General features: G+C 51.0%; 3 protein-coding genes across 3 annotated transcripts in view; 1 reads left to right on the top strand and 2 right to left on the bottom strand.

Annotated features, from left to right (window-relative positions):
• Positions 1-14,934: 14,934 nt before the first annotated feature.
• LOC133354173 (protein kish-A) lies at positions 14,935-29,303 on the bottom strand. Its single transcript, XM_061570807.1, has 4 exons — positions 29,194-29,303; positions 27,368-27,477; positions 17,918-17,952; positions 14,935-16,764 (listed from the first exon to the last, which is right to left on the bottom strand). Exons 1-4 carry the CDS (start codon positions 29,194-29,196, stop codon positions 16,694-16,696), a joined length of 219 nt encoding a protein of 72 aa, XP_061426791.1. The 5' UTR covers positions 29,197-29,303; the 3' UTR covers positions 14,935-16,693.
• Positions 29,304-43,258: 13,955 nt separating this feature from the next.
• RIIAD1 (regulatory subunit of type II PKA R-subunit domain containing 1) lies at positions 43,259-47,999 on the top strand. Its single transcript, XM_061570680.1, has 4 exons — positions 43,259-43,419; positions 45,110-45,186; positions 46,931-46,977; positions 47,175-47,999. The coding sequence occupies exons 1-4, from the start codon at positions 43,315-43,317 to the stop codon at positions 47,240-47,242; spliced, it is 297 nt and encodes a 98-aa protein (XP_061426664.1). The 5' UTR covers positions 43,259-43,314; the 3' UTR covers positions 47,243-47,999.
• A 23,759-nt stretch (positions 48,000-71,758) lies between these two features.
• Positions 71,759-72,089, bottom strand: part of LOC133354135 (hemojuvelin-like) — a 12,386-nt gene continuing 12,055 nt past the window's right edge. Inside the window, exon 3 of the mRNA XM_061570734.1 lies at positions 71,759-72,089. This exon is cut by the window's right edge and continues 1,108 nt beyond it. The gene's annotated coding sequence lies outside the window, so the exon portion shown is untranslated.

Here is a 72,089-nt window from a genome sequence, read left to right as displayed (position 1 = left end):
CGAAGCGGACCTCGGGGACGTCCCCGGCGGCCCAACCTGGCGGGTCGTCGTCGTCGTCCGGGGCGGCGGCCGCGTCCGGGGCGGCGAGCTCCGGGCCGCCGCGGACGCGCCGGTAGTGGCAGGTGATGGAGACGCTGCCGCCCAGGGACGCGTAGGTGATGGGCCCTTCTGACAGCTGCACCTCCAGGTGGGCTTGGGACGGACGGAGAGAAGGGCGCGCAAACACACGGGACGGACAGGGCACGCGAGGGCAGGTTCGAGGGGATGGACATACAGGGGTAGATGCACATGGACACAAGACGAGAATGAGCAAATATGGACAGACATGGATGATCACGACACGCGAAGGGACACACGCAGGGATGGATAGACGCAGGGTTATAGATGGAGAGACAGTGACAAGCACGGACATACAAATACACAACGCAGCATGTGAGATTGAATGAGCGAGAACATCGACCATGACAGCCACAATATAGGTAAGATGGTGATGACAGTGTTGTTGTTGGTGGTGGTGGTGGTGGTGATGGTGGTGGTGATGGTGGTGGTGATGATGGTGGTGGTGATGGTGGTGGTGATGGTGGTGGTGATGGTGGTGGTGGTGGTGATGGTGGTGGTGGTGATGGTGGTGGTGGTGATGATGGTGGTGGTGATGGTGGTGGTGATGGTGGTGGTGGTGATGGTGGTGGTGGTGATGGTGGTGGTGGTGGTAGTGGTGGTGGTGATGGTGATAGTGGTGATGGTGATGGTGGTAATGATGGTGGTGGTGATGGTGGTGATGGTGGTGATGGTGTTGATGATGTGGGGAGCGGTGGAGTAGCAGGTAGAGCGCCGCGCTATGAATCCGGCGACGCGAGTTCGATTCCCGCTCACGGCCAACACCAGTGACGATTATCTAAACTGGTTCTGGGCCTCTCCTACGTCGACTCAGCCTCGAGTCAGTACCTGGTGTGAGGTGTACACATTGCCAACTGGGGAGACAAAGGCGGCCGGGTGTGGTGCTGGCCACCCACCCCCTCGTGTGCCGTGCCGGCCTTCATAGGTGCTCGCCAACAGCACTTGCCCCAAGTCTGTTTCAGGCTACACGGGGGATCTGTGTTGATAACGATGATGGCAGCGGTGACGATTATGACTTTTCTGGTAGCGTCGTGGTGTGGGCATTAACTGGCGGCTTCTGTCAGCGTAATTTAGTGGTGGTGGTGGTGGTTGAGGTGGTGGTGGTGGTTGAGGTGATGGTTGAGGTGGTGGTTGAGGTGATGGTAGTGGTTGAGGTGATGGTGATGGTTGAGGTGATGGTGGTTGGTGGTGGTGGAGGTGATGGTGGTGGTTGAGGTGATGGTGGTGGTTGAGATGATGGTGGTTGGTGGTGGTGGTTGAGGTAACGGCTGTCAGTGGTTGTGGTTGTGGCAGTTGAAGTTGATGGCGGTCAACCACTGTTGTGGTTCAGGCTATCATGTGGACATTTATCGCAGCCAAAGACTCTAAACGCGTGTTTTTTAAATCTAGAAGGAAAAACCGGAGGACCCGGAAAAGAATCCACGCGACCACGCAGAGAACACCCAGATACCAAATATACAGGAGGCATCAGGGTCGGCATCAAACCCTTGCCCTCCTGTCTACCAGGCGAGGCAGGTAACACCTCACCACCGTGGTGAGATGTTACCCACCCGCATCTCCCTATTCGCCTACTCTTTACCCGGTGTGAGTGCCTCGCTCAATCTCAATCATAATTTTGCGTCAAACTCGGACCTACATCTCACCTCTACCCATCTGGCAGCCCGCCAACATTGGTTCAAGCATTGATCCTGACTCTGCCGATGAGACATGCAGACTCCAAATATACAGCACATGTCAGGGTCGGGACCGAACCCACGACCTCATGCATACCAGGCGAGGGAGTTAACATCTCGCCAACGCAGCTACAACTATCGATGACACCCAGCGTCTTTGACTACCGACACCACTCAGCTCAAGGTCGCCTGTTTTTTTATTGAAGCCCGTGCAATGTTTTCGGAGAGAGAACCCTTCACACTTTTCCAGGATGCGCCGCACGGAGACAAATTTTGGGTCAAACGCAGAGGGCAAGGTTCTCTCTCTTTTTATTTTCTCTCCGTCTGCCAAGATCGACCCGCCGCCGCCCTCACGGACACGGGAATCTCAATTGAGCGGCGAGCTTCGAAGATGCCATCGGGGGTCTCAATCAGCGCCGACTGTCCGTGCCTTCCGATGGCCAGACGCCGGTCTCTTTTCTGTTGGGCATCTGCCGGAATTGCTCAACAAAGGCGGGAGGATGCCAAGCGGGAATTTTAAGAAGGCCTCTGAGCTTCCATTCAAACCCCGTGCTGCGTCTCACCCGCGTACAACCCGGCTCTGTCCTCCTCTTAACGAGGCATCGTCCCCAGGTCGCGCCTATTCGAGCTTGCGGCGAGATCCGCGTTCGACGGCCCCTCGGCCTTGCGTGCGCGCGCGTTCACAAGGCCCCCGATTGTGCGCGGCGCGGCACTCGAGGGAGCTGGGTCCACACACACGGAGGCCGCTGTTACGTGGTGATGCGGGCGGGATCGGTCGCAACCTGGCAGAGGCCAGCCGCTGGGCGTGGTGGCACACGCCCGCGACGCGATGCTTGCGAGGCAAGGGCTGTGATGGGTCGCGCAGATTTGCGAAGCTCCCTGTGAGGTGGCCACGAGATGACGAGGACAGCACATTTCTTCTCGAGTCACAAATTTCAGGAGCTTTGATTTCGCATTCCTGAGCGTGCTTTGGGGTTTCTCTGCGGGCGCTCTCTGGTGTCCTCCCACCTGCAGAAAGACTCCGACATGGCATTGGTCAAATGCCAGTGCAGGAACCTCCTGAAAATCAGCCTTAGGACTCGCTGAGGCTTTCTTGGATAAACAAACAAAACTCAAAAAATCCTGTGCAATTTCATGGTGACCTGGCCACAAATGATAGTCAAATTAAGTGGCTTATCGTGTGGACATTTCTAGCAGCCAAATACTCTAAATGCGTGTTTCTAAACGTGGAGGGAAAAACCAGAGGACCAGGAGAAAAACCCACGCGACCACGGGGAGAACATGCAAACTCCAAATAAACAACAGGCGTCAGGTTTAGGATTGAACCCACGACCTCCTGTATACCAGGCGAGGTAGTTAACATCTCCTAGCCACCGCGGCGGCGACAACGGTTGTGGTGGCGGTTTGCTGTGGTTGAGTTTGACGGCGGTGGACAATCGCGGCGTGATGCGGTGACGACGGTGCGGCGGCTGCGGTGCTCTTACCTCGCACGGAGCAGACGCAGCAGGCGACCCAGAGCAGCGGGGCCCACCAGGACCTCCGTGAGGACGAGGAGGACACCCTCGGCATGTCGGCGCTAAACTCTTGACCACGAAGGGAAGCGGCTCCCACGCGGGCTCCCCCCACGCACCCTCGGGGAGGGTCACTGCGGCCCGCGGGGCGCGCTCACCATTCCCGCCTTCGACCCGCACGCAGCACGGACACCCTCAGCCTGCTGCGCGGCTCCGTGAAGCCAGCAGCAGCCTTCAGACGCCGCGGGAGAGATGTTCACAGCAGGGAGCGGGAGGCGCTGTGGCCAGCGTCAGGCACGCCCTCGTCACACTGCTCCGCCAGCTGCTATGTTTTTCTTTTAAGGCTGAGTGGACCTAGGGCATGCCCGCGCGGCCAGGTGGATGTGTCAGCCGCTACCAATGCAGCTGCCTGGCCAGGAATGTGTGAATGTTGCGTTCGCTCCGCTGGGTTGTTGGCATTGAGGGCCCGCGACGGGTCGCCTCGTGCATCACGCCTCGTGCGCCCACCCAGACCCCACCCGCCCAGACCCCGCACGCCCACACCTCGCAGAGACTCAATCGGTGCCATTGAGGGTGGCACAAAGAGGCAGTGGTCGAGCGATATGAGAGCAGCCACACACGCGCACTCCCCACCCTCCCCACCCTCCCCACCTTGCCAGTGACCGCAAGGGCCAGAACGGTCGGGGGGGGCGGGGGAGGTGGGTGACGAGGTGGGGGCCTCGGGGTGAGATTACGATTGTGATTAATCATCGTCAGTCACGAGGCGTGAGGGCAATTAACGACACGAGCACCCTCCCCCCCTTACCCCCATCACTTAAAATCACTGCCAGGTGGGCGAGGAGGGGGGGGGGGAACTCGTGCCGGAGTGGGCGACTCGCGAGTGGCGGCGAGGGGGTCCCTCGCCGCGAGTTCACGTTCAACGGCGTGAGGAGCGACCCCCAAGAAGCGCACCACTTTATTTTTAATCCGCATCATTTCCTTCCATTACTTCTGGATTCGTGCCGTTTCTGGTCGTGTGTTTCAATGCAGATTAATATTAATAATAAGAATTTAAATTGCCGAAGGATCAATCCAAGGCAGAAGTGCAAAAATATGCAAGAGAATTTCACGGTGGTTCACGAACCATCGTGAACCCGCGGGGTCACTGCCAAGCCTCAACACCAATGTCAGTGGACCACCACGTGGTGAAGCAAATCTGCGGCGTTTAGTGAAATAAATGGTATCTGTAAGAGCTCTGCAGACCACTTAAAACTAAACTACTTAAAATATGTATTTTACCAGGTAAAGCCCACTGAGCCGTGTAGTTCTTTTAGAGAAGTGACCTGGCTGTCACAAATGAGAGCTCAACCAAGTGGCTGATCACGTGGAAATTTATCGCAACCAAAGAACTCTGCATGCGTGTTCCTAAATGTCGAGGGGAAAAACCAGAGGACCCGGAGAAAAATCCACGCGACCACGTGGAGAGAGACACGCAAACTCCAAATAAACAGCAGCAGCAGGCACCAGGGTCTGGATGGAACCCACAACCTCCTGCACACCAGGCGAGGTCTTTAACGTCTCCTCGCCACCGTGGAACCCCCGCGGCCCTGCTGACCACCACTGGCCCGAAGAGCGCAGGTTGATTAGCAAGGTTGGCTACGTACGGTGTGAAAGAAGTTCAACATACATGACATTGAAAACCGCTGCAGTGTGAACTGCATCGCAATTCACGACGTTCGACTGAAATCCATTCAAATGCACGCAGATGGCAGACTTGCGGCAACACGGACGCGTACCTCAGAACTGAGCGATTTACTAGAAGAGAGGCCACGCTTAAAACCCAGATTTCGTGTTCCATGCGTACTAAAAGAACGCTGACTCGGCACAGTGATGCCGCGCACACAGTCGTGAATGAAACACGTCTCCAGACGAGCCGTAACGGTGGGTGGCATGTTTTAGTTTTACGAGCGCGTAACTTGGAAATTGCACACGGACGAAAACTCGCTTCCGATCGATCCCATAAGATGTAATTCGCTTCCCCGGTGGAAGTGCGGCAAGTACGCGGCCGCCGACCGGACACAGACGTCTCCGTTGTGGTGTGCGCCTGAGGCGGCCGGCCTGGGACTCGGCGCTGTGAACGCCGTGCGGGAATTGAACTCCGCTCTCAAAAGCGAGTTGCTCAAACAAGAGTTCGTTTTTATTGATATATATTTGTTGTGTGTGTGTGTGTGTGCTCTATACATACATATTGCCGCGTGTGTAACGCTCCAAGCGTAACGCACGGCACCGCAAAAGTAAAAACCATTTACCTGCATTGATGCCAAGGAGTAATGACAAGGATGCCATTTGTTTTTGTTTAAATGTCTCCTCATAAAAGACGTTCGTTTTTTTGGAGACCCAAATGTAAATTGTGGAGCCTTCAGACCCAAAAAATTCTCGCGAGCAACATGACTCACGCTCTGTCAACCTGGCACTCGTTGCATGAAACATTCTGATGGAGATGTTACACCTAGTCAAATATTTTTTTTAAAAACGTCACGAATACACATTTAAAATATAGCTCTGTCGAAGAAAGTGTCCATCAAGCAAAAGCCTGTCCCCTGTTGAAACACCGAATGTTGAGACTGGCCCAGAGTTTGCTTGCATTGATCCGATGCTGCCAAGATGCACTCCCAGAATGCCGTGGGAATCGCACGGTTGGCTCCGTGCGGTGCGAACACAGTTGCACGTAAACACATAAAACATTGTCCCGACATGAGGGGCGATTACTTTTGTGATTGCATTCTCCACAACAACGATTCGTGATTATTTCTTCATTTACGTTTTTTTAAAGAGCAGGGCTCTTTGAAGTCGCTCAGTCGACGAATTTACATCACGGGCAAAAGCGTGACGTCTCAATCGCGAATTTCTTCGTGAAAACATGTATTTCCCCCCTAATGTAAATTATATATTTTAACCCGACACGACTTGTTGAGGATACACGAGTTGACAGTGTTGGTGCCACCAGTGTTGCACTTCTCCCTGCCCGTGTTGATTGTAGTATTCTCTTGCTCGTATTCAAGCCTTAAATGGACTTGCTCCCCCCTACATTCAAGACTTCCATCAGCCACGAATATTCCATCGAGATCATTAAGATCCTCAGATTGGGCGTTGCTCACTCTCCCACTTGTGGTGGTGACGGCACCTTTGCAATTGCGGCAGATAAATTCTGGAACTCGTTGCTTTTCGAGGTCCAGGGATTTCCCCAAACTCACAAATCTTCAAATCTCGACTAAAAACAACGTCTCTGTTTCAAATGGCTTTCTCTCTCTGTGTGGTTATTTTCCGCCGTCTTTCTCCCTCCGAGTGATGCAAGACGGGCATGGTGCCGCCCGAACCGTGGCGTTACCGCAACAACCACGGGCGGTACCAATTATTCGCAGGTCTCCGTTGTGATGAAAGAGACGACATTGTGGTGTTACACTGTTCGGTGTCTCCACGTACACGTTTGGCCCCATCAGCCTCTGTATTGGCTCTCCGAGGCCAGTCTTGTCGAGCAGCAGCAGCATCTGTCCAAGCGAGACCTTCTGGGTCTCATCAGCAGTCACGCTTGTTAAACAAATGCGACTGGTTTATCAGATGTTATGGCAGCAGCGGTATCATTGTATTTTTGTATGTTATAAGCAGAGTTCCTGCCAATAAACTCAACTATTTTTATTTCACCAGGTAAGGCCCACTGAGCTATAGAGATTTTTTTCAGAAGCGACCTGGCCACAAATGAGAGCTCAACAAAGTGGATTATCACTTGGAAATGTGTTGCAGCAAAATACTCGAAGCGCGTGTTTCTGAATGTGGAGAGAAGAATCAGAGGACCTGGAGAGAAATCCACGCGAGCATGGTGAGGACATGCGACCCCAGAATACACGGACATCGGGGTCGGGATCGAACCCACGACCTCCTGCATACCCGGCGTGGCGCCTACGGTGGCGAGATGTTATTCTGAATTGCCAGAATAACCTGTGGTCTTTCAGAAGCTTTGTTTATCAAGCCTGACTCTGCAGATAATATTGGCTGTGATAGGACTAAAACATTTGTTCTATGTGGACATACAGAACAAACGGGAGCACCCATAATGCCTCTGCGGCATAGCACACAGCCAGTTTGTGTGCTGTCTCGTTAGCGAGCAGCACCCATTTGGCTGAATAATGGACAACGTCGCCCGGTCATAACCGACGTGCGCACACTTTGCACGGACGCACGTGCACACGCTGCGCACATACCGTGCCACACCAACCGGGGGGGGGGGCGTGTGTGTGTCTGTGTCATAATAACGTGTGGATTTGTTTTAAAAAAACGCTGGAATTAATAAATGAACCGAAGCGTACACTCACAGAGGGCGCCTCTCTCTCTCGCGCGTGGCTCGGCTCAATGAATGCCATCAGCTGTGCTCCCCCCCGCCGAACCACCCTCATGAGAACACAGCCTTTGCATTGAAGACGGAACGGTGTAACGGGGGGGGGGGGGGGGGGGGTACGAGGTGTGGTGTTGTAACACGGGGACCGCTTAAGAAAATGAGGATTATGTGACAACATTTTTTTTTCCGATTTACATTTTTTTTAAAGCCACCCGCAACCACACCCCACGCCCCCCCCCCCGGGGTGGAACTGCGTCTGGGGGTGAAAGAGCACTTTGTGTTTTGAATGTCGCGACCCAACAAACATCAAGTGGACCGCTCGGTTTCTACCCCAAAATGCGTCCGGCACTCGTCCCCGCGAGGTTCACTCCGCCAAAAACGGCTCCCACGTGTTAGTCAGTGACACTGTTAGTCAGTGACACTGTTAGTCAGTGACACTGTTAGTCAGTGACACTGTTAGTCAGTGACACTGTTAGTCAGTGACACTGTTAGTCAGTGACACTGTTAGTCAGTGCACTGTTAGTCAGTGACACTGTTAGTCAGTGACACTGTTAGTCAGTGACACTGTTAGTCAGTGACACTGTTAGTCAGTGACACTGTTAGTCAGTAGCACTGTTAGTCAGTGACACAGTTAGTGAGTGACACTGTTAGTCAGTGACACTGTTAGTCAGTGACACTGTTAGTCAGTGACACTGTTAGTCAGTGACACTGTTAGTCAGTGACACTGTTAGTCAGTGACACAGTTAGTGAGTGACACTGTTAGTCAGTGACACTGTTAGTCAGTAGCACTGTTAGTCAGTGACACAGTTAGTGAGTGACACTGTTAGTCAGTGGACACTGTAGTCAGTGACACTGTTAGTCAGTGACACTGTTAGTCAGTGACACTGTTAGTCAGTGACACTGTTAGTCAGTGACACTGTTAGTCAGTGACACTGTTAGTCAGTGACACTGTTAGTCAGTGACACTGTTAGTCAGTGACACTGTTAGTCAGTGACACTGTTAGTCAGTGACACTGTATTAGTCAGTGGACACTGTTAGTCAGTGACACTGTTAGTCAGTGTACGGCACTGTTAGTCAGTGACACTGTTAGTCAGTGACACTGTTAGTCAGTGACACTGTTAGTCAGTGACACTGTTAGTCAGTGACACTGTTAGTCAGTGACACTGTTAGTCAGTGACACTGTTAGTCAGTGACACTGTTAGTCAGTGACACTGTTAGTCAGTGACACTGTTAGTCAGTGACACTGTTAGTCAGGACACTGTTAGTCAGTGACACTGTTAGTCAGTGACACTGTTAGTCAGTGACACTGTTAGTCAGTGACACTGTTAGTCAGTGACACTGTTAGTCAGTGACACTGTTAGTCAGTGACACTGTTAGTCAGTGACACTGTTAGTCAGTGACACTGTTAGTCAGTGACACTGTTAGTCAGTGACACTGTTAGTCAGTGACACTGTTAGTCAGTGACACTGTTAGTCAGTGACACTGTTAGTCAGTGACACTGTTAGTCAGTGACACTGTTAGTCAGTGACACTGTTAGTCAGTGACACTGTTAGTCAGTGACACTGTTAGTCAGTGACACTGTTAGTCAGTGACACTGTTAGTCAGTGACACTGTTAGTCAGCGACACTGTTAGTCAGCGACACTGTTAGTCAGTAGCACTGTTAGTCAGTAGCACTGTTAGTCAGTAGCACTGTTAGTCAGTGACACTGTTAGTCAGTGACACTGTTAGTCAGTGACACTGTTAGTCAGTGACACTGTTAGTCAGTGACACTGTTAGTCAGTGACACAGTTAGTCAGTGACACTGTTAGTCAGTGACACAGTTAGTCAGTAGCACTGTTAGTCAGTGACACAGTTAGTGAGTGACACTGTTAGTCAGTGACACTGTTAGTCAGTAGCACTGTTAGTCAGTGACACTGTTAGTCAGTGACACTGTTAGTCAGTGACACTGTTAGTCAGTGACACTGTTAGTCAGCGACACTGTTAGTCAGTAGCACTGTTAGTCAGTAGCACTGTTAGTCAGTAGCACTGTTAGTCAGTGACACTGTTAGTCAGTGACACTGTTAGTCAGTGACACTGTTAGTCAGTGACACTGTTAGTCAGCGACACTGTTAGTCAGTAGCACTGTTAGTCAGTAGCACTGTTAGTCAGTAGCACTGTTAGTCAGGACACTGTTAGTCAGTGACACTGTTAGTCAGTGACACTGTTAGTCAGTGACACTGTTAGTCAGTGACACTGTTAGTCAGTGACACTGTTAGTCAGCGACACTGTTAGTCAGTAGCACTGTTAGTCAGTAGCACTGTTAGTCAGTAGCACTGTTAGTCAGTGACACTGTTAGTCAGTGACACTGTTAGTCAGTGACACTGTTAGTCAGTGACACTGTTAGTCAGTGACACTGTTAGTCAGTGACACTGTTAGTCAGTGACACTGTTAGTCAGTGACACTGTTAGTCAGTGACACTGTTAGTCAGTAGCACTGTTAGTCAGTGACACTGTTAGTCAGTGACACTGTTAGTCAGTGACACTGTTAGTCAGTAGCACTGTTAGTCAGTGACACTGTTAGTCAGTGACACTGTTAGTCAGTGACACTGTTAGTCAGTGACACTGTTAGTCAGTGACACTGTTAGTCAGTGACACTGTTAGTCAGTAGCACTGTTAGTCAGTAGCACTGTTAGTCAGTGACACTGTTAGTCAGTGACACTGTTAGTCAGTGACACTGTTAGTCAGTACACTGTTAGTCAGTAGCACTGTTAGTCAGTGACACTGTTAGTCAGTGACACTGTTAGTCAGTGACACTGTTAGTCAGTGACACTGTTAGTCAGTGACACTGTTAGTCAGTAGCACTGTTAGTCAGTGACACTGTTAGTCAGTGACACTGTTAGTCAGTGACACTGTTAGTCAGTGACACTGTTAGTCAGTAGCACTGTTAGTCAGTGACACTGTTAGTCAGTGACACTGTTAGTCAGTAGCACTGTTAGTCAGTGACACTGTTAGTCAGTGACACTGTTAGTCAGTGACACTGTTAGTCAGTAGCACTGTTAGTCAGTAGCACTGTTAGTCAGTGACAATGTTAGTCAGTGACACTGTTAGTCAGTAGCACTGTTAGTCAGTAGCACTGTTAGTCAGTGACACTGTTAGTCAGTGACACTGTTAGTCAGTGACACTGTTAGTCAGTAGCACTGTTAGTCAGTGACACTGCTAGTCAGTGACACTGTTAGTCAGTGACACTGTTAGTCAGTAGCACTGTTAGTCAGTAGCACTGTTAGTCAGTGACACTGTTAGTCAGTGACAATGTTAGTCAGTGACACTGTTAGTCAGTAGCACTGTTAGTCAGTGACACTGTTAGTCAGTGACACTGTTAGTCAGTGACACTGTTAGTGAGTGACACTGTTAGTCAGTGACACTGTTAGTCAGTGACACTGTTAGTCAGTAGCACTGTTAGTCAGTAGCACTGTTAGTCAGTGACACTGTTAGTCAGTGACACTGTTAGTCAGTAGCGCTGTTAGTCAGTAGCACTGTTAGTCAGTAGCACTGTTAGTCAGTGACACTGTTAGTCAGTAGCACTGTTAGTCAGTAGCACTGTTAGTCAGTGACACAGTTAGTCAGTGACACTGTTAGTCAGTGACACTGTTAGTCAGTAGCACTGTTAGTCAGTGACACTGTTAGTCAGTGACACTGTTAGTCAGTAGCACTGTTAGTCAGTGACACTGTTAGTCAGTAGCACTGTTAGTCAGTAGCACTGTTAGTCAGTGACACAGTTAGTCAGTGACACTGTTAGTCAGTGACACTGTTAGTCAGTAGCACTGTTAGTCAGTGACACAGTTAGTGAGTGACACTGTTAGTCAGTGACACTGTTAGTCAGTAGCACTGTTAGTAGCACTGTTAGTCAGTGACACTGTTAGTCAGTGACACAGTTAGTCAGTAGCACTGTTAGTAGCACTGTTAGTCAGTGACACTGTTAGTCAGTGACACAGTTAGTCAGTAGCACTGTTAGTAGCACTGTTAGTCAGTGACACTGTTAGTCAGTGACACTGTTAGTCAGTAGCACTGTTAGTCAGTGACACTGTTAGTCAGTGACACAGTTAGTGAGTGACACTGTTAGTCAGTGACACTGTTAGTCAGTAGCACTGTTAGTCATTGACACTGTTAGTCAGTGACACTGTTAGTCAGTGACACAGTTAGTGAGTGACACTGTTAGTCAGTGACACTGTTAGTCAGTGACACTGTTAGTCAGTAGCACTGTTAGTCAATGACACTGTTAGTCAGTGACACTGTTAGTCAGTGACACAGTTAGTGAGTGACACTGTTAGTCAGTGACACTGTTAGTCAGTAGCAGTGTTAGTCAGTAGCACTGTTAGTCAGTGACACTGTTAGTCAGTGACACTGTTAGTCAGTAGCACTGTTAGTCAGTAGCACTGTTAGTCAATGACACTGTTAGTCAGTGACACTGTTAGTCAGTGACACAGTTAGTGAGTGACACTGTTAGTCAGTGACACTGTTAGTCAGTAGCACTGTTAGTCAGTAGCACTGTTAGTCAGTGACACTGTTAGTCAGTAGCACTGTTAGTCAGTGACACTGTTAGTCAGTGACACTGTTAGTCAGTGACACTGTTAATCAGTAGCACTGTTAGTCAGTAGCACTGTTAGTCAGTGACACTGTTAGTCAGTAGCACTGTTAGTCAGTGACACTGTTAGTCAGTAGCACTGTTAGTCAGTGACACTGTTAGTCAGTGACACAGTTAGTGAGTGACACTGTTAGTCAGTGACACTGTTAGTCAGTAGCACTGTTAGTCAGTGACACTGTTAGTCAGTAGCACTGTTAGTCAGTGACACTGTTAGTCAGTGACACAGTTAGTGAGTGACACTGTTAGTCAGTGACACTGTTAGTCAGTAGCACTGTTAGTCAGTAGCACTGTTAGTCAATGACACTGTTAGTCAGTGACACTGTTAGTCAGTGACACAGTTAGTGAGTGACGCTGTTAGTCAGTGACACTGTTAGTCAGTGACGCTGTTAGTCAGTGACACTGTCACTGTTAGTCAGTGACACTGTTAGTCAGTGACGCTGTTAGTCAGTGACGCTGTTAGTCAGTGACACTGTTAGTCAGTCGCACTGTTAGTAGCACTGTTAGTCAGTGACACTGTTAGTCAGTAGCACTGTTAGTCAGTGACACTGTTAGCCAGTAACACTGTTAGTCAGTGACACTGTTAGTCAGTAGCACTGTTAGTCAGTAACACTGTTAGTAGCACTGTTAGTCAGTGACACTGTTAGTCAGTAGCACTGTTAGTCAGTGACACTGTTAGCCAGTAACACTGTGAGTCAGTGACACTGTTAGTCAGTAGCACTGTTAGTCAGGGACACTGTTAGTCAGTGACACTGTTAGTGACTCTGTTAGTCAGTGACACTGTTAGTCAGTAGCACTGTTAGTCAGTGACACTGTTAGTCAGTGACAATGTTAGTCAGGAGCACTGTTAGTCAGTAGCACTGTTAGTCAGTGACACTGTTAGTCAGTGACACTGTTAGTTAGTGACACTGTTAGTCAGTGACACTGTTAGTCAGTGACACTGTTAGTCAGGAGCACTGTTAGTCAGTAGCACTGTTAGTCAGTGACACTATTAGTCAGTGACACTGTTAGTCAGTGACACTGTTAGTCAGTGTCACTGTTAGTCAGTGACACTGTTAGTCAGGAGCACTGTTAGTCAGTAACACTGTTAGTCAGTGACACTGTTAGTCAGTGACACTGTTAGTCAGGAGCACTGTTAGTCAGTGACACTGTTAGTCAGTGACACTGTTAGTCAGTGACACAGTTAGTGAGTGACACTGTTAGTCAGTGACACTGTTAGTCAGTGACACTGTTAGTCAGTAGCACTGTTAGTCAGTGACACTGTTAGTCAGTAGCACTGTTAGTCAGTGACACTGTTATTCAGTGACACTGTTAGTCAGTAACACTGTTAGTCAGTAACACTGTTAGTCAGTGACACTGTTAGTCAGTGACACTGTTAGTCAGTAGCACTGTTAGTCAGTGACACTGTTAGTCAGTGACACTGTTAGTCAGTAGCACTGTTAGTCAGGGACACTGTTAGTCAGTGACACTGTTAGTTAGTGACACTGTTAGTCAGTGACACTGTTAGTCAGGAGCACTGTTAGTCGGTAACACTGTTTGTCAGTGACACTGTTAGTCAGTAGCACTGTTAGTCAGTGACACTGTTAGTCTGTACTACCAGTCGATGTAGGCGTTCGTAACTAGGTTAGGGCTCACGGGGGTGATAATTTTTACATTGAGACCCGGGTTTAAACAGGTACGAGGAAATTAACAAATCATCGTCGATTACATTCGACAAGACAAACCCCAGGGAGGGCGCGCCTTCAATTTCGATCAAATCTCAGTAAAGAAAAACGTTTTAATTCGCACCTGACGATATTGTGGTTGAACCGAACGAGCGCTTTGAAACCCGAATGTTCGATCCCAACAGGGTCTGCTGCACCATTGCCCATCGGGTCTTGAGAACCCGCGGTAGCTCTGGGGGGGGGGGGGGGGGGGGCTCACGTTGTGCCATAGAAGCGAGCTGGAGTCGCCGATATCCCCGCGTTCTAACGCGGTGGAGTCTGTACAGGCCTGGAACCCCCCCCCCCCCCCCATTAGTTTCACAGAACACGTGGTAAACAAAGCACAGCCGATGTGCACTCCACATACAACATCTCAGCAGTTCCTGAAGAAGTGCACACCTGATGAAGGAAGCTTGTGTTCATTTATTGTTATTCTTTTTTTACCTACGTGACGTTACCATCAAAATACATTCGACAGCATCAGTGGTATTATTTTATTATTCTGCTGCTGCTGTGATGGGTGTTTCGTCGTCACAGAGTCGCCCATTGTTGGCATGAGCCTTTAGCCAAATGGGTCCCACGGAAGTGGGGGCCCTCCGTGCATGGTGTCCAGATACAGACCTTGCCGCACTGCTGACTCGACTGCGCCGATGAGTCCCAATGACGATGAAACCAGACCGCGGGTGTCCATCACTCGATCACTGTCTGCCATACAACCGAGTGACATTTTGCTCAAATTTATGTTGATGTTGACCTAAGACGACAGGACCACAGTGCACCTCTTTAGAAAATGTCGATAGTGTTATCCCTTTAATCCCTTGAGATGGAACATTCCATTTGCAAGCGTGTCCAGAGTGTCAAGTGATAACAACCGCCATTCGCCACTAAGTGGCGGTGACGTCACACACACACGCATAATAATCAAGCACGTGGTCCAATGTCGCGAGATTAGAATCAGGACGTTTATTTATGCTGGAGGAATCCGATGAGCTATGAAGCTCTTTTGCAGAGACGTCCGGTAGAGGCGCGGAATCAGCGAATGACAACAACAGCAGTCTCAGTCTGGTGACCAACGACTCGCAAGAAGTGACACAAACAGCCATTGTACCCAACTTGGTTTACCACTTCATTTGGTTTTATTTTCAGAGTCGGGAAGTAAACGTTTTGGTTTGATTGTCGTGCGGCAAACACCGTTTGTGAAGGCTTATAGAAACACAGGGGCCGAGTGTGGATAGGTCTTCTACGAGTGGTCGTGACGTGACATGTCATATCATATCGCAGCCATTCTCTGAAAAATCACGGTGAATTATGACTGAAATTTTGTTTTATGCATCGTGATGGTACTGATCGCGTCATACTAACAAAAAGCCCACGTGTAAATACAAAATATGTCAGAACTGGCCTTCGTTGAATCATAATTATTTAACTGGAACGTGCGCCACGCTGTAAAGATGTTAACTACCTCACCTGGTATGCAGGAGGTCATGGGTTCGATCTCAATCCTGACGCCTGCTGCTGTATATTTGGAGTCTGCATGTCTCTCTACCCATGGTCGCGTGGATTTGTCTCCAGGTCCTCTGGTTTTCCCTCCACATTAAAAAAAATGCGTTTAGAGTATTCGGCTGCTATAAGTGTCCACACGTTGATAAGCCACTTCGTTGAGCTATCGTTTGTGATAGCAAGGTGGCTTCTGAAAAAAACAGCTATACAGCTAAGTGGGCCTTACCTGGTGAAATAAAAAATAGTGAGATAGTGAGTGTGTGACTGTATTCTACGAGCCCCAGCAAGTTGGCACACAGTAGGGGGCACAGGTGGTGCATCTGCCAGCCATCTCAGTCAGTCGACCCATAGCAACTGGGTCTGCCCCGTGACCTCCTTCCAGCAGGCGTTCGGCACCTCACGTGGCCTTAACATGCACATAGCCTGGCACAAGCGCCGTGGTGAATGCCGGTTGTTGTTGTACGAGCCCCAGGTCATGTGTTTGTAGCAATCTCAGACGAGGCAGCGTGAACTCGGTCCAGCCGAGGTGGGTTCCATGCCCTGCTCATGGACACGAGGTCCTCGTCAGCAGAGGCTCTCATCTTTCCGGCAGCGGCACATTGCATTCCAGCGAATTCCACGCGAGGCCACGGACGAGACGGTACGGCACCGATAGCCAAACCGCACTCGCGATTCCTAACGATGATGAAGCCAGTGTAATGCAGTTCTCCCATTATCTTACTGCTGCCATCTAAAAATGGACGCAATTTTGACTTTAAAGTCAGTGATCTAACACAAGGCTGTGTGCGTCCTACGCGCGGAACGGCCATGCAGCGCGAGGCACGACGGGAGGGCTTATCCTGCGATCAGAATCGCGCCTTGGCTTTTGCCGCCTAGAAAATTACCTTCTGCGCGCCGTTTTGTTTTAATCTTTATCCTTGAGTGTCGGTGTCTTTTCCACGGATCAGTGGGCGCCGACGCAAAGGTCACGAGAAACCTGAATGGACTTTCCCGATGCCCCCCTGCCGTGCCTGCTCACAGGGGCTACGCGATTCCTGGCGAACCTTTCCTTCGGTGTGGAAGCGAGAGACCGCTTTCCAGGGAACCCATACAAACAATTACAACGGACGAAATCAAACGCGTGGATTCGTACTGAGCCTCGTACACTCGCGCTACGCATGGCGGTGGAGGTGGGTGGAGCGACGGAGACTCAGCGGAGCTCACTCGGCACAGAGGATGCTCAGGGCCATGAGCAGACAGCAGACGGCCACGTGGGGGCTCTTCCTCTCGCCTGCGCACGAAAAACAAAACAAAGCGGAGGCCCCCCGATTAGTCTCTGCCGGGCGGTGGTGGCTACGCACACGTGACTTCGATCCAGCACTGTGGTGGTGGCGAGCGTTGGTGGATCACCACACAAGTGTCGTGAACCTTCACGTGGGCGTTGAGGAGGTGCCCCTATATCCTGGCTGGCCGGGAGAATGTGGTGCAGCAGAAATGTGGACTCCACCTGTTTCCGCCTGTATGGGACGGAGTGTTTCCCCTCGCACGCGTGGGCTTTCTGCGGGTGCGTCGGCTTCCTCCCATATGTGAACACTCATTAATTGTCCATAACACCTTAACATGTAGAGGACCGCAGAGCTTGATCACCGGGTGAATCGGCTTCCCATGGGGAGCGTTAGTGTCGCGATCAGCGTGCCGCGCTACGAACCCGGCAACCCGAGTTCGATTCCTGCTCACAGCCAACACCGGTGACGATTAATTATTATCTGAATGGGTCCTGGGCTTCCCCTAGGTCGAATCAGCCTCAAATGAGACCTTGTGCGGTTTGTAAACATCGCCACTGGGGAGACAAAGGCGGCCGGGCGTGGTGCTTGCCACCCACCCCCTTCGTGTGCCGGCCTTCATGGGTGCTATACCCGCTAACAGCACTTGCCCCGACGGTCTGTTCAGGCTCGACAGCGGACAAAGCTCTCGCCTTCACCAACGCGCGTGCACACACGGACACACACGGACATACACATGGACACACACACAGACACACACACACGGATACACACAGACACACACACACGGGCACACTCGGACACGGACACACAGGCACGCGCCGGCGTTTCCGTGAATCGTGAAAAATATCTCAACTTGCTCCAACAAAAACAAATTACCGTGGCTTTTATTCGAGCACATTGCGTGACCTTCTGTATTCCAAAACAGAATTGTTTCGATTTTATTTCCTCTGCGAACTCTCCAGCGAGGTGGCTCAGCGGCCTGGGCCACTTGTGAAAATAATTCCCGGTTTTTTCCAAATTCCTTTTAACAACCGCCTCTATCGGTGGTCGTTGTGTTTTTGCTGTTGTTAATTTGTGCTGTGGAATTGTCTCGTTTTATGAACATCACACGCGCAAACAACTTCATGACGTGGCGCACGGTGACGAAAATGTTCTCACCAATTCTTGCACACTTCCAGAAGGTTCCCAGAAGCCTGGAGACAAGCAGAGAGGCACGTGGTCAACTTAAGTCGATAGGTAACGATACCAATGCAGTGTGTAACATTCTATATCATAACATCACAAGTGTGCATCTGTCAATCCATCTGACTTGCGCTGTATATATGTTAATATGCAGTATGCATGTATGAGTACCGTATATGTGATTGTGTGCCTTAGTTTATGGCTATGCACGTGTAAGCCGTAGTGGGGAGTGGTAGTGTATTTGTTAGCGCTTGCGCTATGAACCCGGCGACCTGAGTTCGAATCGCGCTCACGGAACAACACCGATGACGATTATCTGAACCGGTCCTGGGCCTCCCCTAAGTCGACTCAGCCTCAAATGAGTACCTGGTGCGATATGTAAACAGTGTTGCCACTAGGGAGACAAAGGTGGCCGGGTTTGGTGTTGGCCACCTCCCACCCCCTCGTGTGCCGTGCCGGCCTCTACAGGTGTGCTACTCGCTAACAGCACTTGCCCCAGCAGTCTGTTACAGGCTGCACGGGGGATCTTTGAGTGTGTAGGGCAGTGGTTCTTCACCTTGTTGGAGGTACTGAACCCCACCAGTTTCATATGCGCATTCACCGAACCTTTCTTAATTGGAAAAATAAAATATGATTTTTTCAAATTCAAAACATAGGTATATGTTTTACTGGTGCACAAAATGAACCGTGCATCAACATCACTGTTCAAAGAACAAAACCAGCAAAACATGATTTTCACACACAAAAAAAACATAATAATTTATACTTACTGCAAATCAGTTGCCTTCTGCTGTTGCCTTTCAGAGACCAGTTCAGAAATGCGCGGCTTCACCTTGGCAAGTGCCATTCTCATGTCATTTTCGCAACAAAGTCTGTTCCTTTTCTTCGTTTTTATGTCCAGCATCCTCGAAAAGATTTGCTCGCAAAGATATGTTGTAACAAACGGTATGAAAATCTCCAGGGCTTTCTTAGCAATAACAGGGTACGTTACCATTTGTTGACACCAAAACGTTGAGAGCGTTGTTGTTCTGAAGAGTTGCTGTTGAACCTGGCTCTGCTGAATTTCAATGATTTCGTCGAGGTATTCATCATTGACATCTGCTGTCTCAACACTAAACGTGAACGGCTGTCTCACCCATGCTGGATATGACTCTCTTGTAGGGAAGTATCCGTCGAGAGACTTTGCAAGCTCATCTAAGTGCGTGGCAATTGCTTGTTTCAGTTCCGCGGGTACAGAAATGTCTCCGATTCCAGATACATCTTCGATCTTACTTACATAGTCGTCCAGCAGGGGAAAGTTTGCGAAGTTATCGTTCTCTGTTCGTCGTTTCCATAACGGTAGCTTTTTTTGAAAAGCCTTCAGATTTTCTTCCGCTTCAATGATGTTGACTCCACCGCCCTGCATCTGCTGATTGAGATGATTGAGAGCTGCGAAGATATCAGCCATGTAAGCTAAAATGAGAATGAACTGAGAATTTTTGAAGCAATCTGCATGATAATGTTGGTGCTCTTGAAAAAACAGGGCTAATTCCACACGCGTGGCAAAAACACGATTCAGCACCTGTCCCTGGGATAACCACCGAACGTTAGAATGGTACAGAAGTACCTCGAATTCAGAGCCCATTTCTTTACACAGCTCACTGAAGATGCGGTGCCTCAGAGCACTATTTCGCACATAGTTCACGCATTCCACTACAATTTTTAATACTTCTGTCAGTTTTGGAGGCAAGGGTTTTGTTGCCAACGCATGCCTGTGCAGAATACAATGCGTAACAATGATGTGTGGTGCATCGGCTTTCACTAGCGCACCAAAACCAGACTTTCTTCCCAGCATGACTGGAGCTCCGTCCGAACAAACTGCAGAAACCATATCCCACGAAAGATTGTTGTCTTTGAAGAAGTCATCCACAAGTTTCTTCACATCGGCTGCCTTAGTTGATGTTACAAGAGGCTTACAAAATAAAACATCTTCCTTCATCACGTCGTCTTTCACATAGCGCACGAATACAGCAAGCTGCCTGAGATTGGAAACGTCTGTGGTCTCGTCGAGTTGCAGGTTGAATTTTGCCGGGCTTGAAATCAGATCTGCAACTACTTGAGCCAAGATGTATTTGCTCATGTCCTCTATTCTGTCGCTGATGGTGTCATTTGAAAGAGGAATTTGGGATAACTTAACTTCAGCCGCTTTTCCCAGCATGATATTCGCCATCTTCGACACAGCTGGTTTTATGAGTGTTTCACCAATGGCGTGTGGTTTGCCCTGCTTTGCGATCAGGTAAGCAACTTCGTACGATGCTGTGAGGATCGGTTTGTTGATGGGTACAAAGCCGAGAACAGGCAGAGTAGCATTTTCATCGAATCTGGCTGTCTTCACCATGCAGCTTAAGGAAGTGTTCCCTTAGTTTTGCCGGTGCTAGACTAGAATTGCTCAACTTGACATTGCAAATCATGCAGTTAGGACGCTGACTCCCATCACGTTCCGTTATACATGTGAATCCATTTTGTACATATTCGTCCGACCACTTTCTTTTTTTGCTCGACATAGTTAGTATGAAGGGATTAAAATATTAAGAAAGAAATCACACGACGTACCATCACGACAGTCACAAGTCGACTACCGAGCGCACGACATTCCCTGCAGCACAGAGAGGCCAAGCGATGTAGCGTGATCACTTGCAGCCAATGATGGCCAAGCCGGACGTGTCATCACGAATCATATGAGTCGGGTGTGCGTCTTAACCTCCGCCGAACCCCTGAGACTGACTCACCGAACCCCTGGGGTTCGGTCGAACCCAGGTGAAGAACCACTGGTGTAGGGGTTAGTGAGCTGCGTTACGAACCCGGCGACCCGAGTTCAATTCCCACTCATCCACACACACCTCGCTGCCATCGTGCTTGTCCCCCCACAGAAGCTGTGTATACAGCGTGTGTGTGACTTTACAGTGTGTGTGTGTGTCACTTCACCCAGTGTGTGTGTCACTTCACACAGTGTGTGTGTCACTTCACACAGTGTGTGTGAGTGTCACTACACAGTGTGTGTGTGTGTCACTACACCCAGTGTGTGTGTGTCACTACACAGTGTGTGTGTGTGTGTCACTACACCCAGTGTGTGTGTGTGTCACTACACCCAGTGTGTGTGTGTGTCACTACACCCTGTGTGTGTGTGTCACTACCCCCAGTGTGTGTGTGTCACTTTACACAGTGTGTGTGAGTGTCACTACACAGTGTGTGTCACTACACCCAGTGTGTGTGTGTCACTTCACCCAGTGTGTGTGTGTGTGTCTACACCCAGTGTGTGTGTGTGACACTTCACACAGTGTGTGTGTGTCACTACACCCAGTGTGTGTGTGTGTGTCTACACCCAGAGTGTGTGTGTGTGTCACTACACCCAGTGTGTGTGTGTCACTTCACCCAGTGTGTGTGTGTGTGCCTACACCCAGTGTGTGTGTGTGACACTTCACACAGTGTGTGTGTGTCACTACACCCAGTGTGTGTGTGTGTGTCTACACCCAGAGTGTGTGTGTGTGTCACTACACCCAGTGTGTGTGTGTGTGTCTACACCCAGTGTGTGTGTGTGACACTTCACACAGTGTGTGTGTCACTACACCCAGTGTGTATGTGTGTGTCACTACACCCAGTGTGTGTGTGTCACTACACCCAGTGTGTGTGTGTGTCACTACACCCAGTGTGTATGTGTGTGTCACTACACCCAGTGTGTGTGTGTCACTACACCCAGTGTGTGTGTGTGTGTCACTACACCCAGTGTGTGTGTGTGTGTCACTTCACCCAGTGTGTGTGTGTGTGTCACTACACCCAGTGTGTGTGTGTGTGTCACTACACCCAGTGTGTGTGTGTGTCACTACACCCAGTGTGTGTGTGTCACTACACCCAGTGTGTGTGTGTGTGTCACTACACCCAGTGTGTGTGTGTCACTTCACCCAGTGTGTGTGTGTGAGTCACTTCACACAGTGTGTGTGTGTGTCACTTCACACAGTGTGTGTGTGTCACTTCACACAGTGTGTGTGTGTGTCACTTCACCCAGTGTGTGTGTGTCACTTCACACAGTGTGTGTGTGTGTCACTTCACCCAGTGTGTGTGTGTCACTACACCCAGTGTGTGTGTGTCACTTCACCCAGTGTGTGTGTGTCTACACCCAGTGTGTGTGTGTGTCACTTCACCCAGTGTGTGTGTGTTACTACACCCAGTGTGTGTGTGTGTCACTTCACCCAGTGTGTGTGTGTCACTACACCCAGTGTGTGTGTGTGTGTCTACACCCAGTGTGTGTGTGTGTCACTACACCCAGTGTGTGTGTGTGTCACTTCACCCAGTGTGTGTGTGTCACTTCACCCAGTGTGTGTGTGTCACTACACCCAGTGTGTGTGTGTCACTTCACCCAGTGTGTGTGTGTGTGTCACTTCACCCAGTGTGTGTGTGTGTGTCACTTCACCCAGTGTGTGTGTGTCACTTCACCCAGTGTGTGTGTGTGTCACTTCACCCAGTGTGTGTGTGTGTCACTACACCCAGTGTGTGTGTGTCACTTCACCCAGTGTGTGTGTGTGTGTCACTTCACCCAGTGTGTGTGTGTCACTTCACCCAGTGTGTGTGTGTCACTTCACCCAGTGTGTGTGTGTCACTTCACCCAGTGTGTGTGTGTCACTTCACCCAGTGTGTGTGTCACTACACCCAGTGTGTGTGTGTGTGTCACTTCACCCAGTGTGTGTGTGTCTACACCCAGTGTGTGTGTGTCACTTCACAGTGTGTGTGTGTGTCACTTCACCAAGTGTGTGTGTGTGTCACTTCACCCAGTGTGTGTGTGTGTGTCACTACACCCAGTGTGTGTGTGTGTCACTTGACCCAGTGTGTGTGTGTCACTACACCCAGTGTGTGTGTGTGTCACTTGACCCAGTGTGTGTGTGTGTCACTACACCCAGTGTGTGTGTGTGTCACTACACACAGTGTGTGTGTGTCACTTCACCCAGTGTGTGTGTGTGTCACTTCACCCAGTGTGTGTGTGTGTCACTTCACCCAGTGTGTGTGTGTCACTTCACCCAGTGTGTGTGTGTGTCACTTCACCCAGTGTGTGTGTGTGTCACTACACCCAGTGTGTGTGTGTCACTTCACCCAGTGTGTGTGTCACTTCACCCAGTGTGTGTGTGTCACTTCACCCAGTGTGTGTGTGTCACTTCACCCAGTGTGTGTGTGTCACTTCACCCAGTGTGTGTGTGTCACTTCACCCAGTGTGTGTGTCACTACACCCAGTGTGTGTGTGTGTCACTTCACCCAGTGTGTGTGTGTCTACACCCAGTGTGTGTGTGTCACTTCACAGTGTGTGTGTGTGTGTGTCACTTCACCCAGTGTGTGTGTGTGTGTCACTACACCCAGTGTGTGTGTGTGTCACTTGACCCAGTGTGTGTGTGTCACTACACCCAGTGTGTGTGTGTGTCACTTGACCCAGTGTGTGTGTGTGTCACTACACCCAGTGTGTGTGTGTGTCACTACACCCAGTGTGCGTGTGTCACTTCACCCAGTGTGTGTGTGTGTCACTTCACACAGTGTGTGCGTGTCACTTCACCCAGTGTGTGTGCGTGTCACTTCACCCAGTGTGTGTGTGTGTCACTTCACACAGTGTGTGCGTGTCACTTCACCCAGTGTGTGTGCGTGTCACTTCACCCAGTGTGTGTGTGTGTCACTTACACTGTGTGTGTCACTTCACACAGTGTGTGCGTGTCACTTCACCCAGTGTGTGTGTGTGTCACTTCACCCAGTGTGTGTGCGTGTCACTTCACCCAGTGTGTGTGTGTGTCACTTCACACAGTGTGTGCGTGTCACTTCACCCAGTGTGTGTGTGTCACTTCACCCAGTGTGTGTGTGTGTCACTTCACCCAGTGTGTGTGTGTCACTTCACACAGTGTGTGTGTGTCACTTCACCCAGTGTGTGTGTGTCACTTCACCCAGTGTGTGTGTGTCACTTCACCCAGTGTGTGTGTGTCACTTCACCCAGTGTGTGTGTCACTACACCCAGTGTGTGTGTGTGTCACTTCACCCAGTGTGTGTGTGTCTACACCCAGTGTGTGTGTGTCACTTCACAGTGTGTGTGTGTGTCACTTCACCAAGTGTGTGTGTGTGTGTTACTTCACCCAGTGTGTGTGTGTGTGTCACTACACCCAGTGTGTGTGTGTGTCACTTGACCCAGTGTGTGTGTGTCACTACACCCAGTGTGTGTGTGTGTGTCACTTGACCCAGTGTGTGTGTGTCACTACACCCAGTGTGTGTGTGTGTCACTACACCCAGTGTGTGTGTGTCACTTCACCCAGTGTGTGTGTGTGTCACTTCACACAGTGTGTGCGTGTCACTTCACCCAGTGTGTGTGCGTGTCACTTCACCCAGTGTGTGTGTGTGTCACTTCACACAGTGTGTGCGTGTCACTTCACCCAGTGTGTGTGTGTGTCACTTACACTGTGTGTGTCACTTCACACAGTGTGTGCGTGTCACTTCACCCAGTGTGTGTGTGTGTCACTTCACCCAGTGTGTGTGCGTGTCACTTCACCCAGTGTGTGTGTGTGTCACTTCACACAGTGTGTGCGTGTCACTTCACCCAGTGTGTGTGTGTGTCACTTCACCCAGTGTGTGTGTGTGTCACTTCACCCAGTGTGTGTGTGTGTCACTTCACACAGTGTGTGTGTGTCACTACACCCAGTGTGTGTCACTTCACACAGTGTGCGTGTGTGTCACTTCACCCAGTGTGTGTCACTTCACACAGTGTGCGTGTGTGTCACTTCACACAGTGTGTGTGTGTCACTTCACCCAGTGTGTGTCACTTCACACAGTGTGCGTGTGTGTCACTTCACCCAGTGTGTGTGTCACTTTACCCAGTGTGTGTGTGTCACTTCACCCAGTGTGTGTGTGTGTCACTTCACCCAGTGTGTGTGTGTGTTACTCCACCCAGTGTGTGTGTGTGTCACTACACCCAGTGTGTGTGTGTCACTTCACCCAGTGTGTGTGTGTGTGACTTTGCTGAGTATATTCGTGTCACCCGATTCAGGACGAACCCGGCGACCCTAGATCGATTCCCGTTCACAGCCAACGCCAGTGACGATTATCTGAATCGGTTCTGGGCGTCCCCTAGGTCAACTTAGCCTCACTGGGGAGACAAAGGCGGCCGGGCGTTGTTCTGGCCACCCACCCCCTCGTGTGCCGTGCCGACCTTCATAGGTGCTCGCTAACAGAACTTACCCGTACATCTGAAGGAGTGTTTGGTGGGAAATTTCACAGGATTGCATTTAGAGCATTTAGAGTATTTGGCTGCTAGAAACGTCCACACAATAAGCCACTTAATTGGACTATCATTTGTGGCCAGGTCACCATGAAATTGCACAGGATTTTTTGAGTTTTGTTTGTTTATCCAAGAAAGCCTCAGCGAGCCCTAAGGCTGATTTTAGGAGGTTCCTGCACTGGCATTTGACCAATGCCATGTCAGAGTCTTTCTGCAGGTGGGATGACACCAGAGAGCGCCCGCAGAGAAACCCCAAAGCACGCTCAGGAATGCGAAATCAAAGCTCCTGAAATTTGTGACTCGAGAAGAAATGTGCTGTCCTCGCCATCTCGTGGCCACTTCACAGGGAGATTCGCAAATCTGCGCGATCCATCACAGCCCTTGCCTCGCAAGCATCGCGTCGCGGGCGTGTGCCACCACGCCCAGCGGCTGGCCTCTGCCAGGTTGCGACCGACCCGCCCGCATCACCACGTAACAGCGGCCTCCGTGTGTGTAGACCCAGCTCCCTCGAGTGCCGCGCCGCGCACAATCGGGGGCCTTGTGAACGCGCGCGCACGCAAGGCCGAGGGGCCGTCGAACGCGGATCTCGCCGCAAGCTCGAATAGGCGCGACCTGGGGACGATGCCTCGTTAAGAGGAGGACAGAGCCGGGTTGTACGCGGGTGAGACGCAGCACGGGGTTTGAATGGAAGCTACTAATTGGAGGCTGAGTCGACCTAGGGGAGGCCCAGGACCGGTTCAGATAATCGTCACCGATGTTGATCGTAAGCGGGAATCGAACTCGGGTCCCCGGGTTCGTAGCGCAGCGCTCTAACCGCTACACTACCGCTTGCCATGTATATTTAGTATATTCCCCTATATCGCAGCATGTTCTCACAACACAAAGTGGTCTGTAACGCGATTGAGTGCACAGAACTACGTCGCGCGAGGAGGAATAAGCAGTCGTGCGGCTGCCGTGGTGTAGCGTCACACAAAGCGGGATGCTGCTGGATGTTTCTAGATGCTACCAACGATCCTCAGTCTTTGTCCGGCCTGCGTACGCATCTCAAGTGTTGTCGCGGACTATGCTTTATCCCCTATGTTATAGATTATGACGCCATTTGTCCATAACACGGTGTTCTTCAGCAACTACCGAATTCTAGTTGAAAGGACACACACACATATATGTGAGTGCGTGTAACTATATATACACTGTGCGCACGGATATAGGTGACTGTATTTAAACACAGATTGCTAAGCACAGGCTCAAAATGTCCAGCGGCCAGCAACAAAGAGCACCACCAAAGTTGTAAAAGAAGACAAGGTTCGCACCTTTCTTGAATTGAGTGAGGCCATCGTAGCAGCTTGGGACCGGAGCATTTTGGAGGCACTCAAGGAAGGTGGAGTGGTCTGTGGTGTCACGTGTCTACATTGAAAACTCACTTCTTTACAACTGCTTCTTTCTGTTTAGTTTGTTGTCCTTCCCCCGCACCTCCGATTACCACGGTTGGATACGTACGGTGTGAAGGAAGTTCCACACACATAGATGTGTGAAGACGCGTGAACTTTGTTCGTATTGCAATGGTGCGTTTGCCACTAAACACTCCTTAAAATGGAATTGGCCTAACAACCCAATGCAAGTCTTGAGACTTGGTGAGGATTTCCTGAATAAACAAGATCATATGCTTTAGACGAAGACTTCCACGATGAAAATTACAATCCATAATGTGTTTCTTTTGAGCACCATGTCGGCATAATGCCAATTGTTTAAACTCTAACCCTCCGCCATCCGACAGAGCCAATTAAATCAAGTTGTCACGTCATGGCCAAACATGCCAACCGATTTGGCTATTCAGCAAAACCGTAGGAATTTTGAAAAGCACGTTTACTCTGTCAATTTTGTACAGAATAAACTTAATTATGAATCAGATTATGACGTTTGTATTATTGTTGTTACTGTTCTTGTTGTTGGCATCAGCCAGTCACCTCAGTCAGTCAACCCATAGCACCTGGGTCCATCCCGTAAACCTCCTGCCAGCGGGCGTTCGACACTTCACGTGGCCTTAAAGTGCACATAGCCTGGCACATGCGTCGTGGTGACACCACCAACCACTTCATGGCGGTTGTTGTTGTTGTTGTTGATGAGCGTGTGTGTGCGTGCGCTCGGCTACGCACCCGGTCTTGTGTTGGTCGAGCAGCGAGGGCGCCAGCGAGCGCACGTACGCGCACGTGCACACGAGCAGCAGCAGGACCGTGAGCAGCGACTGGAAGTTGAAGATCGCCGACTGCGCGCGCGGCACAATGGGCACAAAGTCGCCGTGACGACGGTGCCAGGCGTGGTCCACACTGAGACCACGTGCCAGAGACCCAAGTCCCCCGCCCCCCCCCACCCGCCCTGTATGGACTTGTTACGGGTAGGAACCCACTGGTTCCACCAGCCCACAGGGGATTATTGTGTCCGCCCGTCCGTCGTGCAGGGAGGGGCTGGGTGGGGAGGGAGGGGCTGGGTGGGGAGGGGCTGGGTGGGGAGGGTGGGGCTGGATGGGGAGGGGAGGGTGGGGAGGGGCTGGGTGGGGAGGGTGGGGAGGGGCTGGGTGGGGAGGGTGGGGCTGGGTGGGGGGTGGGAGGGGTGGGGCTGGGTGGGGAGGGGCTGGTCACCCCGTGGTGCCCTTATAAAACTCAACGTTTAACCTACTCACGCCGGCTTGTGCCCGCCCTCACAGTCGGCCATATTTGCGGAATACACCACGTCGCCGTTGACCCTGGCCATTGACCGAGCAACCCAACGTTCCTACCAGCTCCCTCCGCAGGAATGTGTAACCACTCGCTTTTTTGCCCGCCCAAGGACGGGTGTGTGTATTGCAGTAGATCTGAAATATTCAAGAGAAAAATTGTTCAGCTCATGATTATTAATAAGGGGGGGGGGGGGGTGCCCCATGTGGAGTGACGTCACGCGCGGGACACACAGACATTCTTGGCTCATTATATTAGGAATTAAACTTTTTTATTTTACAAGGTAAGGCCCACTGAGCTATGTAGCTCTTTTTCAGAACCGACCTGGCTATCACAGATGATAGCTCAATGACTCGGCTTATCGTGTGGAAATGTACAGCAGCCAAAGACTCTCCACACGTGTTCATTAACGGACAGATCTAGGTGTTGAAGATGAAATGTCGGAGGTTCATTCACAGGCCAATGGACAGATCCATATTGTAATGATGGAGTGGTTAAGCCGCGCCGACGGGAGGTCATGGGACAGACGCACGCGTGTTTTGGTGGAGTTGTGAAGTCCCAATCGCAGGTGGTCATGGGCCGAATCCAGATGATGCGGATCAACAGGCTACTGAAGTGCCCTGGTGTTTTTTGGCAGTTGCGCGAGAGGTAAAAGTTGGGAGTAAAAAAAAACTCGGTGACTCCAAAACACCACAAAAAAACAACATACCAAGAAAAAAAACCAACCAAGTTTCAACACTCAATTAGGAGCGCTCTCTTGACCCAACACACACACACACGACTCCACACACACAAAACACCAGCCCTGGGTAACGCGATCCACGTTGGTGGCGCAAGAGAGAAGAGCGGTCGGTGGCGGTGGTGGTGTGATGGGAGCGGGGCTACAAATTAGGCACCCACCCCCAATCCACCCCCCCAATCCCCCCCCCCAATCCACCCCCCACCCCACAGAAGCCTCAAGCCCCGTGCGCGAACAGCGGCCGTCCACTCAGCAGCACCGCCTCCGCCACGCCGCGATTGCGCATTCGTCGTGACCCGTGTCCCAGCCGGCGTAATTATAACCGCGCGATCCTGCCAGTCTCCCCGCTGCCTCTGCCTCGCCACTTACATTCGTGGCCCAGCAGCTCCCGTGCGAAGGTGACACGGGGAGCTCGCGAGGCAACGCGCGCACACACACCGACACGCAAGCGACACCAGCAGCAGCAGCAGCGGCAGCGGCAATAAAAGCCCCTCGACTGCGGCGACGGTGCTGCGCTGTGGCGGCTCACCATGGCTGTCTGCGGGCTGGTTGGTGCTGGGCGCGTGCCCGGCCAGCAGCGTGGGGAGCCGGGTATGGGAGGAGCCGGGATTTTCCGTGGCGGTCGATGTGCACGCGTGCGCGCGCGTCATGCAAGGCGTTTATATTTAGTAGACACAGACACATGTCACGTCACGTGTATTCCAACATCAAAACTGTTCCTTGTATATGAACACGAGCTGCCTGCTCGGAAATTTGATATGAATTGCAAGGACGAATAATAATAATAAAATGAAGTGATTTATTTATAGACGAGAGAGCCTTGGGTGAGTCTCAGAAGTTTTTTTTAAAGAGGCCACTACGGTACGATGTTTGGCTAATTATTTTGTTGGTATGGCATGTGGGAGGAAACCAGAGTACCCAGAGAGAGCCCACGTATACGTACGAACCCACTTGCTGTACTGCCATCTCCTGGCCACCTCACAGCCCTGTGCCTCTGGGGTTTTCACAAATCCTCGCGACCCTCTGACCGTTGCCTCCAAAGCACCGAACTACAGGGGCGCACACTCCCTGTATTCTCACATCTGTAACTATGTTCTGTCGCGGTTGATGGTTAGTTACATCAGTGTCTTCAAGGACTGTTCAAGCCAGGAGGCGCTGTATGGGTCCTAAACGAGAGGACTATTCTCAACGTCCGCGTTGCTGGCCAGCCTTCTTCCAGATCTGGGTGGAGATTCGAGGATGGCGACAGCAACTCGATCCCAGGAGGAGGATCGCGAGTTTAGTCAGCGGCGAGGGTCCATTGTTGAGGTCTCGGTTGATGATTGGCAGGAAAACGTGTAAACTCGCGAGCAGTTTGCGCGTCTCTGTATGAATGTTGAACTTCTTTCGATCCATACGCAGCCAACGGTGCAAATCGGAGGCGCGGGGGAAGGACAACAAACTAAGCACAAAAAGCAGTTCCAAAAAGCAGTCTCTGTGGATATTTGGTGGCAAAATGTTCGCCAGAATCGGGATTGGCGGCGTTTTCAGTGTTCTGGTTATTGAAGCACACAAATTGAGTGAAAACATGAAAATAAATTATTAACTATGGAAGTCTCTAAAACCTCAAGGGTACTTCCCGACAGGGTGAAAAGCTGAAATTTGGTTCATAGGTAGCTTTTAGGACAGAACCCACAGGAAACATCTGAAAATCCGAGATTTTTGTCATTTTAAGTCCCCCAAAACTGGATTTTAAGTGCCCCATGAACATGTTTGTACGTTTCATTCATAAACCGTTCAAAATATTAAATATTGCGGGGTTTTTTCTTCATTTTATAGAGCCTTAAACAGCAAATACAATTAAATCGAGACACATTGATCGATCTTCTAATGTTTTTTAGATATTTCGGATTCAAGCGGTTTTGAACGAAAAAAATACACGTTGTATGATATTCAAATCTTAATTATTCGAAAACGGTAAAAGATAGGAGCTTCCCCTCAGAATATTAAGTTAATTAATTTTTGTTCTTTCTAATAAAGGAATGAAATCTTAAAATTGAGCGGTTTCCGATAGATACGTCTTTAATTATAAGCCGTTGAATCAAATCAACAATTTGTATTTTTTGATGGAAAAATATACATTTTTGTAGTAGTTATTTTTGGTTCTTTCAGTAAAGTGACGCAGAAGGGAAATCATAAAAATAAAAAAAATACAATTCTCGACGTTTCGATTGCAACACAAGCAATCATCATCAGGTGTGAAAACCACAGCAAGAAAATGTATTGTTTTATTTTTATTATTTTATTATTTCCCTTCTGCGTGACTTTACCGAAATAACCAAGAATATTAATCTCTGCAGTCACGAAAGCTTTAAATCGAAATTTTTGTAGTTGTTAGTGTCTGATCGTAGATTTTAAAAAGGTGAAAAATCATATAATGTTAATTATTATATTGATTTAATTACCTTCGCCTGGTGAAGACAAGCTTCATGAACGAGTTTTAATATAAAATCCAATGTGGCAAGGACCCTCCTAAAGAGAGTCCTTAGACTCAGTTATGGCTTTCCTGGACAAGTAATCATTATATTATTAAATGTCAGAGCTTACATCATTTAGGTGTTCATACACTCCATTTTAATTAAGCAAATTTTATGACTTTATCTAATTAATGAGAACTTTCGTGTGTATTTTTTGACCATACTCACCATTTCTTCACGAGGAATTGGCAATTTGCATTATAATTTCTTCACGCCTTAACAGCTTGGGGCTTGTTTTTCCTTAAATTAGCCGTTAATGCTCGTTATGCATGTATTTTCTTAGCTACGCTGTATGAATACACTGCACTTCATTGAACTGGGCGAAGCCCATCAGGCTACCTGATGTTGTGCAAGTGGCACTCGAGCAACAACACCCCATGCACACACGCGGGTTACAGGTTCTCCCCTAATTCAGAACCAAACTCCGCTGGATCCCGGCATGGCCTGCAGCCGCGTCTCACTGCGCCTGAACCCAGTCCAGTGAGAATGGCTCCAGTGCCAGGCTGCACTCAAGAAGTCCACTGTGGCTTCACAAGAGAGGGCCTTTCATGTCATGGAATTTTGCGAGTGCAGCTGACGTCGTTGTGCTATTCCTTGGCCAATTACTTGTTCTGGGGACCAAAAATTGCACATAGAGCTCTTCACTGAGCACGTATATGTTCGCAAACGTTACATAATTATAATCAAAGCTTCTATGTAGGGCTGTGTGCAGCCACTGGCATGTTGCGCTCTGTTTGGAGTGCTGTCCCGCAAACTCTGAGAAAGGTGCTGGCCTATGACTAAATAGAACTATAATGCACTGGCAGTGGTCATCATCGTCCGCCATGGACTATCCACTGCTGGATGCAGGTTTCCCCAAGCCGTCGGCTTCCGTCGTATTCTTGCAACGCAATGATTCATTGGCTTCCTCGAGCCGATTTCATCACTCCATGGGCACTCTCTCTGGCGCTTCCTCGCCGCCATCCCTTCCAGCGACATGTCCTGAGCAAGCCCGTCTTTACTTTTCTTCACAATCAATGTGATGTATCTAACTTTACATCTTCTCTAACCTGTGCTCCTGTCTCCTGAGTGTCATTGCATGCACGCTTATCTCCATGCACCTTTCAGTTTATGTTCCATTGTAAATGTCCATGTTCCTGATCCACATGTCACAGCAGGTAATATAAGTTACGAATTAACGCTGCCTTACATTTTAATTTGCTATAGTTTTGGACAATGGTCTTTCTCAGAAAGCGTTGGTATAGGATAGGAAAAAAGATGGTCTGATGCGGTACAGGAGGATGTGGAGCTGAGTTGACTTGCCGAAGACTGGTGTGAGCGGTGTCAAGATCGGCCTCTGTGGAGGAGGCTCGTGAAGGATACTACTGGACAGTTGGAGGCAGTCGCCCTCCAACAACAACGGAGGGCGGAGGAGCGACGCTCACAAAGAGCGGAGCACCGGGCGGATAAAATGGAGTGGGTTGGCACAGTCGGGGGTAAAGCTAGTGCATCTGTCAGTCATCTCAGTCAGCCAACTCATAGCACCTGGGTGTGTCCCTTGACCTCCTGTCAGCGAGCCTTCAACGTGCACCCGGGCCTGGCACAGGCACCGTGGCGATGTCACCGCCACTTAGTGGCGAATGGTGGCTCTTGTTGTTGTTGGGATAAGTGGCATAAACGAGAGTGCGTTCATATATATAGACAGAGAGAGAGAGAGAGCTCAAGGACGGCCCTAACGTTGCTCGGTGACCCGTGCCAGCAGCAGTTGGCAGTACCAATCAGGCGTTGACAACATTCGAATGTATTCTAGATTTGAAGCTTTCGTGACTGCAAGGATTCATACTCTTAGGTTTTTTCGGTAAAGTCACGTAGGTAAAAAAATAAAATAAAAAATTACTAAAAGTAATAATAGAAATAAAATAATAAATCATGGCGAAAATAATTAATTATATGCACCCACGATTCCTAATGTTTCCTCTGAAACGTCGTGATTTATTATTTTATTTCTATTATTACTTTTAGTAAATTTTTATTTTATTTTTGTTACCTACGTGACTTTACCGAAAAAACCTAAGAGTATAAAATTTGAATGTTTGCACAACGTGCAGTCCATACACAAATAGGCCGACCAAACAGACGACAGTTTGGGTGCAACGTTTATTCAAGAGAAGACACGCGGATGGGAGCATGGGAATAACGCGAATCGATCAAGTTTACAATTAAGATTGTAAAATAATTAATTATATGCACCCACGATTCCTAATGTGAGGGACAAAGCAACCTCCCCACTCCGCCAATGCGGGCGAGGTTTAATCTCTCATATACAACAAACCTGAAATAACGTTGTACATAATCGGCTCCATGTTTAATCTGAGAGGCAGCTGGTTCAATTTACTCGAGAAACTTGGGAGGAAAGAAAACACAGTGAGGTGTTTATCCACCAACACGATTCAATAGCTGTTTGTCCTGACAGTTATCTGTGCCCCGTGCATCTCGTTTGCAGTCTCCGTTTTGTTTATCTGCAATGTCGTCTACTGTCCCGCTATAAGCCTCAACTTTTTTTGTGCTCTCATAACATTCAAGTGAAGTGAAAATGATAAGACTTTTACATGCACAATTGAACACGCGCATCATCAGCGCACGCAAAGATTTTGATAGGAGATCCGTTAAATTATCTTTGGTTTCGCAATACCGTCACCACGAGTCTGGCAAGGCTGCTGAGCTAAAACAAACTGCAGTCAACGAGATTTGATACTTGTAGAAATATCTCTTTGCATATTTTTTTTTTTACAAACGCTGCCATGACCTTCAAACGGTTTGTGAACAGGCAAATACGGCACAAATGCAGTCATCACATTTACGGAAGGCCACAGTTAAACGTGGGGACGCACATACTTGTTAGATACCAACACTTTTAAAAATTAATAAATGAATTACTTTAAACTGCTACTTTTGAACGTGCGAACTAACAACAATTTGCTATCTTATTGCATACCCACGCGTGCAGAAAATTATATACACTCACTGGGTGGTGAAGGTTTAATGAAGGTGGGAAGGATGCACGTGGGGATATGGAAACAGAGTAACGCTGTCCTGTAAAGCAGCGGTTCCCAGCCTTTCCGAGTGTGCGGACCCCTTTTCAACCTCCCAAAATTTCACGGACCACCACAGGCTCCCGGTAGTGATTTAAAATTGTACATTTCCCTGGTTATTGCTCTATGTTTTCTTTTCCGCGGACCGCCCTGTAGTAAGCCACGCGGACTACCACAGGTTTGGGAACCGCTGCTGTCAAGTACAACATAAGATTATATAGAAATGCCCTCTGCTGCCCAGCACGTCCATTGTAACAGGCTTCGTCCTGTTAGCCCTTTTAAAGATCTGATCAGATTGGGCGCATTGTACGTTATCTCATCAGTGTACGTATCAGCAATGTCTATTCTATGCATTGTTTCAAGCAGGTAGAAGTCAGTGCAAGTCCCATTGGAAATCCCACAAGTTGTAATAAATTACAAGTACCCTTTGTGATCTGTTTCGCCGAAAAAAGAAACGTGATCTCTAGATCGATTTTCTGAAAGGCTTTTTGGAACAGGGTTTATCTGCTTAAACACAGGTTCTTGGAAAGAAGTACTCCAGAATGCACTTCGGCTTATGCATCTACTTTAGTTTTATGTCACTGAACATACATTAATTTAACCACCACATGCATAGCTGGTGAATTACATTTTGAAAGGGAGTTGGTGACCTAGTGATGTGGAACCACACCAAACATTTTTTTTATGGAAAGTGGGATAAAAAAAAGTGGAATGAGCTCCAAACACATTTTTACAATGGATTATGCAGTCTTGGTGGATCTCGATGAATTTTTTAAATATTGTTTATGTGGGAAAGAATGGATAATATCATTATACTGGTAGGAACCTCCTGGTTACACCAGCCCATAGGGGATTATTGTGTCCGTCCGTCATGCAGAGAGGGGCTGGGTGGGGAGGGGCTGGGTGGGGAGGGTGGGGGGTGGGAGGGGTGGGGCTGGGTGGGGAGGGGCTGGTCACCCCGTGGTGCCCTTATAAAACTCAACGTTTAACGTACTCACGCCGGCTTGTGCCCACCCTCACAGTCGGGCATATTTGCGGAATACACCACGCCGCCGTTGACGCTGGCCATTGACCGAGCAACCCAACGTTCCTACCAGCTCCCTCCGCAGGATTGTGTTTCTGATACAGGTGCCAAACACTGGTACATATTGCCTGGGAAATGGAAGAGCGGAACAAGTAGGGTTACGACCGCAGTCGAAGACATGGAAACTTCCACACCGACACAAGAAAGAAGTAACGGAGAGGGAAATGACAGTGGGGACTGATTTTGAGAAAGACCACGATGATGATTACGGGGGCGAGGAAACAAAAAAGAGGACAATGCAAGTGGAGTGTGCACACAATTGCATGACGTTTATTGTGTTTACAAACCACAACAGTCACCCTATGTATGTTTAGCGTTCCTAAAACTTAATTGTAAATGTACTACGATCAGCTTTAAAGTAATGTGCCCGAGCCGAACTACACTGCAAGGAAATTATAATTTAACACCGATTTATGATTGTGCAATATTGAATTTCTCACGTGACCGTTGTTTTTGTACCGATTTATATTTGCTGTACTTTATTTACCGTATATCCATTGTCATTTTGCTGACCCAGATTACGGGAAAATTTCACTATTCTGACCGTTTGAATTTTCACCTCGTAAAATAAACTTTAACATTGAAATAAATGCAAAGGCCAGTTTCGTTCCACCAAAACAAATGCCACCCAGGTTTATCTCAGCCATGAGGTACGCGATCCATGAGGTTTTTTGGGGGTTTGATTGCGTAAATATAAATGTGTCGTTAAACCCGCCACAGCCAATTAGTAAGGTTTGTCACGTAAACAAAACGTGCCAATCAGTTACTAGTACAGCGCACCGCTGTGTTGGAGTAAGGGGTCGTCCATAAATGACGTAACGCGATTTTGGAGATTTTTGACCCCCCCCCCTCAAATATGACGTCACAAAGTTCTGCCCCCCCCAAAATAAAACATGCTTCAAATCGCTCTAAACTATTGTCATTGCAGTGCGTATTTAATGTGGCGCTGCACTCTGATGTTGTAGGAGAAAACATTTTAAAAAAAAGTCTATTTAATTAAGTAGAACGTTTTGATGTAAAGCTTTCGTGACTGCAGGGATTCATATTCTTGGTTCTTTCGGTAAAGTCACGTAAAAGAAAAATAATAAAATATTTTGTATTTTTTTAATTTACATTATTTCCCTTCTACGTGACTAATGAAGAACCAAGAATACGTAGAACGTGTTGTCTATATTTATTTAAAGTTGCGAATTTTGATGTGACGTTACATTTCTCACCCCCCTCCCTCGTCACACATCGTCACAAATGTCTGACAACTTTGAAATAAAACCCAACGAGACTGCTCCGGTCGCAAGTTGCTTGCCACCGCCCTCTCCGCGTTCTGGCCGCCTGTCCTTGCTGGGGGGTTTACAACGCCACTTGACGCAGCCACAAGGCGGCACTCTGCCCGCCTCTTCCTGCGTCTGTGTCGCTGTTTGCGTGTCGATACCCGCGTCTTCTTTGTGTGTCCGTGTTCTCGATCTATCGCTGCTGTCTCGACGTGGTGGTGGTGGTGGTCTCTGTTTCTTTACGTCTCAGCATCCGTGTCTCGTCATGTTCGCCAGTGTCGCTGTCTCGGCATATTTCTGTCGATGTTTGACTATTTAATCGTCTGTTTCTGCACGCATCTCGGAGTCTCTGCGATTTAATACACATCCGTCCATTTCTCTATTTGCCTCTCTGCATGTCCCTCAGTCTGTCACAATGCGTCTGTATCGCGCTATATCGCTACTGGTCTTCATTTCTACAATATCCCTGTCTGTAAGATTCCGCTCACAAGACGCACAACTAACATCGCGACCCCTCTCTCTCTCTGACATCGTTACCAACATCTCGATACAGCCGCAGACCCGAGCTGGGGCGGTTCTCTCTGCCGCCCTCTCCCCGCCCCCCTCTGCCGTGGCCCGCACGCCTCTCAGGCGACGCCGAGGCTCCATTCGCCTGGGCCGCGGGCCTAGTCTCCCCCATCCGTTTCTCTCGATCCGTGCTGCTCCTCCCGGCTCAGCGTCAACTCGCGGGCGCATTGGAAGCGAACTAAGAGCGTGGCCGCTACTCATTATCAAAGTAAAATAACGCTGAGAATCGAACCGAGTGGCGAGCAACTTCGAGGCTTCCCGCCAACAAGGGCGACCGATTCAGAGGGGCCCCGTCACCCACGCAGGAGCCAATCAGCATCATCGCTGGGTCTCTGGGGGGTGAGGGATGTGGATGACGTCATCCGCGAAGTTTAATGCTTACAACAGCGATGATGTCATCCGCGTATAAACAGTGTTATGAAAGTTGATGTGACGTCGAACAAAAAGCAGAGCTTATAGACGAACTGTGAAACAAGAAACGCGCGCTTTATTCAAACCGAAGATGATAAACACGATGTCGGGAGAAAGGGGATTTACTTCCAAATATGTCGTCACTCTTGACCCTGTGATTTATTACATTTGGGAAACAGAAGGGAAGTTCTGATTGCATTCAATAATTACAGGCAAACCTCGCCGAACGCGGGGGTTACGTTCCCAGAAAACGCCGTGTTGGGCAAAACCGCGTTCGACAAGTAGTTAGCCTTTTGGGAATAATAGGATTAAGCTTCTGGGCCCGAAATAAATCACATCACTACCTAAATGTTGACTTAAAGCTTTCGTGACTGCAGGAATTCATATCCTTTGGGTCTTTCGGTAAAGTCACGTAGATAGGTTCAAATAAAATAACAAACTACGACGTTTCGATCGCAACACAAGCGGTCGTCATCAGGCAAAGGAGTTAGCCTCTGAAGGCAAAATGTTTATCACGGTTTGGGGATGGGCGAGCCCCAAGTGTATGGGCGGCAGCCAGGGTCATGGGCAGTGCACCACTGCCAATGCAGCAGCTATGTCAATGTGAGAGATTCGCATGTGAACGTGAGAGATTAGCATGTGAATGTAAGATCGCAGAGCTGCCGCCACGTCGGCGCGCGATGTGGCTGTGTTAGTGAGAAATTAACACGAATCCGACCCGTGTCATGGCACTAAATCAGTGTTCTTCATTGCAAGGCCCGCGGGCCACTGGTGGCCTTTCGTGCGGCCCCCAGCAACACACAACGAGTAAACAACCCCCACCATCACCATCATCACCATCACCGTGCTGCTGTCAAACCCCAATGCTTTCCAATGTGTGGCGGCCCTCACACTGATGTCTTATTGGCAAAAGAGGCCTCCCTCTGAAAATGAACGAAAGGAGTCGCTCTCGACCTCGCAACACGAGCATAATTAATTTATTTCTATAACACCTTGATTGCTATGATTAATGTTGTTACATTGTTTTTATAGCGTTATTTTGGTAATTTCGAAAACATATGGGTACTCTAAATTGTATAATGGTTGTTATTGTTTGATATGCATCACAAAGGGATTTTTGCACACAGCTTTTTTTTTATTTGCTGGTTTATCCAGGATGTTTCTGTTGTGCGTCGTCGCTTTAAGATGTTCTCCGTTCATATTTTGTTTGTTGCGGTTGCACCCGACTTAAGAGCCGCATGGCTCACAGGGCTACACCTAATACATGAAACTTAAAAAACTAGAAACTAACAGCGATCCGTGATTTGTATAAATTATTTGGCGATGCTGCTGATGTGCGTTCAACTTCTTTCGCACCCTACGTAGCCCAGCCGTGCTAATCGGGCCATGGTGCACGAGCACATATTACACAACGCAACACCTTCGTCAATGGCAATGTGTTGTAGGCTTATAAGAAATAGTACAATATATAATATTCGACGTTTCGGGCAAGGGGTCTTCTTCACAGCAGCCGAGCGAAGGGCCGTCCATTGGTGGGGTGCGGAGCCCGCTGGTCAAATCTCACCGTGTGTGGTATTCCCCTGACGCCTTCAATCTCAACCGAAAGCATTACATCTGACACCGTGAAGTCGAAGCACGCCCCCACCCCCCCCCCCCCCCAAAGCGCCGGGGCCCGGGGCGGTCACCCCGACTTGCGGTTCCCTCGTGAGGGGCGGCTTCTCACCCAGCCACATTTTGATAAACAATGCAATCTGGACTTCGTCGTGGGTTCAATCCCGACCCTGACGATGCCTGCTGCTGTATATTTGGAGTTTGCGTCTCTCTCTCATCATCGCGGTGGCTAGGAGATGTTGATTACCTCGCCTGGTGTGCAGGAGGTCGTGGGTTCGATCCCGACCCTGACGATGCCTGCTGCTGCTGCTGTATATTTGGAGTTTGCGGTATCTTTATACTCGTGGTCACGTGGATTTTCTCCAAGTCCTCCGGTTTCCCCTCCACATTTATAATGAACAACACGCATTTAGGGTACTTTGGCTGCTATTAATTTCCACACGACGATGAGCTACTTCGCTGAGCTGTCATTTGTGATAATCAGGTCGCTTCTGAAAAAGAGCTGTGTAGCTCAGTGGGGCCTTACCTGGTAAAATAAAAATTATTTATAAAATAAACACGTGTTTAGTCAGAGAGTTTGGCTGCTATACCTGTCCAAACGATAAGCCACTTCATCGAGATACGGTTTGCGATAGTCAGGTCGCTTCTGAAAAAGAGCTAAAAAAAAGATAATAATAATAATAATAATAGATCACGACGTATCGATAGCAACACAAGCCATCGTCCTCAGGTGCAACAATATTCCATTCACAGGCAAGACCACCTCAGCTGTACTTAACTCAGCTCACTTGGTTTCTTTAATCAAGGACATCTCACTATCTCCAGATGATTTGCTTGTCAGTTTCGATGCAGTCTCTCTGTTCACCAAGGTACCTGTGCCTGACACCATTGCAATCATTAAAGACTTGGTCCAACAGGGACTGAATCCTGATGTACCAACACTTACTTCACCTGGAATGGAACATTCTACAGACAAGTTGAAGGTACCCCAATGGGTTCTCCCTTATTTCCAGTTGTAGCCAATGTTGTCATGAAAACATTTGAGACAGATGCCATCCAGTCATTCACACTACGTCCGGCCTTGTGGAAGAGATACGTAGATGACACGTTCGTCATCTGGCCACATGGCCGACCAGCTCTGAACCAATTCCTCACCCACATCAATTCCATGCTCCAAGCCATCAAATTCACCATGGAGGTGGAAAAGAATGGCAAGTTACCATTCTTGGATGTTTTAATCGAAAAGAGACCAGTTGGCTCAACGGGGCACTCTGTCTACAGTAAAGCCATCCATACGGTTGCCTACCTAATCCTGACTTCCACCACCATCCATCCCAGGAAAATTCCCTCATCAAAACTCTACATCATAGAGCTCGATGTATTTCCCACCATCACCACCTAGCCAGTGAACTGGAGCACGTACACCAAGCTCTCAAGATGAATGGATATTCAGACTACACAATCCATAAAGCTATCACCCCAACCGTTGTGAAAGAACCATCTGAGGACCCAATCAAAATCATCACCTTGCCATACATAGCAGGAGTCTCCAAAAAGATCTACAAAATTATAAGCAAACACAAGATCCAGGTTCGATTTAACACAGTACATAAAATTCGTGATCTGATCCCATCTGTGAAGGATGTGATCCCTGACCTGCAATACCCCAGCGTCTACAAACTAAGCTGTGTCTGCGGCAGTAGTTACATTGGGGAAACCAAGCGGCATGTCTCGGACCGTGTTCGTGAACATCAGGCAGATCTGAAACACCATAGGACCAATACTTCGGCTGTGGCTGATCATTGTTTTAATGCGGTGGGCTCACACGAAATTGATTTCTCCTCAGGTACTTTGCAAACCCACTGGCTATCAACAAAGATTCGTTCATGAAGCCATCCATATTAATAGGCACAGAGAAAATTTCAACCGAGAAGATGGGTACAAACTGAGCAATCATTGGAAGGACGTTATTAACCAGTTTCAATCTCAACTGGCTGTGATGTTTCCACGCCGTCGTCTTGGACACCGTTCTCCGACCTTAGATTCACTTGCTAATCTCTCACATTCACATAGCCACTTCCTCGCCCTCTCCCACCTTAGATTCACTTGCTAATCTCTCACATTCACATAGCCACTTCCTCGCCCTCTCCCACCTTAGAGTCACTTGCTAATCTCTCACATTCACATAGCAACTTCCTCGCCCTCTCCTACCGTAGATTCACTTGCTAATCTCTCACATTCACATAGCCACTTCCTCGCCCTCTCCCACCTTAGATTCACTTGCTAATCTCTCACATTCACATAGCCACTTCCTCGCCCTCTCCCACCTTAGAGTCACTTGCTAATCTCTCACATTCACATAGCAACTTCCTCGCCCTCTCCTACCGTAGATTCACTTGCTAATCTCTCACATTCACATAGCCACTTCCTCGCCCTCTCCCACCTTAGATTCACTTGCTAATCTCTCACATTCACATAGCCACTTCCTCGCCCTCTCCCACCTTAGAGTCACTTGCTAATCTCTCACATTCACATAGCCACTTCCTCGCCCTCTCCCACCTTAGAGTCACTTGCTAATCTCTCACATTCACATAGCCACTTCCTCGCCCTCTCCCACCTTAGATTCACTTGCTAATCTCTCACATTCACATAGCCACTTCCTCGCCCTCTCCCACCTTAGATTCACTTGCTAATCTCTCACATTCACATAGCCACTTCCTCGCCCTCTCCCACCTTAGATTCACTTGCTAATCTCTCACATTCACATAGCCATTTCCTCGCCCTCTCCCACCTTAGATTCACTTGCTAATCTCTCACATTCACATAGCCACTTCCTCGCCCTCTCCCACCTTAGAGTCACTTGCTAATCTCTCACATTCACATAGCCACTTCCTCGCCCTCTCCCACCTTAGATTCACTTGCTAATCTCTCACATTCACATAGCCACTTCCTCGCCCTCTTCCACCTTAGATTCACTTGCTAATCTCTCACATTCACATAGCCACTTCCTCGCCCTCTCCCACCTTAGATTCACTTGCTAATCTCTCACATTCACATAGCCACTTCCTCGCCCTCTCCCACCTTAGATTCACTTGCTAATCTCTCACATTCACATAGCCACTTCCTCGCCCTCTCCCACCTTAGATTCACTTGCTAATCTCTCACATTCACATAGCCACTTCCTCGCCCTCTCCCACCTTAGATTCACTTGCTAATCTCTCACATTCACATAGCCACTTCCTCGCCCTCTCCCACCTTAGAGTCACTTGCTAATCTCTCACATTCACATAGCCACTTCCTCGCCCTCTCCTACCGTAGATTCACTTTCTAATCTCTCACATTCACATAGCCACTTCCTCGCCCTCTCCCACCTTAGATTCACTTGCTAATCTCTCACATTCACATAGCCACTTCCTCGCCCTCTCCCACCTTAGATTCACTTGCTAATCTCTCACATTCACATAGCCACTTCCTCGCCCTCTCCCACCTTAGAGTCACTTGCTAATCTCTCACATTCACATAGCCACTTCCTCGCCCTCTCCTACCGTAGATTCACTTTCTAATCTCTCACATTCACATAGCCACTTCCTCGCCCTCTCCTACCGTAGATTCACTTGCTAATCTCTCACATTCACATAGCCACTTCCTCGCCCTCTCCCACCTTAGATTCACTTGCTAATCTCTCACATTCACATAGCCACTTCCTCGTCCTCTCCTACCGTAGATTCACTTGCTAATCTCTCACATTCACATAGCACTTCCGCGCCCTCATCGTGGAGGTCGCCCTCCGATCTTACATTAACATGCTAATCTCTCACATTCACATCTATAGCCCTGCCCACTTCGTTTAAACCTTTAAAGCAGTCTGCATCAGCAGCTTTTCTCTCTTTTTTTACCTGAGTGACTTTACCGAAAAAACCAAAGAGTAAGAGCTATATAGTAGCTCAGTGAGGCCTTAACCAAGTAAAATAAAATAAAAAATTGTTTCGTTTAGTTTATTGGCAGGAGCACTGCAAAACAAATAAATGATGGTAAACTCGGCGGACATGACGTCATCCCCAAACGAGTTGGCGGCGAGTGACGTCACACGGGCGGGCGTTGTCGTGGCAACCGACGGGCGCCATGGCGGAGATGCCGCCACCGCCACTGCCGCCCGTGCGCGGCATGGAGGCGAGAGACGGCGGCGCTCTGAGCGAGCGGCAGCAGCGGCAGCTCGAGACCCTCAAGGTGGCGGAGGGGGGCGCCGCGCACGGGGCGGATCGTGTCGAGCTGGGGGGGGGGAACCCCTGGGGGTAACGTGGCAATGTCCCAAGGAGGAGTTGGGGGGGGGTTACGTGAGGTGATTTATAAACAAACGCGTGATATTATATCATACACGAGAGGCATTGGTGAGTAATCACGTGTGACTATGCCAATATAAATCATTACGATAATTTAATAAATCCATATGGTAATCTAGAAAGATTTAAAATACCTTTCTCAACTCTTTGGATCCAGCGAACAAATGACGTCACGCGTGCAAAGCGTCCGTTGACATTTTTTGTTATTCGCTTGCAGCTCCTATGTGGTTGGTTAAAGTCTTCTTGATTGTTACACGCATTTCTCAGAGCCATGTCGGGTCAGGCAGGGGGCTTCTCGGTTGAGACAAAAGTCAACAAGGGGTAGTAGAGCAGTGGCCAGACAAGGTTGAGAACCACTGCTGGAGCGCAGCGTTCTAAGCTCACTTCCAGAGGGCGCCACCGACACGACACGACCAGGGTGCGGGCCGCCACATTTGAAAGCATTGCTGGGTTTGACAGCAGCACGATGATGATGATGGGAAGTGTTTTCACGTTTGTGCATTGTCAGGGGGCCTCACAATGAATGATCCTGTTCGTGACGTCCCTCTGCCTTGAACTCCTAATTCATGTGCACTTAAAATATATAATACGTGAAAGGCGACGTTTCGCGCAGTGGCCCTTAATAGCACATTGTGCGTGTGCACCGCTGCCAACGAGAATGTTGTCACCGGAGCGTCGCAATGTCGAGAGTAACCGTGGTCAGAGGCGGCCGTTCCGCAGCGAACTCGACACGTGCGTCAATGGCGCTGTGGCCTTAGAAGGAAACTAAATATATGACGAGAGGCGACGTTTCGGCCCTGCCTCATATCGCACGCACACACTTCGAGAAAGGGGTCTGCGTTGGCTGACCCAGCCAGGCAACCCTCCTCTCAGGGGAATAAAATGAGTAACAATTTGTGGGAATGTCGACAGTGGTGCTACCTGACACTGGACACCCTAGCCACGGAGAGGTTTCGTCTCGATGGATCCTTCAGGTAAAAAATGTTGAAATATAAAAACAAGATGTAAAAATGGGTAACCTGACCCCTGTCGTGGAAATGTGAAATTTTCACCAATAGCGATCGTTTTTCCTCATGAGAGGAATGTTTCTATTAGCACTCACGTAGAGTTTATGTTAATGTTTTGATTTTAAATACTTATTTGAAACTGCTAGTCACTTATCCACTTTCCCGCTCATGAATCCACTCACCACCTCACCCACCCAATTACAACTTTGCCATTTTCCCACACACTTATCTCCTGCTCCATCCAATTGCAACTTTGCTCACCTGCTCGCAGTCCCACCAATCCAAGAGCTCATTCACTGACCCACCTACCCATCCATTCACAAACCCCCCTACTCATTCACAACCCACCTATTCCTTAACTCGCCCATCGACCCGTGCAATTATTGACCCACCTACCACTCACCCATCCACACCTAGTAACTCATCCTGTCACAGCCCTCTCACTAACCCACCCACCCACCCACTTGAGAGTCACTCGTGCTGCACTTGAGTCATGTGGGTTTGTGAGGGTTTAAGGACCACCAGTGCATGCGTGTTTCCCATCTCTATCCACATGTCTGCTGCCCACAGGTCCGAACCCGCATTGAGGATGAGCGCTACCTGCGTTCGCACTCCGAGATACGGATCCTGCTCATGGCCTTCCTGAAGTACGGCTGTGAATACCTGAAGTTAAAATGAGAACAGGAGTGAAAATTAGACCAAAAGTGAAAAAGACACATTTCCCCTGCTTACGATGAGCCATTACTGCAAGATCTGACCATGTGTGTCCAGTGCTCGCTGAGCTGCGTTGGCTTCCGGTTGCCGAATGAATACCTTATAAGATCGCACTCATTACACACAAAGTGCTTGCCACAAATGAACCACAATACCCTGCTGATTTTATCAAGGAGCATAACGATCATGCAAACTCCGTTCATCCTCGCAGCAGCTTTTGGCCAACCATCAGACAAAGATGGTCACTGCATCGTGCGTTTTCAGATGTGCTTCTGTGGCCGCCTGAAACGATCTTCATTCCGATATTAGGAAGCCACTGGAGCTAGGCACTATTACATTTTGATTCTTTAGAACTACTTTTTGTATTTCGTTTGTTTACCTTTCACACGCCTCCGATTAGCACGGTTGGCTACATACGGTGGAAAATAAGTCCAACATACAATGCCTAACAATAGAAAAGGACAACCATAACATCAGTGGCACCCCTACAACCATTGTGACTCTGGGATAGATGGTTATGATGAAATGCAACTGAATTTCACGAGGCTGTACATAAAGCAGGACATTTGCAATCAGCTAATTTGAAGAAGTGGGCCTTTTATTCGGGCTGGGAGCGAAGAGTAGGCGTGGACATGGAGGGAATGAGATGAAAATATTGGTAAGGCGGAAGTGAAGACACTTCACAGAGAGTCATTCACAAGCAAGGGACACTAGGGGAGGGGACCCACATGTTAGGGAGCATAGATCACCATCTGACCAAACTAGCGATACAACTGAATAACCAGCTCACAGTTATGTCATAATCAGAATCTTTATCCTGCAGGATAATCCATTGAGCTATGAAGCTCTTTTTCGCAGATGTCCTATCGGGGTGGGTGAGAAAGTTACTAGCCCTAACCTTGCCTCGAACCATCGCTTTTTGTTTTGCTTTTCAATTCCAATATTTACGGTACTGCACTGACACCTCATGGAATCCCACTGCATATTTGCAAGACTAACCCAATAGAAACCAATTCTATATTAACCCTAGACATAAAGTGAATAATCTTAGTCCCTTGGAATCTAATTACATCTTAAAGATTTTACATAAATTACCACATTATTTCCCAGCGAGACAAGTCTTGCAAAGAAACGTAACGCATTCGTCAATGACACTGCCTTAAAAGAAAAAATATATTAATATTAAAATATATATTATAAGGACCTGAAGCCACTTCCATGTTATTAAAATATATATTATAAGGACCTGAAGCCACTTCCATGTTGTGCTGTATATATAGATTCCACTCTTAAGCAAGTGGTCCCAAAGTGCGCGGTAACGGATCTTGCCCAGTGGAATGTCACCGTAGCATAATCTACAGTGCCGTGGAATAAAATTGCAAAATAACTCTCCGTTTACGACGGGCGAGTGCTGATCCAACCTCGAAGATGCCATACGACCTTCCTATTTGGCTCTGTGTGTATGCCTCGCGCTATTACTGCCGCCTGCTGACAATGTTTGTGTGGTGCAGCACACCGATGTGACATTTCTCAAACGAGAAGACGACCGCGTGTTGGCGGTCGTCTTTTCTTTCCAGTTCGTATCAAATTCCACTCGTTCATTCCTCATGCACCGAGAACATATTGTGATGTGGAATGGCCGAATTGTAAAAAAATTAAACGTTGTGTTTTTTACAGAGAGGTATTCCTGAAAAAGCCCGAGGACGTTCGAGAGTTTGCTGCAGGTAAGACCACAACCATTAACATCGTGGATGAGCAAAACCATTAGATACACATTAGTTGTCTTTCTTTTTAACTTATTAGCGTCATCAACACTCGGCATACATATCTCTCTCTACCCGTCTCTCTCTGCCTGTGTTGTGTTGGTCACTCCTGCCGTCAACACATAATTATCGTTGGCTCCCGCTACTACTTCTGGCAGAATTCTTCAACGACCCTTCACTACCCGCCCACATCCGAGACGTCGGAGAGAAGAAGGAACGTTTATAATATCGTCGCTTGCGTCACAAGCACGGAGCTCCATCTCCACACAATCTCGGACGTGGACGGTGCCAGCGCAGGGGGTGCTGGGCAGTCTGGTCTGGCCAGCCGGTGTGCTGCAGTCAGCACCTGTAAAAACTAAAACTATTCTTTATTTGCCAGGTAAGGCCCACTGAGCTATGTAGCTCCTTTTCAGATGCAACCTGGTCACATTATAGTTCAACTAAGTGGCTTATCGCAGCCAAATACTCTCAACGTGTATTTCTAAATGTGGAGGGAAAAACTGGAAGACCCGGGGAAAAATCAATGCGACCACGCAAATTAAATATACAACAGGCGTCAGGGATGGGGATCGAGCTCACAACCTCCTGTATACCAGGCGAGGTAGTTAACATCTCGTCACCACGGCACACCTGTGTGTAACACCTCTGGTGTGCAGTGTGATCCTTGAGCAGGGCCTTTAGTCTAATTCCAGAGACATAACAAAAATACATTTTCAACACTATCCGTCCGCAAGAGCCAATCTGAAGGTTCAATGTCTCCAAGATATATTGTGCAAACAATACAGCTGTTCTGAAGTTTGACGTTTGTCACCCATAGTGTCCATTTTAAAAGTAGTAGTAGCCATTGGCTCAGCGAGTCTGCTTGAACCTGACACACAACTGAATGGGCGAACACCTGCACAGACATCAACAGGTCGGCTGTTTGGTGTGAAATTCCACGGTGTGGCTTTCAGCGTGAAATGAAAATAAACAATAACTTAGAAGTTGCATTTTGTGTCAGTGACCTGTGGGTTGTGTGGGGCAGGAGGGCATTGCTCAAGTAACAAACGAATGCAGTGTGTTGGTTTAAGGATAAACAGTGGTTTGCTAAAACTTTGTGAAATGGATAAATCTACACAACCATAACTTCGCCATGTCTTGATAAGCAATATAAACGATTTGTATCATAAGCCATGATTATCCACTGCTGCATGATGCGGCCGTTTGTATAAGCCTTCATCGAGCAGTGGAGCGTTCCAGATATTAGGAAACAAATGGAGCAATGCCTTTGAAATCTAAATTGAAAACTAATTTCTTTAGAACTGCTTTTTGTGTTTAGCTTGTTGTCCTTCCCCCACACCTCCGCTTAGCATGGTTGGCTACGTACAGTGCGTAAGAAGTTCAACATACATATGGTAGTCATCTCTCACGCATAGCCTTGCAATGCCATCATCCGTCTAGCTCCTGCACGTGAGCTGATTTAACTCTCTTACATCTCCACTGCATGTCCTCTCGGGCGTGCTTCCTCCTTTGGCTGCGTTTCCATTGTTAGTCTGGACCGGGGGCCACACGGGGCTTTTTAAGGCTCTTGAAATATTGAGTGGCTTTACCAAATTTGTAAAAAGATGGCTCTTGTTTTTGTGGCCGACCCCTAGTCTGGACCAACTGCCGTCGATTGTTTTTTTTACAGTCTATATGACGTCTCTACTTTGCGTTTCTTCTTAAATCCATGTCTTCCTTTTCTTGTCCTTCAGAGTAATTCCACACGCATGCCCCACTTTTCCTTACGCCCTATCATGTGTTATTGTTCAATATAGCTCCCTAAGGGCTACCGTTTGCGATTCATCAACTGTCAGCCTCCTGTGCTGTTCTCATTCTTTCATTGCTTGCTTTGACATTTTCAATAATTGATACGTTCTCTGATTCCCCTTCTAATTCTCTTCATAATCGTTCTGTGCATTCTAAGTAAACATAATTATATTATTATATGCAGTATAATATTTGTTTTGGCAAAAGGCCCCACGTTACGCAAATTCTTTCGTAGTTACTAGCACGCCATCAACCAAAAATGCAGTGACGCGTGCATTTTTTTTTTCAAACAAGTGCAAAATTCATAATGTAGCGAGTCTGAGCACAAACGGCCACTGCCTTCCCATGCCACTCACAAAAACACCTTCCCACAGTTACAAATTCAACAATTGCTGAAATCACCGAGGCCAATTGAATACATTGTAAAAAAAACCTGCCTTGCCTGTTTGGCAATGGCGATTTCCCCCAAGTACGTTGTGAAAGAATGAAACAAAGAAAAAGCACACACCCTTTAGAAAACAGACGACAATACATATTTGTTAACAGAATAGGTCGCATTACCCAGGGCAGGCACACCGAGGCACGCGGGCATTCCAAGGCAGTGAGAGCTGAGGCTTAAGCCGTAACCAGATCGCCCTCCGTACGCAGGGCAGAACACGCGGAATTCTAAACAACGCGATCGCCGGGTGCTCTGTGGCTGTGTGCGAAGCGGCGGTCTAGTTTTCGATGGCGCTCGGTCCCAGGGTTTTTCGCAGCTGGTGTAACACCGCGAGTGTGCGATGCCAGCTGGTTGGAAGCCACCAGCTGCTGGCTGCGACGGTGGCAGAAGCTTCCCACGATCCATTGGAGTCAAACAGTCTTATTTGAGAGACACGAGCACTAGCTAAAGATACAGAGTCGATAAACCGTGAAGCGCAAACTGTGAGGCTATGATGCCATCTCCAGCCAGCTGTATTATAACCTGTCACCAAACCTGTCAGCCATCTCAGCTACAGTGGCGTAGCGCGGTTGGCATGGGCCCTGGTGCGAGGCATTCAGAATCAGAATACTTATAATGGAGGAATTCGATGAGCTGTACAGCTCTTTTTCAGCCTGTCTCCCAGTAGAGGTGGGTAATAACATTACAACAATTGGATGGGGTTCCCTGACACATGTCCCTGCCTCTACGTCGTGGGGCGCCTGGGTCGCCCTGTAACCCGCGGGCCCTGGTGCAGTTGCACCGCCTGCACACTCGGTCAGCTACACCACTGCCCAGCGATGACACCACCCTCTCATTCAACCAGTCGCACGCAGGCAGCGAGCGAGCGAGCCAGCCAGCTGCTTACCCAATCAATTTTACGCCCAACCAGCCATCCACTCAGCCAACCAGCCACCGACCTAGCCACCCATGAAACCAGCCAGCCAGGCCAGCCACCCACTCGCACATGCGTCTGCCCACCCAGCCGTGCAGCCACCCAGCCGTGCAGCCACAGTGCCGTGGTATTTGTCCAAGTGATGGTGCCTCCCAAGACACCCTCATCACCGGCCGCCATCAACACAAATACGAAGGAGGCCGTTTCAAGTCATCAGCACGAAATAACTTGAGAAAACATTCCCATGTCTACGCATGACGCTGACGATGCTATCGTAGCGCTTCCTGATGTTCCGAGCCTGTTATGCCAATTGATTTGTCTCGTTTGTTCGTCTCGGGTGTGAGCAGCCCAAATAGCATTGGGCCACAACGTCCTGTCCGCTTCACAATTACCATCCTCATCCTCGTGGTCGCGAAGTAATATTTTCCTTAGAAGCGAAAAAGTTAAATCAAATAAATAAGGCGTGCGTAGGCAGGCTGGATGTAGCGAGTGAGTGAGTGCGAGGGTTTGGAGTCTGAGGAAAGGGGCATTTATGGCTCCCAGCTGTACAAACAGCGTGGAAACCGAGCCACCCGGCCAAGCGTGAAGACAGACGGGAAGGTCCTGGTGGTTGCCGCGGCACAAACACAAATAACCTCGCACCGACTGGCGGCGGGCCGAGCTCCCAATCCAAAATCACGGCCCGTTTGGGAGCAGGGGGGGGGGGGGGGCTTGTACGCATTTCTGCCCATCCGGTGCTCTCTCCGTTCTCCTTCTCACACAAAGGATACGTGTGTTGCTGTGGGGGCTCAGTACGCTCGGCGGCTTGTTTCAGAAATGAGAACAACGAGATGAGTAAAAGTCACTGGGATTTGCAACAAATTCCCTGGTCTGTGAGCACCTTCCCCCTGAAAGCGTGCGTGTTCCTCCACGCAAGCTGTGGACACCGCGTGCTTGTGCGTGTGACTTTAACGCATATATTTGCGTTCACCGGGTTCCCAGTTGTAACCCGGTGGATTACGAACCCGGCGACCCGAGTTCGATTCCTGCTCACCAGTGACGATTATCTGAACCGGGCATGGGCCTCCCTAGGTCGACTCAGCCTCAAAGGAGTTCCTGGTGCCATATGTAAACTTCGCTACGAGGGGACATGCGGCCTTGCGTGGTGCTGGACACCCACCCCCTCGTGTGCCGTGCCGGCCTTCATCGGTGCTCGCTAACAGCACTTGCCCCAACAGTCTGCTCAGGCTACACGGGGGACCTTTGTTGTAGGGTGTATATATGAGCAAGTACAGCACGCGCGTGTATATGTCGGCGAGTGCTGGAGTTGTTGATCCACGAACCCAGCCACATGAGTTTAATTCCCAGCCACGGCTAACAATCTGTGGCCGAGTATATTTAAACCGGTCCCCAAATCTTCCCTAGATGGACTCATCCTCAACAACGAGGACCTGGTGCACTGTGTAAGCATCAGCACTGGGGGAGACAAAGACGGCCCGGGCACAGTGCTGGCCACAACGCCTCGTGTGCCACGCGAGCCTGCCAAGAGGCACTGCACTCGCTGACAGCACTTGGCCCAACAGTCAAGACTACACGGGGGACCTTTGTCTTTTTGTGTATGGCTACGTGAGTGTGTGAGGGGGGTGAGATGACTTAACCGACCACATTTAACAACATTTCCCTGTACGTTAAAAATAAAACTTCGCCACTCTTTTGGCGAGCGAACAGCAAAATTCCCAGGGCTAACGCGACTTCCCTGTGCGACGGGAGACGGCACCTGAAATAAGGGCTGTCAGGAGCCACTTTTAGCAACTCCACCACAGCCTCGTCGCCTTTCATGTGAAGCACACAGCTGCCTTAGATCCCGCAGTGGTCTCAGCAAAACGTCGCCTTTTACTCGCGACAAAACCAAAACAAGCAAAACTGTTTTTCCCGTGGCACAGTTTCTGTGCGTTGCCTTTTTCTCTCCCCCCCACCCCCACCCTGAATGGGGGTCATAGGGCGTTGCAGGCAGGCAGAGAAAGCATTCCATGCGGCAGAGATCCCCTTTCTCCGGCCCGGCAGCCCCCATGCCTGCACCTCTCCTTGCCAGGGATTTGTTATGCATACCTCAGAGTTCATCAGTCACAGGGCAGCACTCCTTCTCCTCCCTCTCCTAACTCCAGTTATTCCCTCTGTGTCCCTCCCGCACCTCCTCCACTCGTAACGATGTCAGTGTCCTCCACGCACCACCCCCCAACTCAACCACCCCTGCCTTGCCCTCTTCCCCTCTCCAGCGGTTAATTTCTTTGGCGTTTTCCGCCTGTCCGACGCTTGCGGTGGAGTGTGTCCGTCTGCCAACTGGGACCATGTCTGCTGCGTTCGCCCGCGTGACTGTGCGCGTGCTGGGGGACGTCTGTGCAGATGCCGCGTGCGTGGTTCTTGCGTGTCGATGTTAGTTCGCCTGCTTGGTGCGCTCCCGGTGTGCACTCAATCTGCCTTTCTGTGTGGAGTTGTCCGTGCAGTCAACGCGTGCATTCAGCCTGTGTCTCACCACTCAGTCTGTGTCCCACCACTCAGTCTGTGTCTCACCACTCAGTCTGTGTCTCACCACTCAGTCTGTGTCCCACCACTCAGTCTGTGTCCCACCACTCAGCCTGTGTCTCACCACTCAACCTGTGTCCCACCACTCAGTCTGTGTCCCACCACTCAGTCTGTGTCACACCACTCAGTCTGTGTCCCACCACTCAGCCTGTGTCTCAGCTTTCAATCTGTGTCCCACCACTCAGCCTGTGTCTCACCACTCAGTCTGTGTCCCACCACTCAGCCTGTGTCTCACCACTCAGTCTGTGTCCCACCACTCAGTCTGTGTCCCACCACTCAGTCTGTGTCTCAGCTCTCAGTCTGTGTCCCACCACTCAGTCTGTGTCCCACCACTCAGTCTGTATCTCACCACTCAGTCTGTGTCTCACCACTCAGCCTGTGTCTCACCACTCAGCCTGTGTCTCACCACTCAGCCTGTGTCCCACCACTCAGTCTGTGTCTCACCACTCAGTCTGTGTCTCACCACTCAGTCTGTGTCTCACCACTCAGCCTGTGTGTCACCACTCAGCCTGTGTCTCACCACTCAGCCTGTGTCTCACCACTCAGTCTGTGTCTCACCACTCAGTCTGTGTCTCACCACTCAGCCTGTGTCTCACCACTCAGCCTGTGTCTCACCACTCAGCCTGTGTCTCACCACTCAGCCTGTGTCTCACCACTCAGTCTGTCTCACCACTCAGTCTGTGTCCCACCACTCAGTCTGTGTCCCACCACTCAGTCTGTATCTCACCACTCAGTCTGTGTCTCACCACTCAGCCTGTGTCTCACCACTCAGCCTGTGTCTCACCACTCAGCCTGTGTCCCACCACTCAGCCTGTGTCTCACCACTCAGCCTGTGTCTCACCACTCAGCCTGTGTCCCACCACTCAGTCTGTGTCTCACCACTCAGTCTGTGTCTCACCACTCAGTCTGTGTCTCACCACTCAGTCTGTGTCCCACCACTCAGCCTGTGTCTCACCACTCAGCCTGTGTCTCACCACTCAGTCTGTGTCTCACCACTCAGTCTGTGTCTCACCACTCAGCCTGTGTCTCACCACTCAGCCTGTGTCTCACCACTCAGCCTGTGTCTCACCACTCAGCCTGTGTCTCACCACTCAGTCTGTCTCACCACTCAGTCTGTGTCCCACCACTCAGTCTGTGTCCCACCATTCAGTCTGTGTCCCACCACTCAGTTTGTGTCTCACCACTCAGTCTGTGTCCCACCATTCAGTCTGTGTCTCACCACTCAGTCTGTGTCCCACCACTCAGTCTGTGTCCCACCACTCAGACTGTGTCCCACCACTCAGTCTGTGTCCCACCACTCAGTCTGTGTCTCACCACTCAGTCTGTGTCCCACCATTCAGTCTGTGTCTCACCACTCAGTCTGTGTCCCACCACTCAGTCTGTGTCTCACCACTCAGTCTGTGTCCCACCACTCAGTCTGTGTCTCAGCACTCAGTCTGTCTCACCACTCAGTCTGTGTCCCACCACTTAGTCTGTGTCTCAGCACTCAGTCTGTGTCCCACCACTCAGCCTGTGTCTCACCACTCAGCCTGTGTCTCACCACTCAGCCTGTGTCTCACCACTCAGTCTGTGTCCCACCACTCAGCCTGTGTCTCAGCTCTCAGTCTGTCCCACCACTCAGTCTGTGTCTCACCACTCAGCCTGTGTCTCACCACTCAGTCTGTGTCCCACCACTCAGTCTGTGTCTCACCACTCAGACTGTGTCTCAGCTCTCAGTCTGTCCCACCACTCAGTCTGTGTCCCACCACTCAGCCTGTGTCTCACCACTCAGTCTGTGTCCCACCACTCAGTCTGTGTCTCACCACTCAGACTGTGTCCCACCACTCAGCCTGTGTCCCATCACTCAGTCTGTGTCCCACCACTCAGTCTGTGTCTCACCACTCAGTCTGTGTCTCACCACTTAGTCTCTGTCTCACCACTCAGCCTGTGTCCCACCACTCAGTCTGTGTCTCACCACTCAGTCTGTGTCTCACCACTCAGTCTGTGTCTCACCACTCAGTCTGTGTCTCACCACACAGTCTGTGTCCCACCACTCAGTCTGTGTCTGAGCCATACTTCTCTATATCCATCTTTAAAGTCATTTGTCCGAGAAAACTTTCATGACTGGAATATCATTTAATTGAATATTGATTGACTTCGTACACCGTTTTCGATTTAAGAGCTATATAGCTCAGTAGATCTTACCTGGTTAAATAAAAACATAGCTTTTATTAGTTTAGACTCAGCCTCAACGTCTCCCGGTGCCCTCCACCTCAACCACACTCACTCACAGTCCACGTCTCCCACTCCCCTCCACCACAACCACACTCACTCACAGTCCCGTCTCCCACTCCCCTCCACCACAACCACACTCACTCACAGTCCACGTCTCCCACTCCCCTCCACCACAAGCACACTCACTCACAGTCCACGTCTCCCACTCCCCTCCACCACAACCACACTCACTCACTCACAGTCAACGTCTCCCAGTCCCCTCCACCACAACCACACTCACTCACAGTCCACGTCTCCCACTCCCCTCCACCACAACCACACTCACTCACAGTCCACGTCTCCCAGTCCCCTCCACCACAACCAAACTCACTCACAGTCCACGTCTCCCGCTACCCTCCACCACAACCACACTCACTCACAGTCCACGTCTCCCACTACCCTCCACCACAACCACACTCACTCACAGTCAACGTCTCCCAGTCCCCTCGACCACAACCACACTCACTCACAGTCCACGTCTCCCACTCCCCTCCACCACAACCACACTCACTCACAGTCCACGTCTCCCACTCCCCTCCACCACAACCACACTCACTCACAGTCCACGTCTCCCAGTCCCCTCCACCACAAACACACTCACTCACAGTCCACGTCTCCCACTACCCTCCACCACAACCACACTCACTCACAGTCCACGTCTCCCACTCCCCTCCACCACAACCACACTCACTCACAGTCCACGTCTCCCACTCCCCTCTACCACAACCACACTCACTCACAGTCAACGTCTCCCACTACCCTCCACCACAACCACACTCACTCACAGTCAACGTCTCCCACTACCCTCCACCACAACCACACTCACTCACAGTCCACGTCTCCCGCTACCCTCCACCACAACCACACTCACTCACAGTCCACGTCTCCCACTACTCTCCACCACAACCACACTCACTCACAGTCAACGTCTCCCACTACCCTCCACCACAACCACACTCACTCACAGTCCACGTCTCCCACTACCCTCCACCACAACCACACTCACTCACAGTCCCATCTCCCACTCCCCTCTACCACAACCACACTCACTCACAGTCCCATCTCCCACTACCCTCCACCACAACCACACTCACTCACAGTCCCATCTCCCACTACCCTCACCACAACCACACTCACTCACAGTCCCATCTCCCACTCCCCTCTACCACAACCACACTCACTCTGTCCACGTCTCCCAGTCCCCTCCACCACAACCACACTCACTCACAGTCCCATCTCCCACTCCCCTCTACCACAACCACACTCACTCAGTCCACGTCTCCCAGTCCCCTCCACCACAACCACACTCACTCACAGTCCACGTCTCCCGCTACCCTCCACCACAACCACACTCACTCACAGTCCATGTCTCCCACTCCCCTCCACCACAACCACACTCACTCAGTCCACGTCTCCCGCTACCCTCCACCACAACCACACTCACTCACAGTCCACGTCTCCCACTCCCCTCTACCACAACCACACTCACTCACAGTCCCGTCTCCCACTCTCCTCTACCACAACCACACTCACTCACAGTCCACGTCTCCCAGTACCCTCCACCACAACCACACTCACTCACAGTCCACGTCTCCCGCTACCCTCCACCACAACCACACTCACTCACAGTCAACGTCTCCCAGGCCCCTCCACCACAACCACACTCACTCACAGTCCACGTCTCCCAGTCCCCTCCACCACAACCACACTCACTCACAGTCCACGTCTCCCGCTACCCTCCACCATAACCACACTCACTCACAGTCCACGTCTCCCGCTACCCTCCACCACAACCACACTCACTCACAGTCAACGTCTCCCAGGCCCCTCCACCACAACCACACTCACTCACAGTCCATGTCTCTCAGTCCCCTCCACCACAACCACACTCACTCACAGTCCCGTCTCCCACTCCCCTCTACCACAACCACACTCACTCACAGTCCACGTCTCCCAGTCCCCTCCACCACAACCACATTCACTCACAGTCCACGTCTCCCACTACCCTCCACCACAACCACACTCACTCACAGTCCACGTCTCCCAGGCCCCTCCACCACAACCACACTCACTCACAGTCCCGTCTCCCACTACCCTCCACCACAACCACACTCACTCACAGTCCACGTCTCCCAGTCCCCTCCACCACAACCACACTCACTCACAGTCCACGTCTCCCAGTCCCCTCCACCACAACCACACTCACTCACAGTCCACGTCTCCCACTCCCCTCCACCACAACCACACTCACTCACAGTCCACGTCTCCCGCTACCCTCCACCACAACCACACTCACTCACAGTCCCGTCTCCCACTCCCCTCCACCACAACCACACTCACTCACAGTCCACGTCTCCCACTCCCCTCCACCACAAGCACACTCACTCACAGTCCACGTCTCCCACTCCCCTCCACCACAACCACACTCACTCACTCACAGTCAACGTCTCCCAGTCCCCTCCACCACAACCACACTCACTCACAGTCCACGTCTCCCACTCCCCTCCACCACAACCACACTCACTCACAGTCCACGTCTCCCAGTCCCCTCCACCACAACCAAACTCACTCACAGTCCACGTCTCCCGCTACCCTCCACCACAACCACACTCACTCACAGTCCACGTCTCCCACTACCCTCCACCACAACCACACTCACTCACAGTCAACGTCTCCCAGTCCCCTCGACCACAACCACACTCACTCACAGTCCACGTCTCCCACTCCCCTCCACCACAACCACACTCACTCACAGTCCACGTCTCCCACTCCCCTCCACCACAACCACACTCACTCACAGTCCACGTCTCCCAGTCCCCTCCACCACAAACACACTCACTCACAGTCCACGTCTCCCACTACCCTCCACCACAACCACACTCACTCACAGTCCACGTCTCCCACTCCCCTCCACCACAACCACACTCACTCACAGTCCACGTCTCCCACTCCCCTCTACCACAACCACACTCACTCACAGTCAACGTCTCCCACTACCCTCCACCACAACCACACTCACTCACAGTCAACGTCTCCCACTACCCTCCACCACAACCACACTCACTCACAGTCCACGTCTCCCGCTACCCTCCACCACAACCACACTCACTCACAGTCCACGTCTCCCACTACTCTCCACCACAACCACACTCACTCACAGTCAACGTCTCCCACTACCCTCCACCACAACCACACTCACTCACAGTCCACGTCTCCCACTACCCTCCACCACAACCACACTCACTCACAGTCCCATCTCCCACTCCCCTCTACCACAACCACACTCACTCACAGTCCCATCTCCCACTACCCTCCACCACAACCACACTCACTCACAGTCCCATCTCCCACTACCCTCACCACAACCACACTCACTCACAGTCCCATCTCCCACTCCCCTCTACCACAACCACACTCACTCTGTCCACGTCTCCCAGTCCCCTCCACCACAACCACACTCACTCACAGTCCCATCTCCCACTCCCCTCTACCACAACCACACTCACTCAGTCCACGTCTCCCAGTCCCCTCCACCACAACCACACTCACTCACAGTCCACGTCTCCCGCTACCCTCCACCACAACCACACTCACTCACAGTCCATGTCTCCCACTCCCCTCCACCACAACCACACTCACTCAGTCCACGTCTCCCGCTACCCTCCACCACAACCACACTCACTCACAGTCCACGTCTCCCACTCCCCTCTACCACAACCACACTCACTCACAGTCCCGTCTCCCACTCTCCTCTACCACAACCACACTCACTCACAGTCCACGTCTCCCAGTACCCTCCACCACAACCACACTCACTCACAGTCCACGTCTCCCGCTACCCTCCACCACAACCACACTCACTCACAGTCAACGTCTCCCAGGCCCCTCCACCACAACCACACTCACTCACAGTCCACGTCTCCCAGTCCCCTCCACCACAACCACACTCACTCACAGTCCACGTCTCCCGCTACCCTCCACCATAACCACACTCACTCACAGTCCACGTCTCCCGCTACCCTCCACCACAACCACACTCACTCACAGTCAACGTCTCCAAGGCCCCTCCACCACAACCACACTCACTCACAGTCCATGTCTCTCAGTCCCCTCCACCACAACCACACTCACTCACAGTCCCGTCTCCCACTCCCCTCTACCACAACCACACTCACTCACAGTCCACGTCTCCCAGTCCCCTCCACCACAACCACATTCACTCACAGTCCACGTCTCCCACTACCCTCCACCACAACCACACTCACTCACAGTCCACGTCTCCCAGGCCCCTCCACCACAACCACACTCACTCACAGTCCCGTCTCCCACTACCCTCCACCACAACCACACTCACTCACAGTCCACGTCTCCCAGTCCCCTCCACCACAACCACACTCACTCACAGTCCACGTCTCCCAGTCCCCTCCACCACAACCACACTCACTCACAGTCCACGTCTCCCACTCCCCTCCACCACAACCACACTCACTCACAGTCCACGTCTCCCGCTACCCTCCACCACAACCACACTCACTCACAGTCCACGTCTCCCACTCCCCTCCACCACAACCACACTCACTCAGTCCACGTCTCCCAGTCCCCTCCACCACAACCACACTCACTCACAATCCACGTCTCCCACTACCCTCCACCACAACCACACTCACTCACAGTCCACGTCTCCCACTACCCTCCACCACAACCACACTCTATCACAGTCCACGTCTCCCACTACCCTCCACCACAACCACACTCTATCACAGTCCACGTCTCCCGCTACCCTCCACCACAACCACACTCACTCACAGTCCACGTCTCCCACTACCCTCCACCACAACCACACTCACTCACAGTCCATGTCTCCCACTCCCCTCCACCACAACCACACTCTATCACAGTCCACGTCTCCCACTCCCCTCCACCACAACCACACTCACTCACAGTCCACGTCTCCCACTACTCTCCACCACAACCACACTCTATCACAGTCCACGTCTCCCACTCCCCTCCACCACAACCACACTCACTCAGTCCACGTCTCCCACTCCCCTCTACCACAACCACACTCACTCACAGTCCCGTCTCCCACTCCCCTCTACCACAACCACACTCACTCACAGTCCCGTCTCCCACTCCCCTCTACCACAACCACACTCACTCACAGTCCCGTCTCCCACTCCCCTCTACCACAACCACACTCACTCACAGTCCACGTCTCCCACTCCCCTCCACCACAACCACACTCACTCACAGTCCACGTCTCCCACTCCCCTCCACCACAACCACACTCACTCAGTCCACGTCTCCCACTCCCCTCCACCACAACCACACTCACTCACAGTCCACGTCTCCCAGTCCCCTCCACCACAACCACACTCACTCACAGTCCCGTCTCCCATTCCCCTCTACCACAACCACACTCACTCACAGTCCACGTCTCCCACTCCCCTCTACCACAACCACACTCACTCACAGTCCACGTCTCCCAGTCCCCTCCACCACAACCAAACTCACTCACAGTCCACGTCTCCCGCTACCCTCCACCACAACCACACTCACTCACAGTCTAAGTCTCCCGCTACCCTCCACCACAACCACACTCACTCACAGTCAACGTCTCCCAGTCCCCTCCACCACAACCACACTCACTCACAGTCCACGTCTCCCGCTACCCTCTACCACAACCACACTCACTCACAGTCCACGTCTCCCACTACCCTCTGCCACAACCACACTCACTCACAGTCCCGTCTCCCACTCCCCTCCACCACAACCACACTCACTCACAGTCAACGTCTCCCACTACCCTCCACCACAACCACACTCACTCACAGTCAACGTCTCCCAGTCCCCTCGACCACAACCACACTCACTCACAGTCCACGTCTCCCACTACCCTCCACCACAACCACACTCACTCACAGTCAACGTCTCCCAGTCCCCTCGACCACAACCACACTCACTCACAGTCCATGTCTCCCACTACCCTCCACCACAACCACACTCACTCACAGTCAACGTCTCCCACTCCCCTCCACCACAACCACACTCACTCACAGTCCACGTCTCCCACTCCCCTCCACCACAACCACACTCACTCACAGTCCACGTCTCCCACTCCCCTCCACCACAACCACACTCACTCACAGTCAACGTCTCCCAGTCCCCTCCACCACAACCACACTCACTCACAGTCCACGTCTCCCAGTCCCCTCCACCACAACCACACTCACTCACAGTCCACGTCTCCCAGTCCCCTCCACCACAACCACACTCACTCACAGTCCACGTCTCCCACTACCCTCCACCACAACCACACTCTATCACAGTCCACGTCTCCCACTACCCTCCACCACAACCACACTCTATCACAGTCCACGTCTCCCACTACCCTCCACCACAACCACACTCACTTACAGTCCACGTCTCCCACTCCCCTCCACCACAACCACACTCACTCACAGTCCACGTCTCCCACTCCCCTCCACCACAACCACACTCACTCACAGTCCACGTCTCCCAGTCCCCTCCACCACAACCACACTCACTCACAGTCCACGTCTCCCACTACCCTCCACCACAACCACACTCACTCACAGTCCACGTCTACCAGTCCCCTCCACCACAACCACACTCACTCACAGTCCACGTCTCCCACTCCCCTCCACCACAACCACACTCACTCACAGTCCACGTCTCCCACTACCCTCCACCACAACCACACTCAATCACAGTCCACGTCTCCCAGTCCCCTCCACCACAACCACACTCACTCACAGTCCACGTCTCCCACTCCCCTCCACCACAACCACACTCACTCACAGTCCACGTCTCCCAGTCCCCTCTACCACAACCACACTCACTCACAGTTCACGTCTCCCACTCCCCTCTACCACAACCACACTCACTCACAGTCCAAGTCTCCCGCTACCCTCCACCACAACCACACTCACTCACAGTCAACGTCTCCCAGTCCCCTCCACCACAACCACACTCACTTACAGTCCACGTTTCCCACTCCTATCCACCACAACCACACTCACTCACAGTCCACGTCTCCCACTACCCTCCACCACAACCACACTCACTCACAGTCCACGTCTCCCAGTCCCCTCCACCACAACCACACTCACTCACAGTCCACGTCTCCCGCTACCGACCACCACAACCACACTCACTCACAGTCAACGTCTCCCACTACCCTCCACCACAACCACACTCACTCACAGTCCACGTCTCCCACTACCCTCCACCACAACCACACTCACTCACAGTCCACGTCTCCCGGTCCCCTCCACCACAACCACACTCACTCACAGTCCAAGTCTCCCGCTACCCTCCACCACAACCACACTCACTCACAGTCCACGTCTCCCAGTCCCCTCCACCACAACCACACTCACTCACAGTCCACGTCTCCCGCTACCCTCTACCACAACCACACTCACTCACAGTCCACGTCTCCCAGTCCCCTCCACCACAACCACACTCACTCACAGTCCACGTCTCCCGCTACCCTCTACCACAACCACACTCACTCACAGTCCACGTCTCCCAGTCACCTCCACCACAACCACACTCACTCACAGTCCACGTCTCCCACTCCCCTCTACCACAACCACACTCACTCACAGTCAATGTCTCCCGGTCCCCTCCACCACAACCACACTCACTCACAGTCCAAGTCTCCCGCTACCCTCTACCACAACCACACTCACTCACAGTCCACGTCTCCCAGTCCCCTCCACCACAACCACACTCACTCACAGTCCACGTCTCCCGCTACCCTCTACCACAACCACACTCACTCACAGTCCACGTCTCCCAGTCCCCTCCACCACAACCACACTCACTCACAGTCCACGTCTCCCACTACCCTCCACCACAACCACACTCACTCACAGTCCACGTCTACCAGTCCCCTCCACCACAACCACACTCACTCACAGTCCACGTCTCCCACTCCCCTCCACCACAACCACACTCACTCACAGTCTACGTCTCCCACTACCCTCCACCACAACCACACTCAATCACAGTCCACGTCTCCCAGTCCCCTCCACCACAACCACACTCACTCACAGTCCACGTCTCCCACTCCCCTCCACCACAACCACACTCACTCACAGTCCACGTCTCCCAGTCCCCTCTACCACAACCACACTCACTCACAGTTCACGTCTCCCACTCCCCTCTACCACAACCACACTCACTCACAGTCCAAGTCTCCCGCTACCCTCCACCACAACCACACTCACTCACAGTCAACGTCTCCCAGTCCCCTCCACCACAACCACACTCACTTACAGTCCACGTCTCCCACTCCTATCCACCACAACCACACTCACTCACAGTCCACGTCTCCCACTACCCTCCACCACAACCACACTCACTCACAGTCCACGTCTCCCAGTCCCCTCCACCACAACCACACTCACTCACAGTCCACGTCTCCCGCTACCCTCCACCACAACCACACTCACTCACAGTCAACGTCTCCCACTACCCTCCACCACAACCACACTCACTCACAGTCCACGTCTCCCACTACCCTCCACCACAACCACACTCACTCACAGTCCACGTCTCCCGGTCCCCTCCACCACAACCACACTCACTCACAGTCCAAGTCTCCCGCTACCCTCCACCACAACCACACTCACTCACAGTCCACGTCTCCCAGTCCCCTCCACCACAACCACACTCACTCACAGTCCACGTCTCCCGCTACCCTCTACCACAACCACACTCACTCACAGTCCACGTCTCCCAGTCCCCTCCACCACAACCACACTCACTCACAGTCCACGTCTCCCGCTACCCTCTACCACAACCACACTCACTCACAGTCCACGTCTCCCAGTCACCTCCACCACAACCACACTCACTCACAGTCCACGTCTCCCACTCCCCTCTACCACAACCACACTCACTCACAGTCAATGTCTCCCGGTCCCCTCCACCACAACCACACTCACTCACAGTCCAAGTCTCCCGCTACCCTCTACCACAACCACACTCACTCACAGTCCACGTCTCCCAGTCCCCTCCACCACAACCACACTCACTCACAGTCCACGTCTCCCGCTACCCTCTACCACAACCACACTCACTCACAGTCCACGTCTCCCAGTCCCCTCCACCACAACCACACTCACTCACAGTCCACGTCTCCCACTCCCCTCCACCACAACCACACTCACTCACAGTCCACGTCTCCCAGTCCCCTCCACCACAACCACACTCACTCACAGTTCACGTCTCCCACTCCCCTCTACCACAACCACACTCACTCACAGTCCAAGTCTCCCGCTACCCTCCACCACAACCACACTCACAGTCAACGTCTCCCTGTCCCCTCCACCACAACCACACTCACTCACAGTACACGTCTCCCGCTTCCCTCTACCACAACCACACTCACTCACAGTCCACGTCTCCCACTACCCTCCACCACAACCACACTCACTCACAGTCCACGTCTCCCAGTCCCCTCCACCACAACCACGCTCACTCACAGTCCACGTCTCCCAGTCCCCTCCACCACAACCACACTCACTCACAGTCCACGTCTCCCGGTCCCCTCCACCACAACCACACTCACTCACAGTCCAAGTCTCCCAGTCCCCTCCACCACAACCACACTCACTCACAGTCCACGTCTCCCGCTACCCTCTACCACAACCACACTCACTCACAGTCCAAGTCTCCCAGTCCCCTCCACCACAACCACACTCACTCACAGTCCAAGTCTCCCAGTCCCCTCCACCACAACCACACTCACTCACAGTACACGTCTCCCGCTTCCCTCTACCACAACCACACTCACTCACAGTCCACGTCTCCCACTACCCTCCACCACAACCACACTCACTCACAGTCCACGTCTCCCAGTCCCCTCCACCACAACCACACTCACTCACAGTCCACGTCTCCCAGTCCCCTCCACCACAACCACACTCACTCACAGTCCACGTCTCCCGCTACCCTCCACCACAACCACACTCACTCACAGTCCACGTCTCCCAGTCCCCTCCACCACAACCACACTCACTCACAGTCCACGTCTCCCGCTACCCTCTACCACAACCACACTCACTCACAGTCCACGTCTCCCACTCCCCTCTACCACAACCACACTCACTCACAGTCAATGTCTCCCGGTCCCCTCCACCACAACCACACTCACTCACAGTCAACGTCTCCCGCTACCCTCCACCACAACCACACTCACTCACAGTCAACGTCTCACAGTCCCCTCCACCATAACCACACTCACTCACAGTCCACGTCTCCCAGTCCCCTCCACCACAACCACACTCACTCACAGTCCACGTCTCCCACTACCCTCCACCACAACCACACTCACTCACAGTCCACGTCTCCCAGTCCCCTCCACCACAACCACACTCACTCACAGTCCACGTCTCCCAGTCCCCTCTACCACAACCACACTCACTCACAGTCCACGTCTCCCAGTCCCCTCCACCACAACCACACTCACTCACAGTCCACGTCTCCCAGTCCCCTCCACCACAACCACACTCACTCACAGTCCACGTCTCCCAGTCCCCTCCACCACAACCACACTCACTCACAGTTCACGTCTCCCACTCCCCTCTACCACAACCACACTCACTCACAGTCCAAGTCTCCCGCTACCCTCCACCACAACCACACTCACTCACAGTCAACGTCTCCCAGTCCCCTCCACCACAACCACACTCACTTACAGTCCACGTCTCCCACTCCTATCCACCACAACCACACTCACTCACAGTCCACGTCTCCCACTACCCTCCACCACAACCACACTCACTCACAGTCCACGTCTCCCGCTACCCTCCACCACAACCACACTCACTCACAGTCCACGTCTCCCACTACCCTCCACCACAACCACACTCACTCACAGTCCACGTCTCCCACTACCCTCCACCACAACCACACTCACTCACAGTCCACGTCTCCCACTACCCTCCACCACAACCACACTAACTCACAGTCCACGTCTCCCACTACCCTCCACCACAACCACACTCACTCACAGTCCACGTCTCCCAGTCCCCTCCACCACAACCACACTCACTCACAGTCCACGTCTCCCAGTCCCCTCCACCACAACCACACTCACTCACAGTCCACGTCTCCCGGTCCCCTCCACCACAACCACACTCACTCACAGTCCAAGTCTCCCGCTACCCTCCACCACAACCACACTCACTCACAGTCCACGTCTCCCAGTCCCCTCCACCACAACCACACTCACTCACAGTCCACGTCTCCCGCTACTCTCTACCACAACCACACTCACTCACAGTCCACGTCTCCCACTCCCCTCTACCACAACCACACTCACTCACAGTCAATGTCTCCCGGTCCCCTCCACCACAACCACACTCACTCACAGTCCAAGTCTCCCGCTACCCTCTACCACAACCACACTCACTCACAGTCCACGTCTCCCAGTCCCCTCGAACCACAACCACACTCACTCACAGTCCACGTCTCCCGCTACCCTCCACCACAACCACACTCACTCACAGTCCACGTCTCCCACTACCCTCTACCACAACCACACTCACTCACAGTCAACGTCTCCCACTACCCTCCACCACAACCACACTCACTCACAGTCCACGTCTCCCGGTCCCCTCCACCACAATCACACTCACTCACAGTCCAAGTCTCCCGCTACCCTCCACCACAACCACACTCACTCACAGTCCACGTCTCCCAGTCCCCTCCACCACAACCACACTCACTCACAGTCCACGTCTCCCGCTACCCTCTACCACAACCACACTCACTCACAGTCCACGTCTCCCAGTCCCCTCCACCACAACCACACTCACTCACAGTCCACGTCTCCCGCTACCCTCTACCACAACCACACTCACTCACAGTCCACGTCTCCCAGTCACCTCCACCACAACCACACTCACTCACAGTCCACGTCTCCCAATCCCCTCCACCACAACCACACTCACTCACAGTCCACGTCTCCCGCTACCCTCTACCACAACCACACTCACTCACAGTCCACGTCTCCCAGTCCCCTCCACCACAACCACACTCACTCACAGTCCACGTCTCCCGCTACCCTCTACCACAACCACACTCACTCACAGTCCACGTCTCCCAGTCACCTCCACCACAACCACACTCACTCACAGTCCACGTCTCCCACTCCCCTCTACCACAACCACACTCACTCACAGTCAATGTCTCCCGGTCCCCTCCACCACAACCACACTCACTCACAGTCCAAGTCTCCCGCTACCCTCTACCACAACCACACTCACTCACATTCCACGTCTCCCAGTCCCCTCCACCACAACCACACTCACTCACAGTCCACGTCTCCCGCTACCCTCTACCACAACCACACTCACTCATAGTCCACGTCTCCCAGTCCCCTCCACCACAACCACGCTCACTCACAGTCCACGTCTCCCACTCCCCTCCACCACAACCACACTCACTCACAGTCCACGTCTCCCAGTCCCCTCCACCACAACCACACTCACTCACAGTTCACGTCTCCCACTCCCCTCTACCACAACCACACTCACTCACAGTCCAAGTCTCCCGCTACCCTCCACCACAACCACACTCACAGTCAACGTCTCCCAGTCCCCTCCACCACAACCACACTCACTCACAGTCCACGTCTCCCGCTACTCTCTACCACAACCACACTCACTCACAGTCCACGTCTCGCACTTCCCTCCACCACAACCACACTCACTCACAGTCCACATCTCCCAGTCCCCTCCACCACAACCACACTCACTCACAGTCCACGTCTCCCAGTCCCCTCCACCACAACCACACTCACTCACAGTCCACGTCTCCCGGTCCCCTCCACCACAACCACACTCACTCACAGTCCAAGTCTCCCGCTACCCTCCACCACAACCACACTCACTCACAGTCCACGTCTCCCAGTCCCCTCCACCACAACCACACTCACTCACAGTCCACGTCTCCCGCTACCCTCTACCACAACCACACTCACTCACAGTCCACGTCTCCCACTCCCCTCTACCACAACCACACTCACTCACAGTCAATGTCTCCCGGTCCCCTCCACCACAACCATACTCACTCACAGTCAACGTCTCCCGCTACCCTCCACCACAACCACACTCACTCACAGTCAACGTCTCACAGTCCCCTCCACCACAACCACACTCACTCACAGTCCACGTCTCCCAGTCCCCTCCACCACAACCACACTCACTCACAGTCCACGTCTCCCACTACCCTCCACCACAACCACACTCACTCACAGTCCACGTCTCCCAGTCCCCTCCACCACAACCACACTCACTCACAGTCCACGTCTCCCAGTCCCCTCTACCACAACCACACTCACTCACAGTCCACGTCTCCCAGTCCCCTCCACCACAACCACACTCACTCACAGTCCACGTCTCCCAGTCCCCTCCACCACAACCACACTCACTCACAGTCCACGTCTCCCAGTCCCCTCCACCACAACCACACTCACTCACAGTTCACGTCTCCCACTCCCCTCCACCACAACCACACTCACTCACAGTCAACGTCTCCCAGTCCCCTCCACCACAACCACACTCACTTACAGTCCACGTCTCCCACTCCTATCCACCACAACCACACTCACTCACAGTCCATGTCTCCCACTACCCTCCACCACAACCACACTCACTCACAGTCCACGTCTCCCGCTACCCTCCACCACAACCACACTCACTCACAGTCCACGTCTCCCGCTACCCTCCACCACAACCACACTCACTCACAGTCCACGTCTCCCACTACCCTCCACCACAACCACACTCACTCACAGTCCACGTCTCCCACTACCCTCCACCACAACCACACTCACTCACAGTCCACGTCTCCCACTACCCTCCACCACAACCACACTCACTCACAGTCCACGTCTCCCACTACCCTCCACCACAACCACACTCACTCACAGTCCACGTCTCCCAGTCCCCTCCACCACAACCACACTCACTCACAGTCCACGTCTCCCAGTCCCCTCTACCACAACCACACTCACTCACAGTCCACGTCTCCCAGTCCCCTCCACCACAACCACACTCACTCACAGTCCACGTCTCCCGGTCCCCTCCACCACAACCACACTCACTAACAGTCCAAGTCTCCCGCTACCCTCCACCACAACCACACTCACTCACAGTCCACGTCTCCCAGTCCCCTCCACCACAACCACACTCACTCACAGTCCACGTCTCCCGCTACCCTCTGCCACAACCACACTCACTCACAGTCCACGTCTCCCACTCCCCTCTACCACAACCACACTCACTCACAGTCCACGTCTCCCACTCCCCTCTACCACAACCACACTCACTCACAGTCCACGTCTCCCGCTACCCTCTACCACAACCACACTCACTCACAGTCCACGTCTCCCACTCCCCTCTACCACAACCACACTCACTCACAGTCAATGTCTCCCGGTCCCCTCCACCACAACCACACTCACTCACAGTCCAAGTCTCCCGCTACCCTCTACCACAACCACACTCACTCACAGTCCACGTCTCCCAGTCCCCTCCACCACAACCACACTCACTCACAGTCCACGTCTCCCGCTACCCTCCACCACAACCACACTCACAGTCCACGGCTCCCACTACCCTCCACCACAACCACACTCACTCACAGTCTACGTCTCCCGCTACCCTCCACCACAACCACACTCACTCACAGTCCACGTCTCCCGCTACCCTCTGCCACAACCTCGCCACGTCAACCCGCGGCGACTCCATAATTTAAATTGCATAGTCTGAAAATGTTTTTAATGTTACATTTCTCTCCAATGCCATAATTTCCCGTTTTATATATAGTATATATTTGTATGTTTACCCTGTTTATGTTTAAATGTCTTATCCACCGATGCGATTGTTTATAGTTTTTGTCCTGTTCTGAGATTGTGAATTGTGGCGTAACGACCCCGCTGTCAGGCTATCATCGTTCCCTTGTGTGCATTGCGTTTTCTTCATCAATCTCGGTTGCCTTTCAAGTGCAAATGCACTACTTACAAGATGGAAATGGACAAACATCCCAAATTGCAGGACCCTCCTGAAAAAATAAATCTCGACGCTTCAGCAAAGATTTTCTGGGTAAAATTACCGGCAGATTGACTTAAATTAGTTGTTTTTGTAATGAATACATTCTTGTCTGTGCAGAATCTGTCTTGTCTGTTGCTTTGTGTGCCATACATCTTCATGTCTGTGTAATTCGAATATAGAATGTGCGTCTGCATATATAGTCTCATGTGTGTGTCTGTCTATGCAGCCAGTCTCCGTGTATCTCTTTACTGGCTTGTGTGTCGGTCTTTCTATGCATTCAGTCTCGATGTGTGTGTCTCTCTTCCAACCTGCGTGTGTCTGTCTTTGTATGCAGCCAGCCTCTATGTGTCTGTCTCCCAGGTGCCCCCCCCGCCCTCCACCCCGCACCCCCCCTAATCTACACGCATGCCCCACACTAAGCCTCCCTGCTGTGAGCACCACCGAGACAAATGCAAAGCAGAGTGTCCCGGGCAAATGACTTCTACAGGACCGACCACTCGCCCACACGCACCAATCCCTCCACACGCCCGCCTGCCCACACAACAATAGACAAAGTTCCCCCGTATAGCTTTTGACAGACTGTCAGGGCAAGTGCTGTAAGTGAACCCCTACGAAGGACCACGTCCGGCCGCCTTTGTCTCCCCAGTGGCGATGTTTACACACCACACCAGGTACCTATTTGAGGCTGAGTATAAACTATTAAAAAACTTTTTATTTTACGAGGTAAGGCTCACCGAGCTATATCACTCTTTTTCAGAAGCGACCTGTCCACAAAGGATGGCTCAACGAAGTAGATTATCATGTGGAAATGGAAATTAGTCAAATACTCTAAAAGCATGTTTCTAAATGTGGAGGGATATACAAGATAAAAATACATAGGCACCAAGGTTGGGATCGAAACCACGACCTCCTGTATACCAGGCGAGGCATTTAACATCATCACCGCAACACTCTGAGTCGATCTAGGGGAGGCCCAGGACGGGTTCAGATAATCATCACTGGTGTTGGCCGTGAGCTGGAATCGAACTCGGGTCGCCAGGTTTGTCGCACAGTGTGCTAACCACTACACGACCACTGGCCCCCACATAGACACACGCACGCACACACTGTCACCATCCATGTACATCAAGGGTGAGAAACCTAGAGCCCATGGGCCAGATATAGCCTGCGTCTTCATTTCACTCGGCTCACGGTTGCCACAACCAGTGGGACAATGCGTCTACAAACTCCAAACTCATGGCTCGTATAACCTCACACCGCTCCAAATATCGATTTGAAGGCAGTGTATGCATCTTCAATTCACCAACTCTCAGATAAAGCAATACAATGACTAAATACATTTCCAAGTGAAATTCCAATAGTTGGTCTTCGTAGGCCATACCAATGAATACGATGGTCCATGGTCTCATACATCTCTGTAAATCATCTCAGGCCCCTCACCCACATAAACCACGTGAATTCAGTGTGGCCACCCGCACTCTAAAACCCTCCCACCCTCTCCCCAACCCTGCCCACTGTGAAAACAGACGCTGCTCCTCCATACAGCTCGTTCCCTCTCTGCCTGTCCCTCCCTTCCCTCCCTTCTCATCCTCGGCATCTACGTTATATCATTGACTTGCTCTATTTTACGTGGTGTGTCCCGGGTAAGGGGGGGGGAATTATATATACATACAAAGAGATAAAATGATCCAAGATTCGAGGTTCACAACGACCTGCTTGTGCACATGCACCTTTATTAATGGGAAGAAATGTTTCGAAGAGCACTACCTTACATGCTGTACAATTACAAACAACACTAATCGCTAATATTTACAAGTGAAAACTTGTTATTTGCAAAATTGCTGTTATGCCACTTCGTGTATAAAAAGTACTTTCTTTTACAAGCCGCTTCACTTCTTTGCTCAAAATAAACGCAACGCGCATTCAGAAACCGACAACAGCAAACTCGGGAGTGGGGAGAGACTAAACAGCAAACAGTACAAATCGACTTCTTGGGTCATATATTAAACATTTGTGTGTCCTC

Source organism: Lethenteron reissneri, chromosome 46 (assembly GCF_015708825.2).
Source record: "Lethenteron reissneri isolate LAM-NWPU_2019-01 chromosome 46, ASM1570882v1, whole genome shotgun sequence".
In the NCBI taxonomy this organism is placed as follows: domain Eukaryota; kingdom Metazoa; phylum Chordata; class Hyperoartia; order Petromyzontiformes; family Petromyzontidae; genus Lethenteron; species Lethenteron reissneri.
This window is presented reverse-complemented; position numbering and strand designations above follow the sequence as displayed.

Bases quoted from the DNA above. Each gene is read 5' to 3' on its own strand.
- LOC133354173 (XM_061570807.1), bottom strand. The intron at 17,953-27,367 runs GTGCGTAGCCGA...GCTTGTCTCCAG, and splicing joins CTCGACCAACACAAGACCGG to GCTTCTGGGAACCTTCTGGA. The intron at 16,765-17,917 runs GTGAGAACATTT...TTTCGTGCGCAG, and splicing joins CTGGAAGTGTGCAAGAATTG to GCGAGAGGAAGAGCCCCCAC.
- RIIAD1 (XM_061570680.1), top strand. From the start codon at position 43,315: ATGGCGGAGATGCCGCCACCGCCACTGCCGCCCGTGCGCGGCATGGAG. The intron at 45,187-46,930 runs GTACGGCTGTGA...TGTTTTTTACAG, and splicing joins CTGCTCATGGCCTTCCTGAA to AGAGGTATTCCTGAAAAAGC. The intron at 46,978-47,174 runs GTAAGACCACAA...TACTTCTGGCAG, and splicing joins CGTTCGAGAGTTTGCTGCAG to AATTCTTCAACGACCCTTCA.